Source organism: Aotus nancymaae, unplaced genomic scaffold, assembly GCF_030222135.1.
Source record: "Aotus nancymaae isolate 86718 unplaced genomic scaffold, 86718_ANA_hifiasm-v0.15.2.pri h1tg000001l, whole genome shotgun sequence".
NCBI classification, from domain to species: domain Eukaryota; kingdom Metazoa; phylum Chordata; class Mammalia; order Primates; family Aotidae; genus Aotus; species Aotus nancymaae.
The window spans coordinates 2831513-2903601 of NW_026988412.1; the positions used below are offsets into that span (position 1 = coordinate 2831513).

General features: G+C 42.7%; 1 long non-coding RNA gene across 2 annotated transcripts; it reads left to right on the forward strand.

Annotated features, from left to right (window-relative positions):
• The first annotated feature begins 229 nt into the window (after positions 1 to 229).
• On the forward strand, positions 230 to 17872 carry LOC105724663 (uncharacterized). Of its 2 annotated transcripts, XR_001109075.3 has the most exons (5): positions 230 to 593; positions 1763 to 1917; positions 4572 to 4696; positions 13301 to 13465; positions 16275 to 17872. It is a non-coding gene; the product is annotated as an uncharacterized LOC105724663 (long non-coding RNA). The 2 variants fall into 2 exon arrangements; XR_001109073.3 differs by lacking the exon at positions 1763 to 1917.
• Positions 17873 to 72089: the final 54217 nt, after the last annotated feature.

The following is a 72089-nucleotide window of genomic DNA, read 5'->3' on the forward strand; positions in this document are numbered from 1 at the left end:
TGGAACCCGGAGAGGTCTAGGATGCAGTGAGCCTTAGCTGAGCCACTGCACTCCAGCCTGAACAAGAGTGAGACTCTGTATCAAAAAAAAAAAAAAAAAAAAAAAAGAGAGAGAAAGAGAGAAAGAGTAGGGTGTCCTCTGGTTCCTGCAGGAGGATGTGATTGGTTTATTTAAATATTTCTGTGGGCTGACAGAGAACTGAAACCTGTTACTCAGGCATAAGCAGGAACTACACCTGGCCCCTTTGAGTAGTGTTATTTGGCTAGGGGGCCTTATCGTGGAAACAGAGTAGGGAGGGAAACTTGGAATTAGATCATTCGAGGTCTTCTCAGTTCCACCAGCTGTCAAGGCAGCACATAATAATGGACCTAAATTTAAGACCTTGCATCATAATGGATGAATGAAAGGAAAAAAGGAAGAAAGGAAGAATGAATAGATGGATAGAAGGATGAATGGAAGGAAGGATACACAGATGGAAAGATGGGAGAGAAGATGTCGGCTGGATGCACTGGTTAAGAGCTCAGTCTCTGAAACCATGCAGGAGCTGCGGGGTTGAGTTTGACTCCTGCCACCATTTATCTTTGTGGGCTTGGGTAAGTTACTTAACCCGTCTACATACAACTGCCTGCACCATTGCCACATTTCACCTCTCACCTTGTGAAATTTGGATTTAGTAACAACTACCACTGAGGGTTTGCATACGGATTAAATTAGATAATGGTGGATGGAGCGCTTTGCATACCGTTAAATACACAGTAAGTGCTCAATTAATGCCAGTTATTCTTTGTTTTACTCCATTTTATTCCAAAGAAGTTTTCAGGTAACTTTGAAATCAGGCACGATACATGTATTGCAAATTTCCTTTCTAAGTCTATATACTGGTTTTTTTACTATCTTAATGACATATTTTAAAAAATTCTTATTTTTAAGATAATTTATTTTCTCAATACTAATTGGGTATACCTAATCATAAAATCCGAAATCTGAAATGCTACAAAATCTGCAACTTTTTGAGCATTTACATGATGCACAAAGGAAATGCTCATTGGAGCATTTTAGATTTTAAAATTTTGGATTAGGGCTGCTCAACTGTAAGTACAATATACAATCCAAATATTGTAATATCCCACCCCAGACCCCAAATTCAAAATCTGAAATACTTCTGGTCCCAAGCATCTTGGATAGGAATATTCAATCTGTTTTTCTTTTTTTCAAGGTTGCTGCTTTTTGTTAACTGTCATAACCATATTCTGTTTTCTTCTAAAAGCTTTATTATTTTACTTTTCACATTTTCATTCACGGCTTATCTGCTAATAATTTTTGCATATGGAGTAGGGGTCAAGTTCATTTTACCTCACATGGAGACCCAGTGAAGCCAGCTGGGTTTTATTGAAAACACCACAGTTGCCCCACTGCCTTTCCGTGGTTTCTGTGCTGTAAATCAGGTGGGTCTGCCTCTAGAGCCCCTAATCTTTCTCATTGTCCTTGTCTGTCTTTGCACCACTGCTACATTATTTTAAGAACACATATCCAAGATACATTAAACAAAAGTCTTACAGAAGATGAGACAGCTAGCAAATATGGGATAATAAATTTTACGGACACTCAAGTTCATTCAAATTTTTGGCTGCTAATTACTGCTTTAACCTGCTTTTATTGAGTGCCTAAATGCACCATGTTGAGTGAGCAAAACTTATTGCATTAATTAACTTATTTACTTATTACTCTTTACCTGTCTGTTTTTCTCTTTCTTTAATAATAGTATGTGAGTGACCGGTCAGAGAGGCAGATATCCAAGGATTTTGGAAGTTCAGGAAGGAATAATGACAGAAATGCAAACAGAAGCCGTGGAGAAGGCAGTGGGCTGAGTGTGGACAGGAAAGGCTGGGGCACATGGAGAAGACGGTGCTGCCCCAGGTGACATGGCTTACTCCTGTTACAAATTTGAAAACATCCAACTGGAATGCACCTTAATTTTTGTTTCTTATTGTAATTTAAGTTCTGTGGTACATGTGCATGACATGCAGGTTTGTTACATAGGTATACACGTGCCATGATGGTTGACTGAGTTCATCACCCCGACATCTACATTAGTTATTTTTCCCAATGCTATCCCTCCCCTAGTCCCCCAGCTCCCAGCAGTCCCCAGTGTGTGATGTTCCCCTCCCTGTGTCCATGTGTTCTCATTGTTCAACTCCCACTTATGAGTGAGAACATGCAGTGTTTAGTTTTCTGTTCTTGTGTCAGTTTACTGAGAATGATGGTTTCCAGCTTCATCCATGTCCCTGCAAAGGACATGAACTCATCCTTTTTTGTGGCTGCATAGTATTCAGTGGTGTATATGTGCCACATTTTCTTTATCCAGTCTATCTTTGATGGGAATTTGGGTTGGTTCCAAGTCTTTGCTATTGTGAACAGTGCTGCAATAAACATATGTGTGCATGTGTCTTTATAATAGAATAGTTTATAATTCTTTGGGTATATAGCCAGTAATGGGATTGCTTGGTCAAATGGTATTTTTAGTTGTAGATCCTTGAGGAATTGACACATTGTCTTCCACAATGGTTGAACTAATAATTTATACTCTCACCAGCAGTGTAAAAGCGTTTCTATTTCTCCACATCCTCTCTAGTATCTGTTGTCTCCTGACTTTTTAATGATTGCCATTCTAACTGGCATGAGATATTATCTCAATGTGGTTTTAATTTGCATTTCTCTAATGATCAGTGATGATGAACATTTTTTCATGTTTGTTGCCTGCATAAATGTCTCCTGTTGAGAAGTGTCTGATCATATCCTTTGCCCACTTTTTGATAGGGTTGTTTGCTTTTTTCATGTAAATCTGTTTAAGTTCTTTGTACATTCTGGATATTAGCCCTTTGTCAGATGGGTAGACTGCAAAAATTTTCTTACACCCTGATGATGACTTCTTTTGCTGTGCAGAAGCTCTTAAGTTTAATTAGATCCCATTTGTCTATTTTGGCTTTTGTTGCCATTGCTTTTGGTGTTTTAGCCATTAAGTTTTTGCCCATGCTTATGTTCTCAATGGTATTGCCTAGGTTTTCTTCTAGGGTTTTTATGGTTTTAGGTCTTACGTTTAAATCTTTAATCTTTCTTGAGTTAATTTTTGTATAATGTGTAAAGAAGGGATCCAGTTTCAGCTTTCCATATATGGCTAGCCAGTTTTCCCAGCACTATTTATTAAATAGGGAATCCTTTCCCCATTGCTTGTTTTTGTCAGATTTGTCAAAGGTCAGATGGTTGTAGATGTGTGGCGTTATTTCTGAGACCTCTGTTCTGTTCCATTGGTCTATATCTCTGTTTTGGTACCAGTACTATGCTGTTTTGGTTACTATAGCCTTGCAGTATAGTTTGAAGTCAGGTAGTATGATGCCTCTAGCTTTGTTTTTTGTTGTTGTCTTTGTTTAGAATTGTCTTGGAATGCACATTAACTCTTATATGCAGGAACAAAATGTTGAAGCCCTTTTTAAAAAATTGGAGCTCTCCAGGAAAGAATAGGAAATGACAAGCCACAGTAAACTGGGAAAACAGATAAAAATTAAAGAGGCATGACTAACAGTTGACTCTCAATTGCAATGAAAGATTTAGGAATGATAACTTATGCAACATTCATTCCGCTGTAAACATCCTAGGTGTGCAAGAAGAGTGATGTTCTCCATGTCAGTATTTTCATGGTGACCATTTACTAAAGACACTTGCAATCCTTTGTCAAAAGACTTAATATCAGGGAAATCATGCAATTATGTCCAAGTTTAAGATTGCATGTGTAGCATGCAATAGCCAGAAGACAAAAGTCATAAACACAGAGTGGGTGGAAAGGAAAGAACAGAGGGTTTCGCGTTTATTGGCCTGCTGGGGAAATAAAAACATCCAAAAGAGCCATTGAAATAATTTCTCAAAGCACCTCAGTTCAGAGCTAAACAGTGCCTGTTATTGTGATGTGACATTTGGTAAGTTTAACAGGAAAACTTGACTTTGATCACAAGACTCATGTTTATATAAACCAAGTTTCTGGCAAGATCTTCAGATAGAATCTGATGACCCTGAAGAATGGGTTCTCTCTAACTCTACATGAAGATAAGCTTTGCTCTTCCTTTTCAGATTGAATATGAATCCCCGAGGATTTGGGCAACGCACAATTTTCCAAAGGTGGCAATGTGAGCTGCCACGACTTAAGCATCTCTTGAGTCAAAATGGAGGTGACAGGTGTGATTGCTGTGGACGTTGCATATCCAAAATAATCAATGAGTCCATATATTTGCAAAAGGTCTGTCAACGGGAATAGCTCTTCAGTGAATGAAATTGGCATGTATACTAATTTGTCTGCATGAAACAGAAACAACTTGAGTTGAAACAGCATGTCCCCATACATAGAAAGGAACTTACCCCATAGTTTCTGAGGTGGCTCAGGGCAGTGAATCTCTCTGATAGGAGTGTTGCCAAATCTTGGAAACGGACAGATGCAGATAAAAAGCTGTGAAAGCCCAAGCAGCAGTGTCTCCATCTCTTGGGCCTCCCTCAGTTCCTGTTTCGTTTTTTATGCTTCACAGACTCACTTCTCTGCTAATCATGTGGAGGGAGGATGACAGCACCCCTGCTGACAACCAAATCTGCACGTGACATCCTGCTGCACAAACACACCTAGTTCCAGCGTTCCAGGGGATGGCCTGCCGGGGTCAGTTGTCCTCCTCGAGGAGGAGCTAACTGCTATCAGATGTTACTCTTATACAGACATACTAAGTGACATCACGCAATACTCTTAGTGGTTTCTGTGTTGACTGATTGATTGATTGGGTTTGAAGGACTAGCGGACCAAATGTATCATTCTACACTTGTTTCTCCTACTTAATTAATCTTAGCTTCTTTCATTGCAGTACATATAATTCACTTTATACTTCTTAATAGCTGCATAGTATTCTATAGAACGGGAATTTAGGATACTTCCATTTTTCATATTATATCAGAGGTATATTGACTACCCCCTTTATACCTCTGTTTTAAGTATTTCTTGAATATAGAAATCTCAAAATGGAATCGTTGTATCAAATGTCAGGTGCATTCTGCATTTTACATTTTACAATTGCCAAATTGCTTCCCAAAATTCCTTTAGCAATTAACATATCCACCAATGCAGTATGACAGTGGTTATTTCTTATACTCTTGCTAACCATGCATATTAGTAATTTTTGAAATGTTTTCTATCTGATGAAATAATATCTACTTACAGTTTTTATTTGCATAGTTAATTGTTATTTTCATGAAAACTAAAGAGATTAAACACATTTATACATTTTACATATATATTCTTTACCTGGATTTCTTTAGTAAATTTTTCCTTTTTGTTATATAATTTTCTTAGTGGCTATGGCTTTTTTTTTCTTCTGAAATTGTCAGAGCTTTTAATGTATAGAAGATCATGACTTTGTTAAAAATATTGCTTATCTTTTTATTTTGTTTTGGTGTTTGATGTTATACAGAAGCTTTTCCACCCTGAAGTAGTTAATTAGGTGATTCTTCTTTTGCCCCAGTTTCCTGGATTTTAAGCAATTTTTTTTTTTCTTTTAAAATGTCAGTGCTCCTCACCTGCATGACGCCTTCACCCTTTGTGTTCTTTCACAGCTTTGGAGACAGATTAGTCTCTGTTCCCACTGGTTTGGAACCACCCCTCTCAGAATCTTCCGATAGTGGGATTCTCCACCGAGCGCCCAACTGTGTGGCAGGTTTTTTGACTGGACTAAGCCTGCTGGGGCCTCAGAGTTCATTAGAGTTGGATTGTTAAGAATGTGGTGTTTCTTCATCTCTCTCAGACTTGGAATACGACATCAGGGCCTTTGCCCATCCAGGAAGCCCTGGCCTGGGAGTTGTAGTGTGTCTTTTCTGAGCTTGTGCCCTCAGGGGCTCAGTAAATGTGGTTCCCTGCAAGACACTGACATTTTTTTTCATTTATGATTTTATAAAGCAGAATGAGGAAACAGCTGAGTGGAGGGGTTGGGGAGATGGTGTTCAAACTCTATGAAATTTCAATTAGATACCAGGAATCAGTTCAAGATAGCTATTGTACAACATAGTGACTATAGTTATTAAAACGTATTGCATTCTTGAGTATTGCTGAGAGTAGGTTTTAAGTGTTCTCACCCAGAAAAGTAAGTATGTGAGGTAATGCAGATGTTAATAAGCTTGGTTAATCATTCTACGATGCATACGTATTTCAAAGCATCATGTTGTACCTGATAAATATATAAAATTTTTGTCAATTAAATTTTAAAGAAGAAATAGCTGAGTTGAGAAGTTTAAAAATCCTAATCTAAAAACAATACATTGCAGCAAACTTAAAAAAAATTAAAATAGGAAGTTATGAGTAGGTACTTTTTTCACAGTAACTAAAAGGAAGCTCCATTCCATGCTTCACGTTCCTTTCACAGTGTTCAAAAACAAAGCCGCCTTCTACACCCCTGCCTCTTCCTGAAGCCGAAGGACAACTTCTCCCACTTTATCTGTCGGGGTGGTTATAGTCATGGTCTCCGAAGTCTACGTGTGGAATTGCTGCCTCCAATTTTAGAGAAGATCTCCCTCCCTTTCCTCCTTCCTTCCTTCCCTCCTTTCCTTTCCCCTCCCCTCAAAAGCTTTTGCATTTTGGAGCATTTTGGATTTGGGGTTCTCAGATTAGGGATGCTCATCCTGTACCTGTTATGCAGCTATTGATTTGGCATTTCCCCGCCCCCCCCCCCCGCCATCATTCTTAATAAAGACCACTAGAATCAGTTTGCTTTTAGCTGGCTAGGCCAGCAATATACCCTCACTGTCCTATCTCAGAGTCTATCAATTCTGACTTTTGTCATAATTTGGTTAACAGAGATCTTGATCGCCTTTTCCTTCCCCAAAATATTACACCAGTTTATTACATTTATAAGATTATGCTGATTGGACCTAGCGATCAAGAGTTAGCAACTACTCTAGGATTATTAGTAAAGCATTTGCATGCCTCAATGTGGGAAATAAATCTAATAAAAATTTAGGAGCCTTCTACTTCAGTGAAATTTCTTTCTTTTTTTTTTTGAAGTGAACTTATTTTAATATCATAGGAATGTATGTTTTTACTATATTTTATGAAAATATGTTGCATGAACTGTATTGCATGGACACTTTTGAAGTCACAGTTTCCTAAGATTTAATTCACATATGTAAAATTTACCCTTTGAAAGTCTTCAGTTCAGTGGCTTTTTAAGTATTAATATATTCACAGAGCTGTGCAAGTGTCACTACAAAAAAAAAAAAATACGTCTTTGTGATTGGGTTTTCAAGATGAACCTTGAAAACATTAAGCCAGTCACAAAAGGCCACATATTGAATGATTTTGTTTATATGAAATGTCCACAAGAGGCAAATATATAGAGGATGAAGTAGGTTAGTGACTGCCAGGGGCTGGGGAGTGGGGGATGGAAAAGATGGAGAGGGGCTGCTAATGAGTTTAGGGCTTTTCTGTTTGGGGTGATAAAAATGTTCTAAAAATAGTGATAGTAGTGATTCTTTCAAAGTTCTAAGAAGCCCAATGGCTTGGAGGCATGTCAAGACATTCTTTCTAAGGCGAGGGTTATAGTTTTGCATCTGCCCCTTCCTGCAGCCATAAAGAAGCACAATGCTTAGTGAGCCTCTTTGGATTTTGGAAGCAACATATTACTTATTCAGTTATGCTATTCCAGTTCATTTATTGAGTGACCTAAAAAGCTGCTAATGTTGAGTGGATCCCAGAATAGGAGAAGGCTCTGCCACAAGTCCAGGCTGCTGTGCAAGTCGCCCCATGTGATCCAGTAGATCCGATGGTGCTCAAGTGGCTGTGGCAGATGGGGATGCTATGTGGAGTCTTTGGCAGGCACCTGTCAGCGAGTCATAGCACAGACCCGAAGGCTTTTGGATGGAAGTTCTGTCGTCCTCTGCAGATCACTACTGTTTCTTTGAGAAGTAGCTCTTGGCCTTAGTGGAGACTGAACACCTAACCATGGGTCACCGAGCTGCTATGCAATCGGAACTGCCCACCATGAGCTGGGTTTTGTCCGATCCACCAAGCCAAAGCTGGAAGTACACAGCAGCACTCTATCACCATATGAAAGTGGTATGTAAGTGATGACACCCAAGTGCCTTCAGGAAGGAACCAATAAACTACATGAAGAAGTGGCCCAAAGGCCCATGGTTTTCACCCCTACAATGCTGCCCCCGCTCTTCTGGCCTGCACCTATGGCCTCGTGGGGAGTTCCCTACAATAGGATGAGAGGAAGACAAGACTTGGGCCTGGTTTATGGATGGTTCTGCGTGATTTTCAGCCACCATCTGAAAGTGGATGCTGCAGTACTACAGACGCTTTCTGGGACATCCCTGAAGGACAGTGTTGAAGGGAAGTCCTCCCAATGGGCAGAACTTTGAGCAGTGCACCTAGTGGTTCACTTTTCTTAGAAGGAGAAGTGACCATATGTGTGATTATATACCTATTCATGGGCTTTAGCTAATAGCTTGGCTGATGGTCAGAGACTTGGACAGAACATGATTGGAAAATTGATGACGAGGAAATTGGTGGAGGAGATATGTGGACAGACCTCTTTGAATGGTCAAAGACATGAAGATATTTGTTTCATGTAAATGCTCACAAAAAGTGACCTCAATAGAGTAGGACTTTAATAATCAAGTGGTTAGGAAGACCTGTTGTGTGAATAGCAGTCAACCTCCTTCCCTAGCCACCCTGTCATCACCCAATGGGCTTATAAGCAAAGTCACCATGGTGGCAGGGATGGAAGTTATGCATGGTCTCAGCAACTCACCAAGGCTGGCCTGGCTATAGCCACTGCTGAGTGCCCATCGACCGTATGCAGAGACCATCACTGAGCCCCCCATATGGCACTATGCCCTGGGGTGACCTTCCAGCTACTTGGTGGTAGACTGATTACATTAGACAGCTTCTATCACGGAAGAGGCAATGCTTTGTTCTGATGGAGTAGACATTATACTCTAAAGACGTATTCGATCTCTTCACACAGTGCTCCTGACAAAACGTCTGTGGACTTACGCAGTGCCTTATCCATTCATGGTTTTCCAAATAGCAGTGTTTCTGATCAAGGAACTCATGTCCTAGCAAAAGAAGTGTGGCAATGGGCCATTGGTCTTACGATGTTCCCCACCATCCTGAAGCAGCTGACTTTCCAGAATGGTGAAATGGCCTTTTGAAGACTCAGTTACAGTGTGCCATCTAAAGGATTATACTTTGCAGGGCTGGGCAACATTCTCCAGAAGAGTATGGTGAAAATATATGGTTCTATTTCACATGTGGCCAGGGTTCATGGGTCCAGGAACCAAAGAGAGAAAATAGGAATGGCACCATTCACTACTCCCTGTAGTAACCCATTAAGAAAATTTTTGCTTCTCGTTCTCAGAAACTTATTCTCTGGCAGCCTACAGTTCTCAGTTCCAGAAAGAGGAATGCTTTCACTAAAGAGACACAAAAATGATTACACCGAATGGAAGATTGCCACGTGACCTCCTCAGTTTCCTCATGCTTCTGAATGAAAGGCGAAGTAGGGAGTTAATGTGCTGGGTGGGGTGATTGAGTCTGACTACCACTGGACAGTTGGACTACCTTACCTCTTCACAGTGGAGGTAAGAAAGAGGATGTGTAGATACAAGAGATCCAGAGAGCGTTTCTTATTATTATTATGCCCTATGATTAAGATCAACAGAAAACTCTAACAATCCAATCCAGGCAGGACTAATAATGGTGCAGACCATTCACCCCATGACCTGAGGTCATTCCTGAAGGCTGAGGGAATACAGAATGAGCAGTGAAAGAAGGTAGTTACATATACCAGCTGTGATCATGTGACCAGGTAAAAAAAAAATCCTTGTTTTCTTTTCTCTGTTAGTTCTTTATCTTGTAACATAAGCCATAATGACTTTGAATTTTAGAATTTAAGCACTGTTAGTTTTACATCACAGTATTTAAATTATGGGATGTTAAGGAGAAGAGTAAACATTCAAGGACTTGACCTCCACTTCTAGGGAAGGAGTTAACGTATTTTTGGTGGTGTACAAGCTAGTTATATCGCGTCAGATGGAATTATGCCCTTGTTTTTGTCTTTCCTTGGAAATGAAGTATGGTTTAAGGAGATTTATAGCGTGTCAAACTGACAAGGGGTGGATGTGCGAGGGTTAATTTTATGTCAACTTGACTGGGCTGCAGAATGTCCAGATATCTGGTTAAACATTATTTCTAGGTGTGCCTGGGAGGGTTTTTCTGGACGAGATTAGGATTTTTAGTAGGTGGATTGGGTCAAGAGGATGGCCCTTTCCAATGTGGGTGGGCACCATGCAGTCTGTTGAGAGTCTGAATAGAGCAAAAAGGTGGAGGAAGTTTGCTTTAGCTCTGCCTGACTGCTTGAATTGGAGCATCAGCTCTCGCCTGCTTTCAGAGCTCCTGGTTTTCAGGCTTTCAGACCTGGACCCGATTCTACACCATCGATTTTCTAGCTCTTACTTTAAACCACACCATCAGCTTTCCTACGAGCTTCTCCAGTTCTCCACCTTGCAGATGGAAGATCATGGGACTTCTCAGCCTCCATGATTGCATTAGACATTTATTCTTATAGTGAATCTCATTATATAATTTTTTATAATAAATCTCTCTGTTGGTTCTGCTTTTCTGAAGAACCCTGGATAATACAGATACGATGTACCCCAAAGTTTAATATAACATCTGATGTAAGTAGGTGCTCAAATATGACAGTGGAGAAGAATGACATTTAGAATGCTCTGATTTCTGCTCATAATTCATTTATTACTTCACTAATCTTTAGGAGAATAACTCTATTGTGGAATCCTGGTGACCTCGTATGTATCCACATAGGCCACACAGGCAAAGACATGAACCAGACTGAATCTGAGTCTCGGCAGAACGCTTCGTGATCTCCCAGAACACCAGGGTATTGGAAGTCCTGTGAGGACCTCGAATTCATCTTGCCTCTCATCCCCCTGAGAGGCTGTCATGAGATGGTTTCTCATGGCCTCCTGGGTTCCTATGCAATATGAGGTTACCTCCTCCAGGTGCGGATTCTTCCGCTCACTCAGCTCAGCATGGGATTGGCCCAGCAATGCCTGTGGCAGTCTTTGGCCCCTTATGTCTTGAAGTTGTCCTGTTTGGTGTGTGGGATGAGGATCTGGAATCCCGCACCTTTGGCTATTTATTCCTTCTTTCTGTATATAAGTTCCCAAAACTGGATATGAAAATGGCTCATGTTATCTTGACCAGCCAAGCCAGTCCGGCTGCAGCCATGGCCTTGCTTTCTCCTGAGCACTTGACACAGGAGGTGTTTAACACTTTTGCCTACATCCCTGTCTGTCCTGGGCCAGCCAGGCAGCCTCTTTGCATCTGTGGAGTTAAGGGGCGTGGGCCCCACTCTGCCTGTCTTGTGTCTGCACTCACACTGCTTTGACCATCTTCTCTGTGTAGCACTGGGGACCCCGTGATGAGCAAGGTGGCTTTGGTCCCTGTCCTGGGGCGCAGATCTCTTTGTGCCAGTGATGATGACAGCCTTATTAGAGGTGGCACAGGATGACACACCTCTGACGAGCAAAGCGACTCCATTGGCCCTTCTCATTCTCTCAATTTGCCCTTAAACTCCCCCTTAGTACACAGACTGCAGGTCAGGCTCTTATGCTTTCATTCCCCCTCCACGTGCCCGAATGTCATGCTCTGGGATTGACAGCGACCCTCCATGAACCTTCTGAGTCACTTTTCAGATGGAATAAAAGTGGTCACCACAATGGGATTCTTACAGAGGCTTCTGCATCACCAATGGTGATTTAAGGGGCAGAAGGCCCCTGAAAGAAGATAACGTTGTATCAATCATTGTAGGAGAGAAAATAGCTTCAGCAGTTACTTCTTAACCCCAAAACTTCTTTCGGTCTTGTTGAGAGAACTTTTGAAGCCATTAGAAACAAGGATTTGAGGGAAGTGGTTTTTCTGAAGGTGAGCCGAGGATGCATTGTCAGGGAAGTGGGGAAGTGAGACACGGAAGGGGTCAAGCCAGTGCAGGGTGCAGGTGAGCAGGCTTCCACTGTGGGCGGCTGGGGCTGGATCCTGTGGGAGGGCTCTAGGAGACCACGTGCAGCACGCTGCGGGGTTAGCGCACCTGCTCCTGGGCTGAGGAGGTCGGCGCGGCTACTCACCCAACAAGTCGTGTCTGTCATTGTCCACGGGCAGCCCCTGGGAGTGTTAGCTCCCTGGTATTTCTAGCCTGTCTCCATGGGCAGGGAGGAGGCTCTTTGTGGGAGATGTATGCCCTTAATGGTGAGGACTGGAATGGTGAGGGCCTTGGGGACATGGGCAGGGAACCAACTCCACCAGCTCCTACCTTCTGCCTCCTACAAGTGTTTTCCTGCTGCGGAGCCAGCCTGAGGCAAACCCAGTCAATGCAATTAGCCGGGAAAGCTAAATGCCCCAGTGCCAGGACACGGTGCTGACCAGAGCCGATGCTGGCTTCAGACACCCTCGTGGGTTCTCAGAAGTAGAACTTGTCAAGAGCCACTCTAAGGACAGCCTCTCATTTCAAAGAATGTCCAGTTTCCTATGAAGGGTTTATTGAAAAAATGTGTGGGGAAAAAACTTTTGAGGGCAGCGCAGAGACTTGGAACCTACCACAAAGAGACACAGTCTCCATTTCACAGTTATCTTTATGGGGTGCCTGACTGCTGTCTTCAGAGTGTTTGCAAATCTGCCTTTGATTTTGATGTATTACTAGGCAGCACTTAAGATAAAACTGCTTGGGTCTGTTCTGTGGATGGGACAGAGGGAGAGGCTGGCCTGGCTGGGTCCGTCTGAAGTGGTGCTTTTACGTGCCTTGTGGGAAGAATTTGTGGTCATCTTGGACCTGAGGCAAAGGGAAAGAAATGTTAAATACTCACAAGGTTCCACACAGCTTTGTGGACAGTTCTGGAACTCAGCTTGCCTTTATGGAAAAGACCAGCAATTCCTTCCATTAGCATGCCTTTTATGATTTGCTGAGATCTTCAAGGACCATTCGCATCGGATTCTCACCATAGGCAAAGGGTGTTGCATGAACTAAATGTTTGTAAACTCCCCGAATTCATATGTTGAAACACTGGCCCTCAAGGTGATGGTGTTAGGAGGTGGGGCCTTTGGGAGATGAGGTCATGAGGGTGATGTGTTCATGAATGGGATTTGTATCCTTCTAGCAGAAACCCCGAAAGCTGTTTCCCTTTCTGCCATGTGAGGTTACAGGGAGAGGACACTGTCTGAGAAGAAGCAGGTTCTCATCTGATACCAAATCTGCTGGCACCGTGGTCTTGGACTTCCCAGCCTCCAAGCCTGTGAGCAACACATTTCTGTTATTTACAAGCCGCTCAGTTGGTGGTAAATTGTGACAGCAGCCCAAATGGACCATGTGTAAGTTGTTTTATCCCCATTTTAAAGAAAAGGTAAACATGCTCAAGATGAGGACAGGCCAAAAACTGCCTCGTGAATGTTAGCAACCCGATGCTGCCTGGCACTCTGTCTACACCATGTAAATGTCTGGCTGTTGAGCTGAATTGTTGTTTAATTTTTGTTTTCCCACCACAGAAAGATCACAGATTGGCATTAGCAGGGAAACCTGCCAGGCAGCAGGGGGTTCTATTTGAAAGTTCACCAAATGCCCTCGAGGCCTTTTTCCTGGTTATTGAGGACATCTTAGGAAACACTTCTAGTGACAATCAGGCAAAACAGATCCAGTTGTTCTGAAGATCAAGCGTACCATCTGTGCCATTCTTTAAAATGTCTTTTGAGGCACTCTCTCCTGCCCACAGATCTTGCTTGGGAAAGGAATGGGGCAAGTGGAAATGGCCATTTCTCAGATGAACACATCAGTGACTTGATTCAGCCTGAGGTCTATACAGAGCCAGGGTTTGAACCCAGTCATGTAACTCTAAGTCCATGTAGGTGTTTAACACGTTTGCCTATGTCCCTGTCTGTCCTGGGCCAGCGAGGCAGCCTCTGCATTTGTGGAGTTAAGGGGCTTGGGTCCCACTTCGCCTGTCTTGTGTCTGCACTCACGCTTGTTCCCTCTCCGTCTTCTGCTCAGTCTGTCTTGACTGTTGGGGTTCACTGGCCTCAACACCATGCATGCCCCTTAGTTCACATGTCTTTCAGCAGGTGTGCGTCCAGAGCTTGATGGTTTACCACCAGGCTGGGCCAACAGGGTCATTTTCAACTCAGCTAGCCCCAAAGGGCAGGAAAATTGTTGCAATGATTCCAGAGGTAACTGAGCTGGTACCGTTCAGGGACAAGGCCCTCACCCACACTTGGGCAATTGTTCTTCTCGTGACCAGCCTCTTTCCGTGGGAGCCCTCCATGGAGCCACCCTCTCTCCTAAGATACAATGTTCTACAATGGTGCAACTGGAAAAAAAAAAACAACATTTTGGATATCAGCTGCTTTGAGAAGGCATGATTAGTAATGATTGATTATAAAATGATGCTGTTTAATGCTCTTCTTACTGGTTTTCTAACAGCAGTGGCAACACCGTCAGGAGGATGTAGTTAGACTCTGGGGGCAGTTTCCACACATACAATTCTCAGTCTACCTTCTCACTGGCTCCACATCTGTAGATTTCACAGGGGTCTTCCCACGGTCTCTTGGTAATGGACTGAAGGTCATCTTCTGTGCTTAATATTTGATAATTTAAAAAAACATAATGTTTAATTGTGTTTCAAGGCATCAAGATGGCAAGACCTCAGAATAACCAAATCAAAATGGCCCCATGAAAGCATGACATGCCCTTCTCAGTCGCGTCTCCGAGAAGTCAAAACCTCTGTCCGCTTGCCCTGGACCGCAGGGTGACTCTGTAGGCAGACTGAACTTGTTTACACTCAGTTGCTCTTTAGAAGAACACCCCAAGGTCTCAGAAATAACAGAAACTTTGAGGAGGTTTGTGTAATTTCACAGTGCCCCTCATATCTGACCTCCACACACTTTCTAGAAGGTTTTAGGCCCATGCTTCTGTGGCTTTTTTTTTTTTTTAATTCCCTAGAGTCAATGGAATTTTATGGAGGAAAACCATTAGAGGAGATTTCTGCATAAACCCATACCAGCTCATAAAGGTGGAGAGGCATCCCCTGAATCCTTGAGCATAAAAAGCCACTAAACCCCATGACTCTCTGAAGGGGCACTGGTTTACAGGGATTACTTGTGTTATAAAAAGCAAATGACCTTCTTTGTGTCTCCTCCCACACTTGAATCCATTCTTTATATCTCAGGAAGCTTCTAACTGCAGAACAAGCATGGGGCCAGAACCTCCTGATCTCTGGGAAGCTCTTTTCCTCAGTTCAGTGATCCTGGGGAGGACCACTCTGCTATAGTGAGATAGCAGTGCACCATTCGGGTGGACCCCACACCACACGGTATCCACTCCGTGAGCAAAGGTTGTTTATAATTGTAAAGGTCCCGACATCCTTGCGTGGTGCATCTCGTAGAGCAGGCACACACTGGTTATTGGTTAAATGAACATAACTCTTTTATCCCAAATCACAGTGCACATTGCTGAAAACTTCCAGGCAGAGGCCATTCAGTCCACTGAGTGCTGGCTTGGGACTGAGCTTTGGCAAACAGAGCTCCTACAGTGACTTATTCGTGAGCAGCCGAAACTGTGCTCCTCCTGGGTCCAGGCAATCACACTGCAAGGCCAGGAATCTGAGGTGCTAGGTTATAAGCACTGTGGATATTGTTGGTTGTAGCAGGGGGGGATTTCACAATTTTCCCTGCAAACCTTAAATCTTTCTCCTTTCTCTCTCTCTCTCTCACACACACACACACCATTAATAAAGACCTATTTTTCACAATTATCAAGTTGTAGCTCTTTGTGGGGAGAAAGAATAAAAAATGATCTAAACCAGTGGTTCTGAAATTTGAGAGGGCATCAGGGTCCCCTTGAGGACTCCTTAGCAGACAGATGGGTGGGCCAGGCCCAGGTGGCTCTTTCATTTCTAGTGAGTTCCCCAGTGATGCTGACGTGGTTGTCCTGGGCACGGCAGTGGAGGCCCACTGGAGCAAACCCACACGGCTGCATGAGACTGCAAAACCTCAGCATTCCTTCCGCACTGCACCAAAGGGCTTGTTAGAGAAAAAGGCCAGCTCCTTAGAGTTTCTCATCTAGGAACAATGTGAATGTCACCTATGGGTTACAGATAAGAATTAACGTAAAATTGTTATTTTTCCACAGGCACAGCAGCAAATCAGGCTTTCAGAATATTGCAGGATCAGCAACTGAAGTCCCCTCGCCAGAGTAATGGACAAACAGAAGGAAGAAAAGTTGGAATGAGGGGAGCAAGATTGGCGGATGGTAGAAGATTTCTTCAAGTCTTAAGCTTGTGTTCTAGAAACATCTGGCCAAATAACGTCTTTCACAACTAAAACGGAATATAAAGAAGCCGTTTGACCTGCCTCAGTTATCACGGTCATCATGCCAAGTCACAGCAGGACGAGTCAGCTTAACAATTTCGGAAACTGCCAGAAATGCTATTTGGATTAATTTTTATTTGGGAGTTGGCTAAAACTGGTCACATCCCCAGATACCTCAAGATAAACATCATAGCATTATTGTATAAATCTATATTCATCAAATTAGGTTAAAATAGGCTGTTTTGAGAAGGTGGAATTTTTTTATGAGGATGATTTCCCAAATACGTTTAGACACAAGCAGTTCAATTTTTCTTTTTTCCATATTCAATGTCAATCAAACTAAATTTCTACATGTTCAGAATTGCGTTACCTCTAAAATTTAATTATCATATCTTTATGGAAATTTTAGTATCAAATATAGATTAAAGAATGGATTATTTAAAATGACATTTTAATACTTTATAAGAGGCAACAGAAATTTGACTTCCAAAGCACCTCCCAGTACGACCATTGGAGTACATCTATATTTTTCTATCAGAATATATTCCAATGCAAACATAAATCATCCTTATTTTCACAATAGATTGACTTTCAAAAGTTGTGTGTTCAGCATGTCTACAAAGTAAAAATTACCATACATTTGAAACAGCAGACTAAAACTGAGTAACATCTGGAAAAAATTGCCTTAATTGCTAGCCCCTAAGTTCATTTGACCTTGACACTCATCTGAATTTAAGTGTTTTAAAGTCTTAGCCAGTCAATTCAAGCCAGAACTGAACTCATGTGTTTTCAGAAACTGCTAAGCTAAAACAATGGAACTAGAATAGATTCCTAATCAAACTTCGGTTTTGTTCAGGTATCCGCTCATTTCCTAGGTGACCCAGAGGCCACAACTCACAACTTCACCCCTTCCTGTGGCTAGTCCAGGCTATGCCTACCTTGTAGCCATGAAGTCCTGCTAATGCGCAGGGTGGGAACTGACCCAGTGCTGACCAACATGTCAAAAAGCTTTCCTCATTCTTAGGAATGCTGTGAAGGCATGGTCTGTTTCTGTCCTGGACCCTGGATGTCAAATGTCTGGGTTTGAGACCCAGAACTCCTGAAGCCATCTCATGACTACAAGGGGAGCGGATGCAGTCACTGAGGATGGCCAAGCAGAAAGAGGGATGACTGTCCCTGCCAGCATTGCCAGCAGCTGAATCACTCAGCCCAGACCCCCTCAGCGCGTTGAACTTTCTCGTAACGGATATAATACATTGTCTCACTGTTTGTGCCTGTCAGAAAAGTCCTCTTTGCTTGTAGTGGAGGCATCCTAGTTGATACAAATGAAATTTGAAAATTGGAGTTTCCATGGAACCAGTATTCCATTTGTTTCAGTTCATTTTCATGGCACATCTTTTAAATAAACCTTATATTTAATATTTATTTTTTTTTAAATTTAAAATGGAGTTTCACTCTTGTTGCCCAGGCTGGAGTGCAGTGCAATCTCACTGCAACCTCTGCCTCGCAGGTTCAAGAGATTCTCCTGCCTCAGCCTCCCGAGTAGCTGGGATTACAGGCATGTGCCACCACACCCAGCTAATTTTGTATTTTTAGTAGAGACAGGGTTTCTCCATGTTGGTCAGGCTGGTCTCAAACTTCCGACCTCAAGTGATCCACCTGCCTCGGCCTCCCAAAGTGCTGGGATTACAGGTCTGAGCCACCACGACCAGCCTGAATTGTTTTTAAGAAGATATGCTGTATTAAAAATTACTCCTAAACTACTACCTTTTCTAGATGGAAATATATTTAAGCATCAGGTTTTCCTAAAATGGATCACATGAGTATTTGCTTAATTGGCTATTCAACATGAGCCACATTTCTTTACAATTAATCTCACGTTTCTTTTAGTGTTATTTAACGTGTCAAGTGAAAAAGGCAGTAAAAACGTGTCTTGGTGTTTATTCCGACAGACTGTAGGACTACATTATTTATGGTAATTGAAACCTAATGGGCTATAGGTTTTGTTAATATTTGTGAAATAGTCACGGTTTCACCCAGGCAGAATTCCCTGGTTTTGAACTTGGGGACTTGGATTACTCTTAAACTGGAAACTCATCCCACGTCTTTCCTTTTGCTCCCTGTGTCTCCTCTTTCTCTGTTTACACGCAGCATGAAGGATGGATTTATTTTACCTCCAGATATTTTCCCATGACTTGCTTGCATCATAGCAACCCAGTCTGGAGTGAGTGTGGAGTAACCATCCCCACAGGAGTATGGAGAAGGCCTCCTATGTTTGGAGCATTTTGTGACTGTCATAGGTTTCAGCTCTGTTGTCTCATTGTTAAATCACATGCTCCCAATTTTGTTTCGAAACTACGGTCACAGCAGCATCAGGGGAGGAACACTCATCTAATCTCATATTTAAACTTGAGAGGGGTGGAGCAAGATGGAAGAATAGAAGCCTACACCGTTCGTCCCCTCTGCAGGAACATCAAATTGTAACAACTATCTGCACACAGAAAAGCACCATCACAAGAACCTGATTTTTTGTTGTTGTTGTTCACGACACCTGGTTTTAAGCTCATATCATTAAAAGAGGTATGAAGGGAGGCAGGGCAGTCTTGAATTGCTGATGCCACCCCTCTCCCATCCCCTGGCAGCAGAGAGAATCTTTGCACTTTGGGGAGGGAGAGTGCAGTGATTGAGGGACTTTACATTGAACTCAGTGCTGCCCTGTCATAGCTGAGTATAAAGCCATGCTGGGCTCCAACAGCACTCATGCATGGAGGAGCATTTGGACCAGCCCTAGCCAGAGGGGAATCGCCCATCCCAGGGTTGAAACTTGAGTTTCTCAGCAAGCCTCACCACCGTGAGCTGAAGTGCATTGAGGTCCTAGATAAACTTGAAAGACAGACTAAGACACAAGGACTGCAACGCCTAGGCAGCTCCTAGGCTAGACTGAGCTTAGAGGCAGTGGACTAGGGTGGCATGCAACCTAGGAAGACACCAGCTGACATGGCTAAGGGAGTCTTTAAACCATCCCTCCCCGAACCCCAGGCAGTACAGCCTGCAACAACAGAAGTATTTTTTTTTCTATCTGATTAAGGAAAGAAGAGAGAAAAGTAAAGAAGATTTTGTCTTGCATCTTGAATACAGCTCAGCCGCAGTAGGATATGGCACACGGCAGAATCATGAGGCCCCCATTCCAGACCCTAGCTCCTAGACAACATTTCTAGACACTCCCTGGGCCAAAAGGGAATCTACTGCTTTGAAGGGAAGAGCCCAGCCCTTGCAGGATTCATCATCTGCTGACTAAAGAGAGCCTGGGCTCTGAGCAACCACCAGTGGGTGATACCCAGGGAGTATGCAGTGGGCTTTGAGCTCTGAGACATGCTGGCTTTAGGGGAGACCCAGCATATTCCCAGTCTTGGTGGCTTTGGTGAAAGACTGCTTCTGTTTGAGAAAAGCAGAGAAAACAGTAAAAGGGACTTTGTCTTACACCTTAGATACCAGCTTGCCCACAGGAGAGCTGAGCAACAAGCAAGCACTTGGGGTCCCCAAGTCCAGGCCTAGGCTCTTGGACAACATTTCTGGACCTGCCCTGGGCCAGAGAGGAGCCCACTGCCCTGAAGGGTGAGTCCCTGACCTAGAAGCATTCATCACAAGCTGACAGAAGAGCTCTTGGGCTTTAAATGAATGTAGGTGGTGGCCTGGAAGAACCCCCATGGACCAGAGGTGTTGGTGACCACAGAGAGAGGTTGATTCTGCCTGCAGAAAGGGGAAGGAATAGGACTTTGTAATGTGATGGAGTGCCAACTTAGCCACAATAGGATAAAACGTCAGGTTAACTGCTAAGCATTTTTACTCCAATCTCTGGCTCCCAAACAGCATCTCTGAACATGCCTGGGGTCTAGGGGAACTTGCTTCCCCGAAGGGAAGAGCCCTGGGCAAGACCCAGTGCTGCACTAACTTCAGGTCTGACCCAGAGCCGTCTCAGTGATGTTGGTCACAAAAGTTCTTGCATCACCACACCCCTAGTTTCAGACGACTCAGCACAGAGATAGAGACACTATTGGTTTGGGAGAAAGTAAGGGAAAAGAACAAGAGTCTCTGCCTGGTCATTCAGAAAATTCTTCCAGCTCTTATGCCTCTACTAGTCTACAAAAAAATGGCAGTGTTATTGGGCTTGGGGCTCAGTTCCTTTCAAATACCTGGAAAGCCTTCCCGAGAAGGACAGGCACAAACAAACCCAGACTGTGAAGACTACAATAAATACCTAACTCTTCAATGCCCAGACATCACTTAACATCTACAAGGCATCAACAGCATCCAAAAAACCACGACCTCACCAAGTGAACTAAACAAGGCACTAGGGACCCATTCTAGAGAAATGGATACATGACCTTTCAGACAGGTAATTCATAATAGCTGTTTTGAAGAAACTCAAAGAAATTAAAGATAACTCAGAGAAGGAATTCAGAACTCTATCAGATATATTTAACAAAGAGATTGAAATAGTTTAAAAGAATCAAGCAGAAATTCTAGAGTTAAAAAATGCAATTGACATGCTGAAGAAAACAGAGTATTTTAATAGCAGAATTGATCAAGCAGAAGAAAGAATTAGAGAGCTTGAAGATAGACTATTTGAAAATACACAGTTAGACGAGACAAAAGAAAAAAAATAAAAAACAACAAAACATGCCTTCAAGATCTAGAAAATGGCCCGAATAGGGCAAATCTAAGAGTTATTGGCTTAGAGGAGGTAATGAAAGTGATAGTGTAAAAGTGCATTCCAAAGGATAATATCAGAGAACTTCCCAAACCTAGAGAAAGCTATCAACTTTCAAGTACAAGAACGTTATTGAACACCAAACAGATTTAAGTCAAGAAAGACTATCTCAAGCTGTTTAATGATCAAATTCCCAAAGGTCAAGGAGAAACAAAGGATTCTGAAAGCAGCAAGATAAAAGAAACGACATACAATGGAGTGCCAGTACATCCGGCAGCTGACTTTTCTGTGAAACTGTACAGACCCGGAAAGAGTGGCATATTTAAAGTGCTGAAGGAGCAACACAACAAAACACTTTTTCCCTAGAAAAAAATATTTAGCAAAAATACTCTTCAAGCATAAAGGAAAAACAAAGAGCTTCCCAGACAAATAAAACTGGGGGATTTCATCAACACCAAACCTGTCCTACAAGAAGTGCTAAAGGGGGTTCTTCAATCTGAAAAAAAAAAAGCATGTTAATGAATAAGAAGAAATAATCTAAAGGTAGAAAATTCATTGATAATATTAAGCACACAGAAAAACACGTAATAATATAACACTCTAATTGTGGTGTGTAAACTACTTAAGTAGGAAGACTAAATGATGAACCAATCAAAAATAACTATAACAACTTTTCAAGACACAGATAGTACAATAAAACATCAAGAGAAACAAAACTTTAAAAAGCAAGGGTGTAAGGTTAAAGTGTAAAGTTTTTATGAGTTTTCTTTTTGTGTATGTGATTATTAGTGTTAAATGATCATCAGTTTAACATAATGGGTCGTGAGATAGTATTTACAAACCTCATGGTAGTCTTAAATCAAAAAACATACAAAGGACAAACACAAAATAAAAAGCGAGAGTTAAAGCATATCACCAGAGAAAACTACCTTCACTAAAAGGGAGACAGGAAGGAAAGAAAGAAGGAAGAGAAGACCACAAAACAACCAGAAAGCAAATAACAAAATGGGAGGAGTAAGTCTCTACTTATCAATAATAATATGGAATGTAAATGAGCTAAACGCTCCAATTAAAAGACACAGAGTGGCTGAATAAATGAAAAAAAAACAAGATCTAATGCTCCATTTCCAGCATAAGACACACTTCACTCACAAAAATATACACAGACTGAAAATAAAGGGATGGAAAAATATATCCCATGCCAATGGAAACCAAAAAAGAGCAGGCGTAGCTATACTTACATCAGAAAAAAATAGGCTTGAAGACAAAAACTATAAGAAGAGACAAAGAAGGTTATTATGTAATGATAAGGGAGTTGATTCAGCAAGAGGATATAACAATTGTAAATACATATGCACCCAATACTGGAGCACCCAGATAATATTGTTCGAGCTAAAGAGAGAGATAGACCCCAGTACAATAATAGCTGGAGACTTCAACAACCCAATTTCAGCATTGGACAGATCTCCCAGACAGCAATCAACAAGGAAACATTGGACTTAATCTGCAAAATGAACCAAATAGGTATTTACAGTACATTTCATTCAACAGCTGCAGAATGCACATTCTTCTCAGCACATGGATCATTGTCAAGGATAGACAATATGGTAGGTCACAAAATATATGGTTGAATTTGGTATGTTAATGTTTTGTTGAGAATTTTTATTTATTTATTTATTTATTTGCGTTTTAGGTTTTGGGGTACATGTGAAGAATATGCAAGATTGTTGCATAGGTACACACATGGCAGTGTGATTTGCTGCCTTCCTCCCCTTCACCTATATCTGGCATTTCTCCCCATGCTATCTCTCCCCAACTCCCCAACCCCCACTGTCCCTCCCTATTTTCCCCCAACAGACCCCAGTGTGTGATGCTCCCCTCCCCGTGTCCATGTGTTCTCATTGTTCAACACCCACCTATGAGTGAGAACATGCGGTGTTTGATTTTCTGTTCTTGTGTCAATTCGCTGAGAATGATGGTTTCCAGGTTCATCCATGTCCCTACAAAGGACATGAACTCATCGTTTTTGATGGCTGCGTAATATTCCATGGTGTATATGTGCCACATTTTCCCTGTCCAGTCTATCATCAATGGGTATTTGGGTTGGTTCCAGGTCTTTGCTATTGTAAACAGTGCTGCAATGAACATTCATGTGCATGTGTCCTTATAGTAGAACGATTTATAATCCTTTGGATATATACCCAGTAATGGGATTGCTGGGTCAAATGGAATTTCTATTTCTAGGTCCTTGAGGAATCGTCACACTGTCTTCCACAATGGTTGAACTAATTTACACTCCCACCAACAGTGTTGAGAATTTTTGCACCAATATTCACCAACAGTAGTTGAGAGTTTTTGCACCAATATTCATCGTGATATTGACTTGTAGTTTTCTTTTAACTTTCAAAAATGGGAATAATATCAAGCATCTTCTTTGATCACAATGGAATGCGAGTAGAAATCAATAGCAAGAGGAACGTGGGAAACTATATAAACACGTGGAAATTAAATAATATGCTCCTGAATGATCAGTGTGTTGATGAAGACCTTAAAGAAATTGAAAAATTTCTTGAAACAAATGATAATAGAAACACAACATACCAAAACCTGTGGTATACAGCGAAAGCAGTACTAAGAGGGAAATCTATAGCTCTAAGTGCCTACATCTAAAAAGAAGACAAACTTCAAATAAACAATCTGATGATGCATCTTAAAGAACTAGAAAAGCAAACCAGATTCAAAATCAGGACAAGAAAAGAAATAATAAGGATCAGAACAGAAATAAATGAATTTGAAATGAAGAGAACAATACAAAAGATCAATGAAACAAAAAGTTGCTGTTTTACAAAATAAGATAAACAAAATTGACAAATTCTAGCTAGACTAAGAAAAAAGAAAGAAGACCCAAATAAATAAAATTAGAGATGAAAATGGGAACATTACAACTGATACTGCAGAAATTCAAAAAATCATTAGTCGCTACTGCGAATGAGTACTTGCCAATAAATTTGAAAATCTGGAAGAAATCTATAAAATTCTAGACACATAAAACCTACCAAGGTTGAACCATGAACAAATACAAAACCTGAAAATACCAACGACAAGTAACAAGATCGATGGTATAATTAAGTCACCCAGTAAAGAAAAGTCTGGGATCCAACGCTTCACTGCTAAATTCTATCAGACATTGAAAAGAAATACACACACACACACACACACACACACACACACACACACACACACACACACACAAACTAATACCAATCTTACTCAAATTGTTCCATAAAAATAGAGGAGGAGGGATTACTTCTAGATACATTCTACAAGGCCGGTATTGCCCTGATACCCAAACCAGGAAAAAACATAAAAAGAAAAAGAAAACTACAGGCCAATATCTCTGACAAATAGTGATGCAAAAATTCTCAACAAAACACTAGCGTACCAAATTTAGCCATACATTAAAAAGATCATTTATCATGACCAAGTGATTTATCCCAGGTATGCAAAGATGGTTCAACATATGCAAATCGATCAATGTGATACATTATATAAATAGAATGAAGGACAAAATCCATATGATCATTTCCATTGATGCTAAAAAGCATTTCAACATCTTTTCATGATGAAAACCATCAAAAAATTTGGATATAAAAGGAAAATACTTAAACATAATATAAGCCATGTATGACAGACACACAGCCAGTATCATACTGGATAGGGAAAAACTGAAAGCCTTTTCTCTTCAGTCTGGAACACGACAAGGATGCCCACTTTTACCACTGTTACTGAACATAGTACTGGAAGTCCGAGCTAGAGTAATCAGACAAGAGAAAGAAAGAAATGGCATGCAAATTGGAAAGGAAGAAGTCAAATTACCCTTGTTTGAATACGAAAATATATTCCAAACTTCTATTTGGAAAAGCCTAGATACAATCAAAAAACTATTGGAACTGGTAAGCAAATTCAATACAGTTGCAGGAAAAAAAATCAACACACAAAAATCAACAGCATTTCTACATGCCAACAATGAACGATCTCAAAAAGAAATGTAAAAAAAAAAAAAAAAAGAAATCCATTTACAACAGCCACAAATACAATGAAACATCCAGGAATTAACCAAAAAAGTGAAAGATTTTTACAATGAAAACTATAAAACACTGATGAAAGAAATTGAAGAGGGCACACAAAAATGGAAAGATTTTCCATGTTCATGAATTGGAAGAATCAATGTCCATGCTACCCAAATCAATCTGCAGATTCAGTGCAATTTCTATGACAATACCAATGATATTCTTCACAGAAATAGAAAAACATCCTAAAATTTATATGGAGTCATACCAGACCCAGAATAGCCAAAGCTGTCCTGAGCCAAAAACAAACAAGCAAACAAACACACTGGAGGAGTCACATTTCCTGACTTAAAATTATACTGCAGAGCTAGAGTAGCCCAAACATAATGGTACTGGCATAAGAACAGACACATAGACCAATGGAACAAAATAAAGAACCCGAAACAAACACGCACACCTACAAAAATGAGTGAACTAATTTTTGACAAAGATGCCAAGAGTATACACTGGGGAAAGGACAGCCTCTTCAATAAATGGTGCTGGGAAAACTGCGTGTACATATGCAGAAGAATGAAACTAGGCTCCTATCTCTTGCCATGTACAAAAATGCAATCAAAGTGAATGAAAGACTTAAGTCCAAGACCTCAAACTATGAAAATACTGCAAGAAAACATTAAAGTCTCCAGAACATTGATCAGGGCAAAAATTTCTTAGTACCCCACAAGCACAGGCAGCCAAAGCAAAAATGGTTGAATAAGATCACGTCAAGGTAAAAAGCTTCTGCACAGCAAAGGAAGCAATCAGCAAAGTGAGGAGACAAGCCACAGAATGAGATAAAATATTGGGAGGGCAGGTTCTGATCACTTGATCTCCATTTCCTTTTTTCTCCTTTCAAAGAATAAAATGTGACCCTCTCCACTCCTCAGACCAGGGTTCCAGTTCCTACTACCAAAGAAATTGTCAAATGGGGAGGCCACACAGTTATTATCAATTTTCATTTGAATATGCATCAATGATATGAAATGACAATAATCCTATATGAGATAGGACATGAACAAAACAGCCTGCCTAGGTGGCTAAGAAGCAAAAATGACAATGGCCCACCCTAAAAAGGGTGGAGCTAACCAGGCCCTCTGTTCTTAAAAGGTTGGTCTGTGCCAATTGGGGTAACAGTTCCACTTCATTTGCCACAGTGAATGAGTCAGTCAGTTTCTTCTTGTCAATGGGTCTGTGCCACTCCCTCCCACAAGGATGGCTGAAGGATAGGCATGAGTCCCATGTGGAGTCAGCAGGACAGAAAGGGACCTTTTGTGAAATTCTTCTAAGTCTTCAGCTGGTAAGCGGAGAAGCCAAGATCTGTCCAGGACAGTACAACTCTGGAAGCCTCCTGGGCTCAAGCCATCCTCCCACCGCAGCCTACTTTTTGTAGAGACTATACCTCACACTGTTGCCCCGGCTGACCTCAGACTCCTGGCCTTAAGCAATCCTGCCTCAACCTCCCTAAGTGCTGGAATAATAGGCGGGAGCCGCCACGCCCTGCCCCAGGTGTTGAACTAATGAAGTGAAAGTTATTATTTAAAAATAGTTATTCATATATGCAGTAAGAGAGAAAGTGATGTTTCAGGGACCCTGAGCCTAGGGGACAAGTCAGAGTCAATCAATCCCTGAGCTGAAAATTCACTAGACCAGATGTTTCTTGATGCTGATTTTTTTAAATAAAAGTCATAAACATTCTTGAAACTTATACTTTTAATATGTGTAAAACCTTTGGAAATTATCACAACTTACAATATATGATTTGTGGTTGGCCTTGTTTCTTTTGGAGGATAGGATGAAGAATGAGGTCTGGTGCCATGTTTCAGATTGGCGGTGGCAACTTCACCCACGTTCCTCACATATGCCTCCTGCCCTCCCCTAGCTCTGCCATGCGCATGTGCACACTCACACATTCACACAATGCTGACACAACTCCACACACACACATTGATGAGGACTGCCAGATAAAATCCAGGTGTGAGACGCTCAGTTAAATAGAATTTCACTTAAACAATGAATACTTTTTCAGTCTAGATATGACCCATGCAATATTTGGGACATTACTTATACTAAAAAACTATTTGTTGTTTATTTGGAAATTCAGATTTAATGGAATGTCCTGGAAATTCTACTATTCCCATAATCATCCATACACCCAAACGTGATCACATGACTTGCACATATACACACTTTCCTTTGGATTGTATAGTGTTTCTTTCCTTATTATAATATAAATGGGGGCCCCAACTGCTGAAATAAAAAGCAAATGTCATGGCAGTAGGTTCATATATACTTTTAATAAAATTACAGGCCAGGTGCAGTGGCTCACACCTGTAATCCCAGCACTTTGGGAGGCCGAAGCAGTCAGATCACAAGGTTGAGTTTAAGACCAGCCTGGCCAACATGGTGAAACCTCGTCTCTACTAAAAATACAAAAATTAGCTGGGTGTGGTGGCATGTGCCTGTAGTCCCAGCTACTCCAGGGACTGAAGCAGAAGAATCACTTGAACCCGGGAGGCGGAGGTTGCAGTGAGCCCAGATCGCACCCCTGCACTCCAGCCTGGGTGACAGAGCGAGACTCTGTCTCAAAAAAAAAGAAAAGAAAAGAAAAGAAAATAGATCCTATTGTGTCCGGAATTCTAGTGTTCCAAATTCTAATGGCACAGCAATTTTCACAAAAGAGGCCAGCAAACAGGCCAACGTCCGATAGCTCAGGGTGGTGTGGTCCTCAGCCCCCTGCCCCCTCACTTCCTGCGGTTTCAGATCTCCCTGTAAATGCTTCCCCTTGGCTTCCTAAGTTCTGGGCATGTTTACTTTACAGAAAAGGGTCTCGGCCCATCTGGGATTTGTTTGGAAGGGACAGCCTCTTTGCTTTCTTTATAAAAGTAACCCCCAGTCTTTCTGTAAGTGGGCCAACTGTTAATTCAGCGGTGGGCCTCGCCTTTTCCTGGGTGTGTTTCTGGAAGCAGTGTGTGGAGCCTGAGTGTTAACCATTTGCATGCACTGTGCCTCGCGCTCTGTCCCCTGCTTGGCCTCCTTCAAAATAACCTCTACAGTGCTGCCTGCTCCTCTCTTCTTTGTCCCCAAGGTCCTCAGGCTTCCTGAACAAGTAGGCAAGCTCAGCGTATCTTTCATGAATGAGTGAGCGAGTGAATGAACCAGAAATTGGATTCCAGCTCCTTTTAATCTGTTTGTAGTTTATCATTTTCACCACGAACCAGCAGTGCTCTTGTAGTCAGTGATCATTTAATTCAAACTAAGTGGGTCCACCACAACCGGGACATTCAAAATCATCTTAATGTATATAATTCCAAGAATAACTTAAGAAATATTCTGATTATTCCTCTTGGTATAAACTGCACGTGTGTGGAATAGTAATAAACCAGGCCAAAGAGCAAAAGGACACCCCAAATGTTCACGTGCCACAACTTCCTTCAGCGAAATGAAGGAAATGCAAAAAGGAGTCACAGCCTCTGCATGCTGGTGGTGGTTGGGGAACCAGCGGCTCCGGGGTGTGCAGTAAAGAGGAAATGTACTCCTGGGGCTGCTGAGTGGGCGGAGGCGGTGCTGTGGTTTTCCTGCAGCCTTTCACACCCACGCTGGCTAGTGCTAGAGGAAAATCCACTCCTTTACTTAGAGCCCATGGTTTCCTCCCGTGCGTAGAAACTGAGGCTCTGGGGATGTGGCTCAGGGAGAAGTGGTTGGCATCATGAGAAGCAGCAGTCATTCAGCATCAGGCTTTTTCTTTCTCCTGAGGAGGGTGCAGAAGTTTCTGCACACTTATTAGGCCGCTGAAGAGCCCGGGGAGACGGAAGTGCCAAGAAATGTTTTCCACGTCCCGCACAATTGAAAACAGATCTGCCCAGGGTACAAAGGGGATCAACGCACGGCGCCTTCGCTCCTCTGCTCACTACACCAGGCCTCTAGTGTGCCATCTTTGGCTCTTCATGCCAGAGCATGTGGCTTAGTTCAAACAAACACATCCACATACATAATTGCTCTCTGAAATCCACATCTGAGAACACATTTGGCCCTTCGACACCCCAAGAGACCTCCTAACGTGGGCCTGGTTTCTTGTACAAAAAGCCTATTGCCATGAGGTCAGAGACTTGGTTTCTGAGAAGAGGAGACAATTGTTTTATCTGAGGAGGAAGGATGTGGGGGGAGCAGAGGACAAGCTGGCTTTTGTCTTTAATTGAGGATGTGTTTGCACAAGCATACAGAGGAGCATCTATGCATCTATAGATAGGCTTGGGACATTGCAGTCATTTGTCATTTTGCAAGAATAAAAAAAAGGGAGCGATTCTTCAAAGAGATATAGTCTTAACTCCTTACCCCTCGAGTGGAGGTGGCACGTAGTTTCTCACTTCCACAGAGCAGAATGTGGAAAGGAGGAAGGTAGCTTTGGAAGGGCTGGCTGATAAAACTTACCACCCTCCGGCGAGAAGTCACGCTGATTATGTGCCTTTCACATGCTGTGAGGGTGCGATACTTCACCTCTGTGGTCTTCCCCCAAACCCCCAGTCTAACGATCAGAAATATGTCAGACAAACCCCAAAGGGGGGACATTCCACACAATGCCTGACCGGGACTCCTCAAGACTGTGACGCTCATCAAAACCAAGGGAAGTCTAAAAAATGGTCACACATCAACAAAGCCTCAGGAGGCCTGAGGGGCTTGGTGTGGTGGCACACGCCTGTAGTCCCAGATATTTGGGAGGCCAAGGTGGGAGGATTGCTTGAGGCCAGGATTTTGAGGCTTCAGTGAGCCATGATTGTACCACGGCAGTCTAGCCTGGGCAGCAGAGCAAGACTCTGTCTCAAACAAGACAAGAGGCACAAGGACGAGATGAAATCTGGTATCATGGGTGGGATCCTGGAACAGGGAAAGGACACGAGGGAAAAACTGTTGAAATCTGAATAACATGTAGATTTAGTTAATAGTGAAGTACTGATATTGGTTGCTAGTTGTGACGACAGTGTACCTGGTAATGGAGATGGTAACAATCAGAGAAACTGAAGAGGAGCCTCCAGGAACTTTCTGTGCTATGTTTGCAACTTTTCTATAAATCTAATGCTATTCTAAAACAAAAACGTTACTTACATTATAATAATAAAAAGGCGTGGTCCTGAGCGGGAGGTATACAGCACCTATGCTTGCAAGGAAGATTTTTAGAACGTGGCATAAAATTAAAGTTTTGGAGTTCTTTCCAGGTTACAATAGAAAGAGGGTTTTGAAGGGGGCTGATTATTAAAAAGTGAAATTCTTCAAGGCAAAAATCACTTGCCTTATGCTAAAAAAAAAATGTGAACAGAAATACTCAATATCGAACGAATCTGAAATTCAGCCTCTCTGTTAGAATTTGTTACATTGGCTTAGATATCAGTAAGCTGAGACCATTTTTGGTACTGGGTGGAAGGGACTGTGCAACTGTGCAGAGTAAGTTCTATGTGACCCTCTGAGGAAACATGGCGGATCGACCCCAGACCTTTGTCTTTACTTCCGCCCCAAATTGCCGTGATGACGGTAAAGAAAGAAACAAAGTATAATAAGGACAAAGAACATAAAGAAGAAGCCATTCCTAGAATAATGTTGATGTGGTTTGCCTGCGTCCTCACCCAAATCTCGTCCTGAATTATAGTTCCAATAATCCCCAGGTGTCATGGGAGGGACCTGGTGGGAGGTAATTGAATCATGAGGGCCGTTACCCCCCTGCTATTCTCGAAATATTGAGTGAGTTCTCACTCAAGATCTGATGGTTTTATAAGCATCAGGCATTTCCCCTGCTGGCACTCATTCTCTCTCCTGCTGCCCTGTGAAGAGGTGCCATCTGCCATAATTGCAAGTTTCCTGAGGCCTCCCCAGCCATGTAGAACTGTGAGTCAATGAAACCTCTTTTTTTTTTATAAATTACCTAGTCTCAGGTGTTTCTTCATAGCAGTGCAAGAATGGACTAACACAGAGAAACAGCTAATATCGACTGACTGTCTACTAGTCTACATTCTCTCCCTGCCAGAATTTATGGTTGAACTGCTGGTAACATGTGCAGGCAGAAAGGCAGAAAAAACCATAAACTAGGTGGTTATGGAGGAGAGTAACAGCAAGAAGTCAGCCAGTGCATCCTGCAGAAACCCAAAATAGCTCTTGTGCCAGAGGCAGGATACCCCAAGGGCAGGGCTGAAGGACAGGCTGAGAGGGAATGCAGTGGGTGCCTCTGATCCCCGGTCTCCCTCTCCGCAAAGACAGGAGTGTATTCTCTGGAGACATGGACCAGGCTATTTTGGGATTCTGGACACACAGAGGAGGGTGGAGACCAGCCTGAGGACTGACTACAGGGGGGATACTTTGAAAGTTTTCATCATGAACAGTGGGGCCATTTTCCTGGCCCTTTCCTCTGACCTATTTCTAAAGACCTGCAGCCCAGTGTGCACATATCAAACCATGGGTTAGAGGATTCTTTTGAAGAAACAGACCCCACCGTACTTAACTTATTCAGAGAAACAGCTCCAGGTAAGAATTGTTATGGGCTGAGCTGTGTCTTCTAAAATGAGTGTGTTGAAATCCTAACTCCCAGTACCTCAGAATTGGCATGTTCAGAGATGGGGCTTTTAAAGAGGTGACTAAACCTCTTTAAATGAGGCCACGAGGGAGAGCTCTGAAATCCAACATGATCAGTGTCCTTATGAGAGGAGGAAATTTGGACACAGAGACACCAGACGTGCACAGAAGAACCATCGTGTGAAGACACAGGGAGAAGGCAGCCATCTGTGAGCCAAGGAGGGAGGCCTCAGAAGACACCCACCCTGCTGGCACCTGGATCTCAGACTTCCAGCTCCCAGAACTGTGTGAAGGTAAGTTTCTGTCACTTAAGCTGCCCAGTCTGAGGGACTTTGCTCTGGCGGCCCCAGCAGACCAATACAGGCATACTCTGGTGTGCACCAGCGAAGAGGTCAGCCATGCTGCCATGAAGTCCACCAGCTGACAGGCAAGCACATGAAGTTTCTGTTATGACCAGGGCTTGGCAAGAAATACAGATGGCAGGCTCACAAGGGGAGAGGAAAGAGTTTAATGAGGAGGCTATTTGTATAGGAAAGGTGTGGTGAGAGAACCCGAAAGGCCCTTGAAGCCCCTGGGGTGAGCAGCAGGTGTGATTGCTTCCCAGAACCCAGGAAAGGCTGTGGCTATCAGAGAGGGACAACCACAGGGACTGTCACCTTCAGAAGAGGAATACAACCACTGCCAAATGACAGCTCAGCAGGGAGGGTTCCGGGGCACGAATTCCGCAGACTTTCTCTCTTCTCCATGTCTGACTTCCTGCCTTTGCCCCTCACTGGCTGAATCCACCAGAGTCCAGAGGGTGAAGATGCTCTGGTGATGCTGCCACACAGATCAGCCTCCAGGGCAGAGCAAAGCGAAGAGGATGGAGTCTGGAAGGGCAGGTACAAGACACACAGCTCACTCTCCAGCCAGCTTTGCTGTTCCTCCCTGTCCACTGTGAACAGGCGGCTAAGGATGACCAGGTAGAATCCTTCAACATGAAAGATAGACCAAAAACAGGTAACCACGCAAATGCCAAACAAGCAAACACAAAGAAACCGGAGGAGGCAGACAATGCAGTAAAGAGAATGTTTTAAAAAGGAACCCAGAGAAAACAAGGTACAAACAGGAAAAGAGGTGGCCCAAGGCAAGTTATTCCGTTTTAAACACGTGATACTGTGCAAAACAGAAGAAATCAGATCAGATGAAGGAAGTCTCAGAAGTGACAGACGTGATGCTCAAAAACTTAGTTGTTTGAGCTGTCGTAACAAAATATCAGAAACTGGGTGGCTTATAAACCACAGAAATTTATTTCTCACAGTTCTGGAGGCGGGGAAATCCAAGATCAAGGCATCGGCAGATTTGGCGCCTGGTGAGGACCCTCTGTCTGGCCCACAGGCAGCGTCTTCTTGCTGTGTCCTCCATGGTGAAAAGGAAGAGGTGTCTCCCTTGGGTTTTTAATTAAGGGCCCTAATCTCATTCACGAAGTCTCTTCCTCTGTGATGTAATTACCTCCCAAAGACTTTGCCTTTAATATCATAATCTTAAAAGTGAGGGTTTCAACATAGGAATTTGGTGGGGGGCATGTATGGTATGACCATATCAGTATTGTAGAGAAAGATTGGAAGATCAAAGGACTCTTTTGGAAAGCAAAATAAACAAACAAGAAAAAAGGATAAAAACAATGAAAAGAAGGCTAGAGGCATCTTCTGTTCCAGAAGATGCAACAACTGGGTCTTCAGAGTTCCAGGAAGGCTGAAAAGCAGAAAGAAGAACCTGTGAAATAAATAAGCAGTGGACCAATTCTCTACCCCTGAGGCATGTGTCTCCAGATTAATGGAGCCTTAAAAGTACCCCAGCAAAAGACAGGAGAAACATACATAGCAAGGATATCTTCATGACGTTTCGGGATTCTAGAGAGAAAACAACATCCTGAAGGTTGAGAATGACACGGAGAGAGCAGAAGGGAGAGAAGATCCTATTAAAAAAAAATCAGAAGGCAATGCTGGGAGGGAAGAAATTAGTGCAGCAAAACCTTCAAATTCTAAAGTGCAGCCTAGAATTCCACATCCATCCCAATAATAAAGTGTGAGGTAGAATCCAGATATCCCAAAATATCAGGTGTCTGCTTCCAGGAAGATAGAATAGGTGAACTTTCTCTACCCCTCCTGCTAAAAGCAACTAAAATCTGGGACATTGGGTGCAAAACTAATGTAAGAAGCCTCTGAAAGGTGGAGAGAATGAGGCAGATGGGCCAGGGACCCCAGGACCCACAGGATGGCCTAGTGGTGAGTCCCAGGATGCTCCTTTTGATTCTTATTCCAGAGTCAGTGCTAAAGAAGTGAGCCACCCCGAAGTACCAGCTTGGGGAGGAAGAAAGACTCCGCCAAAAGCCTGCTTTCTCTGGCCCAAGAACTAAGCCTCGGCAAGACATAAAACCTTCAGGCACGCTGCCAGTGAGAATGTAAATAGTACAACCTCTATGGAGAACAGTGTGGAGATACGGCAAAGAACTAAAAATAGAATTGCCCCTTGATCCAGCAATCCCACTACTGGGTATCTACCCAGAGGAAAAGAGATCATTATATAAAAATGATACCTGCACTCATAGTTATCACAGCACTATTCACAATAATAGCGATATGGAATCAATTTACATGTCCATCAGCAGACGATTGGATGAAGACATGTGGTGCATAGACACAAAGAATACTATTCGGTCAAAAAAAAATAAAGTCATGTCTTTTGAAGCAACATGGATGGAACTGGAGGCTATTATCTTAAGTGAAATAACGCAGAAACAGAAAGCCAAACACCACATGTTCTTATTTATAAGTGGGAGCTAAATAATGTATAAACTTGCACAAATAGTGTGAAATGATGGACAGTGGAGACTCAGGAGGGTAGGAATGGGAGGGAGGTGGGTGATGAGAAATTACTTAATGGGTACAGTACACGTTATTTGGGTGATGGACGCCGTAAAAGCCCCGACTTCACGACAATGCAATATATTGATGTAACAAAATTATATCTCTTAAGTTTGTACAAATTGAAAAAGAAAGTCTGTAGGCAACATCTGCTTTACTCCATCCAAACGCAACAGAAAATCTGTGGCCCCATCTCCACCCACCAAGGCCACGTTGAGGAGCCTCGGCTACGAGGCTGATGAGGAGCCCAGCCCCCTCAATGAATGGGGTGACGTCAAGGAAGACTGAGTAGGGAGCCAAGACTTCCATCCCTGCCAGCCTGTGAAAGTCCCCAACTCCCATGTTACCAGGAAGAATGTGTAGGGAGCCTGAACTTTTTGTACATGCTCATCAAGTTGGGGAAGTTTTCTTCTATCTCTATTTTTCTGAGAGTTTAATCATAATGGGTGTTGAATCTAGTCAAATGCTTCCCTCTTCCCCTTGATATGACCATGTGATTTTTACTTAGTCTGTTAACATGGTGGATTATATTCATTTTTAGATATTAAAGCAGTCTTGCATTCCGGGGAAAATTCTCACTTGATCACGGTATGTAGTTATGTATTGATGAATTCTATTTACTAATGTTTTGTATGGATTGTTGCATTCTTATTTATTAAGGATATTTGTCTTTGAGTTTTTTGGTACTATCTGTCTGGTTTTGGTATCAGAGTAATACTATTGTCATAAAATTAACTGGCACAGCACCCTTTCTGCCTTATTATTTTGGTCAAGTCATCAGAGCCAGATTCAATGGGAGAGCACATAGACCGCAAAGAAATTTGGGACCACATTTAAAGCCGCCATAAAATTCAGTTAGGCATTCTGAATTATGACTCACAATGCATTACTTTAGGAACAAGTTAATGGTGAAATAATACTGTGCTTTCAGAACATCACAGGCTAAACTTTCGGGTGGGGGCTGAAGGAAGGGAACCATCCGCCTTTGTGGCTTGTCTGCATTGTTTCTATGGGAAATGTGTTTTGAATTTCTAAAACAAAGTGCAAACAAGCTTTTGTAATGCAACCCTTTGTTTGCTGTATGATGTTTCTTAATTCTGAAATGTAAAAAGCCAGTGAGGGTAGGCCATACAAGGTGACTGGCAGGACAACTGGGTAAAAAATAGTGGCGATGGTTGCACAGGTTATTAAAAGTGCCTGAAATCTGCTGTCCTGAAAGCCAAGGGTGAGCTGTTACTGGATGATTGCCATCCTTAGACAAGGGACAGCAGATCCAAGGGTGTTGCTTCCTCTCGGGTCCTCAGAGCTAGTGTCCTTGGGGACAGTAAGTGTTTTCCTGGTGAGCCACACTTTTCAGTTCTTTCATAGCTTTAGTCAAAAGCAGCCCGAAGCTTTCCCACAAGCGAGTTGAGAGTTGTAGAACTCCACATTCCTAGATGTGCACAATTTCCTTGTGGTACCTCTTGCTTAGACTGACGCCAGCCACTCTTGCTTCAAGCTTACCTTATACTTAAACCCCTCTCACAATATTTCCTGCCACATGGGATGGTGAACCTAGCAGGATCTGATCTCTCAGTTTTGGGACTTCCTTTAAAGAATGCCTATCCATTACAAATACCATCTAGATTTCTACTACGTGTTCAGAGTTTCTCGGTTTGCTTGTGTTGTCTCAGTTTCCCCATTTGTAGAACTACTTCATGAACTTTCCATCATAGAAGCTAACACCACAGGCAAGTGCCCTTCCCCACTGGGGGTGGGCTCAACCCATGCTAGGGACTCCCTGATCATCTGACCATTGACAGTTTGCCTCCTCTCACTGTCTTCCGACTGTCTCTTTATGTGTTAAATACTTCCTTTTTTACCTCTTGTTCCCCTAGTGCCTCCATCAATCTGTTCCTTTGCCTACCACCGTCTCTGGGTTCTGGAACAGGATATCTAGGACCAAATTCTGCCCTAGATGGCTGAGCATGTGACAATGCCATCCTCATGTCAGCTGGTCAGGGAAGGGCAGGTTTGGGCACTCTGGTCTATGGGAAAAGCAAGACGAAAACAATGTGGATAGGGTGTTGGTGCAAGTAGCTCCCACCTACCTGTTCACTCTCCTCCCAATCCGCGCAGTCCTTGACTAAGTTCTCCACTCTAAAGCTTTGATATACCTTTATTTGGTAATGGACAGCTGACTGCATTGTGAAATGTTTAAAGAGGAGACAGGTTGTGCTACAGGTAGACTGCAGCCAATCACATATATCTAGAATATGTGTTTTTGTGTGTGTGTGTGTGTGTGTGTGTGTGTGTGTGCCATGGACCTCTTTGGCAGTCTGCTGGAGACTATGAAACCTTTCTCAGAAGAAAGCTGGTTAAGTGTTGAAAATCAAATATGTGTGATTTAAGAGGAAAGCACTAAACTATGTAGGTACAGTCATATCTGGGTGGTTTTAGTTATTAACAGGTCTTAGAGGCTGGTGTGATAACTTCTATAATTAGTTGGGAACACAAATGCTATTTGAAGATATATTTACATGTATGAAATGAAATGAAAATATCTTCGATGTCTACTGGAAATAAAGTCCTGATAATAAAACTCTTGCTGGTTGCCTCCATTCATGGTAGAAGGAGATGCCAAATTTCAGTTACAGGCTGGTGGAAATAAAGATGTAATTTCTTCTTAACCAGATTTCCGTCCTCAGACCTCAAGGTAGAGATCCCATCCCTATTCCTAACAGAATTCTCCCCAAGATGAGAAGAGCATTTTGTTTGGGAAGTGGATCTTTGGCTCTGCAAAGGAGCCATCCAGGCTGCGCAGAACTACGGGGGAGCTGTTGATCATATTAAGCTGAGAAGGTTTTCTTACTGCCCTGGGAAGCCTGAATTCAAGTTTCTTGTGACTGGGGACAGAGGAAGGAGAGGCAAGGCAGATGCTTTGTGAGAGGGATTTGGACAAAGCTTTAGGGTAAGTGTAGGTGAGTCTGCATGCGTGAGCTGGGGATGGCCTGTGCTCAGGGGAAACAATGGTGTCTGCTCAGGTTTAAGCTCTTTCCATTTAACCTACTATCCTCTGCTCTTCCAAAGTTCTATGCAAGGGTCACTTGCTAGGTGCCAAGAAACGATGAAGATGGGACAGTGTCAGTGCTTGAAGGAAATGAGAGGTGGATAAGCCAACAGGGAAACAAGGGAAGACCTAACACCTCCCCTCCCTCACAGCTTTTAAAAACACCGACGTGGAAGCTCAAAGCTAAGGAGGAGGATTCAGTCACAAGGTGTGCCAAGCTCCAGGCCCAGCTGCCCTTGGGAGTGTCTGGTTCAGTGAGGGCTCCTTTCAGCTCATGGGGTGAGTGAAATAGGTGATTCTAGAGAGATAAAGGACTTGTTTTCTGAGTGATCCAACTTTGAGTTTTCCAGTTAACTATTTGGAGTCCTGAACAAAGCAGGTAAAGTAGAGCAGCTCCGACTAAGGTCAGAGATGGGTCTGGACCGGCATCCCTATACCTGTACCTTTATAAAGCCCAGGTGAAGGGACATGCCTCTTCCAGCTCAAGGAATGGATCCATAATAATGACTGGGCCATGGATCAACAGGCAGCACATCCTAGGATCCTGGATTATTAGCCCTCCTGCCCATTCCCAGAGTTCTCATAAGCTCTTTCTCCCAGCAGGAACACAGCCCTAGGCATGTTCCCGAGGACTCAGACCCCTGGACTCCCACGCATGCCCAGATACCCCCTTCCCCAACCTGAAGAGCCAGCACCAGTGACCTAGAATTTTTCTCGGAAATAGCTTAGAAAATTTTGCTACCCTCTTCTGGGCCCTTTATATTGAAGCTTTTTGGTGGCTTTTCTTCCGACTTACCCAAAATGGATCTTCTTTTGTGGCCGTTTGGATGACTTACAACATCACAAGGAGCAGCAGTGGGTCAAAAACCTCAGATGCAGCCTGCTTCTAAATGGGTGTTCACTGTTCCTCTGGTTACCTGTAGGTTGAAGAATTTAGACTAGATGCTATCCTTTTTAGAGTATATATTTTTTCCTATTTGAGGATTGGAGATAGCGTATTATCTATCCATTGCTATACTAACTACAAGGGTCTGTTTCACTGGAAGATTTTACCAAACATTCAAAGTCAAGGTAACACCCATTTCATATATCACTTCCAAAAAAGAAAAAAGCACGTTATAGGACCAACAGGTTTATATGCTTGCCATGCAGTAGACCAGCTACATGGAGAGAACAGGGTTTGCACAGAAAGTTTAATGATCATAGTGCATTAAGTGAGGAGATGGGAGGAGACTCTCAAATGCGCCTCCCTGAGGAGTTCTGAGCTGAGGTTTCTAAGGGGACTGAGGAAGGTGAGGGTATGGAGAATTAGGGTTGTTTATTGGATGGGGCTGCGGGGATAAAATCATCAGGATGTGGAAACTGTTCTTTTGAGTCAGCTCCCCGTGGGGCCTTTAAGACAAGCTGAGTCTGTAGCTGCCTCAGTATACAGGACCTGAAGCAGTCTCCCAAAGGGAAAATGTACCTTGAACATCATGAAACTCTATCTACAGAGCAGTTAACAGGAACTACAGGGTATATGTGACTATGCCACAAGCACCATACAGCTCCGTCGAAGCGGGTCAGAGAACTGCTGACCTCACGATGAAGTCCAAGTGGGCTGCAAGCTGGGATTATTTTGTGTCTGACTCTCTTATTAATTTTATCAAGTTTATAGGAACTGTTTCAGGCAGGTCCCTTCGCAATGCACTTGAGGAAGCCAGTATTATCTGGATATCAAAGCTAGAAAGAGAGCACAAACAAACTAAGTTCTTGAGAGATGTTAGTCTATAGATGTAAAAATTCTCACAACCTTAACAATGCAACCCAAAAATGCACAAAAAATAACATCCCATGATCAAAAGGGATTTATTCTAGTTATGTAAGGTTGTTGTAACATTTAAAATCAGCCAGGCGTGGTGGCTCACACCTGTAATCCCAGCACTTTGGGAGGCTGATGTGGGCAGATCACTTGAGGTCAGGAGTCCAAGACCAGCCTGGGCAACATGGTGAAACCCGGTATCTACAAAAAATACAAAAATTAGGTGGGCGTGGTGACATGCGCCTGTAATCTCAGCTACTCCAGAGGCTGAGGCAGGAGAACCACTTAAATGCTGCAGTGAGCCAACATTGTGCCACTGCACTGCAGCCTGGGCAACAGAGTGAGACTCTGTTTTTTTTTTTTTTTTTTTTTTTTTTTTTTTTAATTTTTCCTTAAGTTACTGGTTTACAGGGGGTACTTGGTTACATGAGTAAGTTCTTTAGTGATTTATGAGATTCTGGTGCACCTGTCACCCAAGCAATATACACTGCACCATATTTGTAGTATTTTATCCCTCACCTTCCCCGTGCTTCCCCTCAAGTCCCCAAAGTCCATTGTATCATTCTTATGTCTCTGCATCCTCATGGCTTAGCTCCCACATATCAGTGAGAACAGATATTTGGTTTTCCATTTCTGAGTTACATCACTTAGAATAATAGTCTCCAGTCTCATCCAGGTCACTGCAAATGCTGTAAATTCATTCCTTTTTATGGCTTTATAGTATTCTATTCTATATATATATATATGTATATATATATTTATATAAAATCACAGTTTCTTTATCCACTTGTTGATGAATTGGCATTTGGGTTGGTTCTATGATTTTGCAATTGCAAATTGTGCTGCTATAAACATGCATGTGCAAGTATCTTTTTCAAATGATGACTACATTTCCTCTATGTAGATACCCAGTAGTGGGATTGCTGGATCAAATGGAAGTTCTACTTTTAGTTCCTTAAGGAATCTGCACACTGTTTTCCGTAGTGGCTGTACTAGTTTACATTCCCACCAGCAGTGTACAAGTGATGCCTGTTCACAGCACCCCAGGCCAATAACTACTGTTTTTCTATTTTTTTTTATTGTGACCATTCTTGTAGGAGTAAGGGGGTATCACATTGTGCTTTTGATTTGCCTTTCTCTGATCATTAGTGATGTTGAACATTTTTTCATATGCTTGTTGGCCATTTGTATATCTTCTTTTGAGAATTGTCTATTTATATCCTTAACCCACTTTTTGATGGGATTGTTTGTTTTTTTCTTACTGATTTATTTGAGTTTGTTGTAGATTCTGGATATTAGTCCTTTGTTAGATGTATAGATTGTGAAGATTTTCTCCCACTCAGTGGGTTGTCTGTTTACTCTGCTGACTGTTCCTATTGCTTTGCAAAAGCTCTTCGGTTTAATTAGGTCCCAGCTATTTATCTTTGTTTCCATTGCATTTGCTTTTGGGTTCTTGGTCATGAAATCCTTGACTAAGCCAATGTCTATAAGGGTTTTTCCAGCATTATCTTCTAGAATCTTTATAGTTTCTGATGTTAGATTTAAGTCTTTAATCCATCTTGAGTTGATTTTTGCATAAGGTGAGAGATGAGGATCCAGTTTCATTCTCCTACATGTGGCTGCTAGCCAATTATCCCAGCACCATTTGTTGAAAAGTGTGTCCTTTCCCCACTTTATGTTTTGTTTGCGTTGCCAAAGATCAGTTGGATGTAAGTATTTGGGTTTATTTCTGGGTTCTCTGCTCTGTTCCATTGGTCTAGGTGCCTATTTTTCTACCAGTACCACTGTTTTGGTGATTATGGCCTTATAATATAGTTTGAAATCAGGTAGTGTGATGCCTCCAGATTTATTCGTTTTGCTTAGTTTTGGTTTGATTATGGGGGCTCTTTTTTGGTTCCATATGAATTTTAGAATTGTTTTTTTCTAATTCTGTGAAGAATGATGGTGGTATTCTGATAGGATTACACTGAATTTGTAGATTGCTTTTGGCAGTGTGGTCATTTTCACAATATTGGTTCTATCTATCTATGAACATGGGAAGTGTTTCCATTTGTTTGTGTCATCTATAATTTTTTTCAGCAGTGTTGTTTTGTAGTTTTCCTTGTAAAGGTCTGTTGACTCCTCTATTAGGTATATTCCTAATTATTTTATTTTTCTTGCAGCTATTGTAAAAGGGGTTGAGTTCTTGATAATTCTCTGCTTGGTTGCTGTTGGTGTATAGAAGAGCTACTGATTTGTGTACATTAATCTCGTATCGGTAAACTTTGCTAAATTCTTTTATCAGTTCTAGGAGCTTTCTGGGGGAGTCTATAGAGTTTTCAAAGTAAACGATTATGTTGTCAGCAAACAGTGACAGTTTGACTTCCTCTTTACTGATTTGGATGTCCTTTATTTCTTTCTCTTGTCTGGTGGCTCTGGCTAGGACTTTCAGTACTGTATTGAAGAGGAGGGGTGAGAGTGGGCATCCTTGTATCGAAAGAGGGAATGCTTTCTCAACTTTCCCCATTCAATGTTATGTTGACTGTGGTTATGTTTGTCATAGATGCCTTTTATTATATTATGTCCCTTGTGTGCTAATTTTACTGAGAGTTTTAATCATAAAACGATGCTGGATTTTGTCAAATGCTTTTTCTGTATCTATTGAGATGATCATGTGATTTTTTGCTTTTAATTCTGTTTGTGTGGTGTATCCCATTTATTGGCTTCTGTATGTGAAACCTTCACTGCCTCTCTGGTATGAAACCCACCTGATGATGGTAAATTATCTTTCTGATATGTTGTTGGAATCAGTTATCTAATATTTTGTTAAGGATTTTAGCATCTATGTTCATCAGAGATATTGGTCTGTAGTTTTCTCTTTTGGTTGTATCCTTTCCTGGTTTTAGTATTAGGGTGATGCTGGCTTCATAGAATAAATTATGGAGGGTTCCTTCTTTCTCTATCTTGTGGAATAGTGTCAAAAGGATTAGTACCAATTCTTCTTTGAATGTCTGGTAGAATTCTGCTGTGAATTGGTCTGGTCCTGGACTTTTTTGTTGTTGGTAATTTTTAAATAACCATTTCAATCTCGATACTTGTTATTGGTCAGTTCAGGGTATCTAATTCTTCCTGATTTAAGCTAAGAGGGTTGCATTTTTCCAGGAATTTTTCCATCTCTTCTAGGTTTTCTAGTTTATGTGCATAAAGGGGTGCAGAGTGGCCTTAAATGATCGTTTGTATTCAGCGGTGTCAGTTGTAATGTCTCCTATTTTATTTCTTAGAGAGGTTATTTGGATTTTCTCTCTTCTTGGTTAATCTTGCTTATGGTCTATCAATTTTATTTATCTTTTCAAAGAACCATCTTTTTGCTTCATCGATCTTTTGTTTGTTTGTTTGTTTCAGTTTCATTCAGTTCTGCTCTGATCTTGGTTATTTCTTTTCTTCTGCTGGTTTGGGTTTGCTTTGTTCTTGTTTCTCTAGTTCCTTGAAGTGTTACCTTAGAACGTCAGTTTGTGCTCTTTTGGATTTTTTGACGTAGGTGGTTAGGGCTATGAACTTTCCTCTTAGCATCAGCTTTGCTGTATCCCAGAGGTTTTGATAAGTTGGTCATTTTTGTCATTCAGTTTGAATAATTTTTAATTTCCATCTTGATTTCTTTTTTGACCCAGTGCTCACTCAGAAGCAGGTTATTTAATTTTCATGTATTTGCATGGTTTTGAAGGTCCTTTTGGAGTTGATTTCCAGTTTTATTCCACTGTGGTGTGAAAGAGTGCTTGATATAATTTCAATTTTCTTAAATTTATTGAGGCTTGTTTTATGGCCTATCATATGGTCTCTCTTGGAGAAATTTCCATGCGCTGTTGAATAGAATGTGTATTCTGCGATTGTTGAATGAAATGCTCTGTATGTATCTGTTAAGTTCATTTGTTCCAAGGCTTAGTTTAAATCCATTGTTTCTCTGTTGGCGTTCTGTCTTGATGACCTGTCTAGTGCTGTCAGTGTAGTATTGAAGTCCCCCACTATTATTGTGTTGCTGTCTATCTCATTTCTTAGGTTTATTAGTCATTGTTTTATAAATTTAGGAGCTTCAGTGTTAGGTGCATATAAGTTTAGAATTGTAATATTTTCCTGTCAGACAAGGCCTTTTACCATTATAAACAGACTGTCTCTGTCTCTTTTAACTGCTGTTGCTTTTAAGTTTGTTTTGTCTGATGAAGAATAAGTACTCCTGCTCACTTTTGGTGTGCGTTTGCATGAAATGCCTTTTTTTACCCCTTTATTTTACGTTTGTTTGAGTCCTTATGTGTTAGGCGTGTCTCCTGAAGACAGCAGATAATTGGTTGGTGAGTTCTTATCCTTTCTGCAGTTCTGTATCTTTTAAGTGGAACATTTAGGCCATTTACATTCAAAGTTAGTATTAAAATGTGTGTTACCGTTGCTTTCATCATGCTCTTTGTTGCCTGTGTACTTTGGGTTTTTTGTTTTTGCTTTTTAGCTTATATTTTTGTTTTATAGGTCCTAAGTGATTTATGCCTTAAAGAGGCTCTGTTTTGATGTATTTCCAGGATTTGTTTCATGATTTAGGGCTCCTTTTAGCAGTTCTTGTAGTGGTTGCTTGCTAGTGGTGAATTCTCTCACCATGTTTGTCTGAAAATTACTGTATCTTTCCTTTATATATGATGGTTAGTTTTGCTGGATACAAACTTCTTGGTTAACAATTCTTTTGTCTGAGGAGGCTGGAGATAGGTCCCCAATTTTCTGCTGAGAAATCTGCTGTTAATCTAATAGGTTTTTTTTTTTTTTTTTTTAATAGGTTACCTGGTGCTCTGTCTCACAGCTCTTAAGATTCTTTCCTTCATCTTAACTTTGGATAACCTGGTGACAATGTGCCTCAGCAATGATCTTTTTGCCAAGGTGTTTTTGTGCTTCTTGCATTTGGCTGTCTAGGTCTCTTGCAAGGCCAGGGAAGTTTTCATTGATTATTCCCTCAAATATGTTTTCCAGGCTTTCAGAATTCTCTTCTTCCTCTGGTATACCAATTATTCTTAGGTTGCTTTTTTAACATAATCCCAGACTTCTTGGAGACTTTGTTCATATATTCTTATTCCCTTTTAATTGTCTTTGTGGATTCAGTTAATTTGAAGATCTTGTTTTTGAGTTCTGAATTTTTATTCTTCTATTTCTTCAATTTCTTCAATTCTGTCCCTGAGACTTTCCAGAGAGTTTCACATTTCTAAAAATGTGTCCAAAGTTTCCTGAATTTTTTTAAGTTATCTATTTCCATGAATATGTCTCTCCACTTCTTTTATCTTTTTTTTTTTTTTTTTTTTGTATTTCAGTGCATTGGGATTCTCCTTTCTCTGATTCCTTCCTCGTTAGCTTAACAAATGACCTCCTGAAATCTGTTTCAGGTAAGTCAGGAATTTCTTCCTAGTTTAGATCCATGGCTGGTGAACTAGTGTAATTTTTTTGGGGGAGGTTAAGAGTCTTGTTTTGTCATATTACCAGGGTTGTTTTTCTGGTTCCTTCTCATTTTGGTAGGCTCTATCAGAGGGAAGATCTAGGGCTGAAGGCTGTCGTTCAGATTCTTTTGTCCCACAGGGTGTTCCTTTGATGTAATACTCTCCCCCTTTTCCTATGGATGTGGCTTCCTGTGAGCTGAACTGTAGTGATTGTTGTCTCTCTTCTGGGTCTAGCCACCCAGCGAGTCTACCCAGCTCCGGGCTAGTACTGGCGCTTGTCAGCACAGAGTCCCATGATGTGAGCCATCTATGAGTTGCTCAGTCATGGATACCAGTGCCTGTTCTGGTGGAGGTGGTCAAGTGTACAATGGACTCTGTGAAGGTTCTAAGTTTTGGTGGTTTAATGTTCTATATTTGTACTGGTTGGCCTCCTGAACAGGAGGTGGTGCTTTCCAGAAAGCAACAGTTGTAGTAGTGTGGAGAGGGACTGGCGATGCACAGGGCCCTCGAACTCCCAAGATTATATTCTCTTTGTCTTCCACTACCAGGGTGGATATGAAAGACCATCAGGCAGGGGTGGGGCTAGGCATGTCTGAGCTCAGACTCTCCTTAGGCAGGTCTTGCTGCAGTTGCTATTGGGGATGTGGTGAGATTCCCAGGTAACTGAAATTGTATACCTAGGAGGATTATGGCTGCCTTTGCTGAGTCACGCAGGTTGGCAAGGAAGTGGGAGAAAGCTGGCAGTCACAGACCTCACCCAGCTCCCATGCAAACTGAAGGGCCAGTCTGACTCCCACTGTGCACCCCCCAACTAGCAGCCTCAAGTCTGTTTCCAGGAGGAAGGCGAGACAGGCTTGCAAACTTGCCCAAGGCTATCGGCCTCCCATCTGTGAGAAAAATGGTCTTAGTTCTTCCCTGGCCTGTGAAGTCTGCATGCCTGATCGTGCCCTCCCTCGAGTTCTAGCCAGGAGGCTTCTCACCCTATTCAAATCGTTACAAAGTTTAGCTAGAAAATTCCTTCTCCCTGTGGAGTTTTACTCCCTCTCCTTTGGCCACTCTCCCAATGGAACCCTGTGTGCCAGGCAGGAATGGGCTGCCTGGGGACCCGATGAGCTCCCAGAGCCTTTCTGCTGCTTACTCTACCCCTCTAGTTTGCTGGACTCTCTAACTTGTCTCAGCTCCAAGTAACATCAGAAACTTCTCCTGCAAACAGACCTTCAGGTTCTCCAGTGGGGGTGTGTGCTCAGAAAAGGAGGTCTCGCTTTCCAACTTCTGCTGCTGGGGCACTCAAAGTATTTGGGGTATCTCCCGGGTCTTGCAGGAGAAGTTCTCCTTTCTTCAGAGGGTCTGTGGGTCCTCTCAGAATGGCTGGTTTGTTCTTGAGGTTAACCTGGAACTAAAATTCACAATGCAAGCTTCCACAAGCTGCTTTGTCTGGAGCTGCAATCTAGTCCTGCCTCCCATCCACCATGATCCCCTGAATCCTGAGAGTCCATCTTTAAATTAAAAAGAAAATGAATCAGTTAATATAAGCCACCATATCAATAGGCAATGGAAAAAAATGGACACAGGAAAGCTTCTGATAGCATTCAACACGCACTGGTGATACAAACTCCCAGCATACGAGGAAGAGACTCTGCGCTTTGTGAAGAAAATGCAAAATCTGCAGCTAATCTATAGCCTATAATCTATGATCTATAGCCTTATCTGTGCTCTCCTTGAGGCCTTTCTGGTCACTCTTCCAATACCTGTGTTTACCTTTGCCCAGGAGCACTGTGCCATCTTGCATAAGTAACAAGATCCCCTCTGCATCTGGACAGACAGGTGCGGGTAGTAAGTTATGATGATGCATCTCAGCTTTCGCAGAACATGAGGAGCAATTTCACAAAGTTTTGAATATTTCTTAAGTTACTATGGAAGGAGAAAGCTGAAGCTAGGGTTTTCCTGTCTGGGTTCCTTTTTAAAAACCTACCTGTGGGATTCTGCCTTTGGCTGGTCTATGTTAGAAGGATCCCTGTGTGGTGGATGCAGTTTGGCTGGTGTTAACTGTGGTATGGAAGCCCACCTGGCAGTGGTGAGACGAACACGAGGCATTGACAGAATGAATAAAGAATCCTCCATGTTTCCTGCTGTCTTTACAATGCGTATAGAGGCAATGGTGGAGAGCAATGAAATTATGAAGATACACATCTTCCTAGCTAACCTGGTGAATTTAACAGTACCCTGCAGAAGTCAAGTGTATACAAACCAGCCCCAAAATCTGAGGAAGCCGAGAAGCCAAAGAAGAGACTCAGGAATTCAGTTACTCAAAAGAAAGAAAGAAAGAAAGAAAGAAAGAAAGAAAGAAAGAAAGAAAGAAAGAAAGAAAGAAAGAGGGACTTACAAACAGAAGCCATATCCGTGTCTCAGGTGGCAATGAGACAAGATTGTGGATTTCCCACGCCATCACCCCCAGACCCAGGGCCTACATACCATAAGGAAGGAATGGCTCAGAAGGGTTGTAGGACATTTAAAGCATAGCAACGTTACGGTTGTTTGATCCAAGGGCAGGATTTATAGGGAATTGCTCTTACACAAGGAGTGATAGGTAAGTTAGACATCCTAGTGGCTTCCTGGAACAGGGTTAATCAGAAGGCAACATGGCAGATCACCGTCCAAAATGCAGTTCTTTGGCCTCTGCACTCCTCTCCCTAATTTGCTCTTAGAATATCATGAACCCTCCTCTTCTGCAATGGTCCCTGAACCTTTAAGGAGGGTACCTGATATTGTATAGCTTTAGCAGCAGTGCACTGGCAATAATGAGATGCTCATGCAAAAGGGGCCTCCTTTAACCACAGCATTTACCATGGCCTAGGTAATAAGCAGATTCACTGAGTGACTACTGAGCTCATCATAAAGCTAGTCCTTGCACGTGAAGCATATCAGCTTCGTCATCTGGGGTGCTCCACTTGGCACTGACAGAGTGAACTGGACAGTTCCCCTTCTCAGAGTAAGCAGATAATTTTATCCAGTGACTTTTATCTGGTCTACCAAGCTGGCTGTTCTCTTGGGATATAACTGAAGTTGAGACTTGAATGGGGACACAGCCAAACCATATTAAAAGGGCAGAACATTGTGAGAGAAGGGAGAAAAAGCTCTGCTTAGAGTTTGGATTGAATTTCCCATTTAACTCAGCCTATCTCAAAGCATCAGCACTTCATGGTGGCATATTCTAAGCGCCCAGCCCCAAAATTCTTGGGGCTGTCTCTGCCATGTGTTTTAAGAGCCCTAAAGACAACTCTAATGCTCTAACTTTGAGAACCACTGGTTTAACCTAAAGGGAGATAGAGTTTACCCAAGAGACAGCTTTTTATTTGAGGAAACAGATAATTTTCAGTCCATTTCTGTTAACCCAATTTGAAAACAGGACATCCCATTGAGTTGAGAAGATGCAGAAAGAACGAGCATTGTAGTGTGTGAACTGTGTTCTGCTTGCCTCAAATCCCCTTTTTGAGATGGGGTTGGGGGAGGTTGTCTCTGAGCCCCCCAGGGGGAAGAGAGGGATGCACTTTGGTGGCTGACTCTGCCACCCAGGAGATGTGGCCAGAACAGCTCCTTATGATGGCTGTGGTGGGAGGATGTGAGTCTGGGTAGAGCTTCACCAAAGCACGCAGGGCCCCTCAGATGTCTGAGCCAGCAGCCGAGGCTCAGATGGAAAATGCCTGGAAAGGAGGCACCGAGGAAAGGGAGCACAGGGTCATGTGGGCTCCAGGCGGAATCTCTGACCCTCAATTTCACCCCCCAAAGCACGCAGGGCCCCTCAGATGTCTGAGCCAGCAGCCGAGGCTCAGATGGAAAATGCCTGGAAAGGAGGCACCGAGGAAAGGGAGCGCAGGGTCATGTGGGCTCCAGGGGAATCTCTGACCCTCAATTTCACCCCCCTCAACCCTGTGGGGCTTGTGAAGAGTTGTTAAGACTTGTGGAAATCACAAACTGGAGGAAAAACAAGTGTTTATCTGAGTATGTATTTAAGGTTTCCTAAAGTGCGGTCACACTTCAGAAAGAGCGTGAGAAAATGTCCTGATTTCTGACATCTTGGCAACCCCTGACAACTGTGGTGAATTCAGCTCAGCGGCAGCAAAAAGCTCAGGTCATATGCTCTGCTGCTACTGGTCCCCAGTAGGGCTCCTCTTCGTCCTCAGTGCTTACACCTGACCCCAACAGCCCAAGCCAAACCCCCCTTCTAAATCAACAAAGCTAAGCTGTAGCAACCCCTGGGACCTCGGTGGTTTCTGTAGGTGACTTTTGAAGGCACCACATCCTTAAACCCAAAGGGAGTTTAAACCTATGAAACAGAAGATGGGGGTGTTGGCATTTTCATGCAAAGTCTGCAAATCAACAGTCTTCAAAAACGACTTTATCAAGTTAGCGATGCCTGGCAGATGTCCACCAAGTGGTGTGACATGCTTGATTCCTGCATTGTCAGTTGTGCCCTGAATCACTGTCGGGGTGTGATTCGAGAAGCTGGCTTCTCACAGCACCTGCCCCTTAGACCCATCATCAACCTGGATCCCATAGAAGGGGCAGACATAGTGGCCCATGCCACGCACTGGTTTCCACCCTGCTCCATAACCCCTGAGTCTGTGGCCCTCAGTAGATAATGTGGGTGCTGCCCAGATCCTCTGAGCTCCCTTTAGCATTTGTGTGCCCCTGTCAAAGCCTTCAGAATGCTTTCGGCAGCACTCACCCGTGGTTCTTCAGAGGCCAGCCCTAGAGCAACGGCAGCCACTCACCTGCCCACATCCAGTAGGGGTGCCAGGGAGTCTATTTTTCCCCAAGGGTGGCCTCCAACAGTGCTAATGCAGGGATGTGAAAGTCTCAGGTTGGGACACCTCTGAGGGGTCACCTGGCCTCCCAAGTTCCCTGCAGGATCTGGTAAAGCTGCCTGCTGCAGCCTTTGCCTGAAATTCGCCCTCGCAGGCTCCATCCCTCCTGTGCCCCATCCTGCTCTGCTTACCCTGCTCCCTTATAGTGCACCCGTAGTCCACAGGTCTCCTTTCAGGCTCCGCTTCTGGAGCAGTCAACTCAAGCATCCTCCACCCCAGAGAGCTGATTCACCCAAGATGGCCTAATACATTTCACCTCCTGCAGTTTCACCATCATAGCACCAAGAGCTGGCCTAAGTGAGCTGAGCTTCATGGTTGTGTGGACCATGGGTGAGTGGACTTGAATTGGGGAATAGAGAAAGCTCGTCTGGGAGGGGGGCGGGGGTGAAGACTGGGAGAGGGACAGAGCTGCATGAAGAAACAGAAGATGTGGTGCCTGAGAGGCAGGGGCTTCCTCAGCATCACTCAGCGTTCTGATCATCATTGCCTTCCTGAGGCCCAGCTGCAATGCATTCCCTGCCGTGTTCTTTGAAAGTCTGTGTCCTGCAGCAAGCCTGTGAGCAGGCTGCTCCAGTTGGTCTGTCCTCCCAACAGAGGGAGGCCCACCTGAAGCAATTTCATGAGGACGAGTCTGTTTGGGGGTATGTGGGGTCCAGCTGCTCTGGATCCTCTGCCCCACATTTGCATTCACCTGAGGCTGGATGGGCCAGCTCCCGTGCCTGCCAACACTGGCCCACCCCAAGTCCTGTCTCCCTTTCAGCCTCTGCAGGGACCTTTTCCAGCACCTGGGCACAGGGGTGGCCCGAAAGGGGAGTGAGTAAGTGCTCCTAGGAGCTACCCTCCGTGGATGTGGAATGGGAGTCAGTGATAAATTCCCCAATGCCCAGCCCAGCCACCCATACCAATAACCTGCCTCCCACTTGTGTCCCCCTTTCCCAGCTGCTTCTGAAGCAGGAGGAGCTGCGAACAAACCTCTCAAACACCGAACAGGGAAGGAAGTGGTAATTTTATTTGGCCAGGAGCTGCGGCAGGCATAGGTGCCTCAACAACTGAGCTCCCAACAAAGAAAACCCTGGCCCTTTTAAAGGCTTGCAATCTAAGGTATCTAAGAGGTGCTCATGTGAGAGGGTGATTGATTAAGCAAGACATGACTAGACAGGGGTCTTGAGTGACTGAGTAAGAAGAATGCTTTCCGGGATAAGGTTCCTCCACACCATGTCTGTAATCTATAGATAGGACTGTGGTTTGGAGTAGGGGGTTTCATTTTTAACCTCCAGACCTGGTCAGCGGCACCAACTGGTTCTTCCACTGACCTCTGCCTGACTTTCAACTTTCATTTCCTCCTTTTCTCCAAGCACAGGCTGAGAGAAGAGGGTCTCCTTCCTTACTTCCAGTGCTACTTAAAGGTAGGGGGTCCTCTCCCAACTAAACGCCCTGCAGCTGAGCTACCTCTCAACTAGACTCCCTGCTTCCAGAACCTTGACTCAATCTCCTTTTAGGGTGACCCCCAACTAAGACAGTGGGGCCCCTCACTTTTCAAAGCAGAATGGGAAATTCTCTCAAGCTCGGGGGCAGCTTCATGACTCTGCTGCTTCCCAGGAAACTCAGAGAGTTTGGTGAGTAATGAATGCCTCTGTTTACCCCTCCACCCCCTCTTTGTTAGTTCTTTAGTAAGTCCTAGCCATTAGGATTAAAACAAAATCCTGTTTGTTTATGGTTTGGAGGCACCAGGACAAATTTCGATGACAAGTTGCAAGGTCAGATTTCCAGGAAGCCTCCAACTGATAAAAGGCTAGTAATTTGCAATAAGAGCAGATCCTTATTGAGTATTTACTATGTGTCATGCACTGGCAGGCTTTATGCGTATTAACCCATTTAACCCTCACAAAAGGCCTATGGCTTAAGTATTCCTATTATCAACAAACCCAGGGAGTCTGGCTCAGAGCCCATCTTCTGAGTCGCCTTGCCATTCTGCTCATGGGGGACACACTGGCTGAGCGTTTGGGGCATGGGTTTCCCTATTAGCGAAGGCAAGCTTTGCCCTTCCTGGAGCATCTCCAGGGATCCTTACTGCCCAGAAAGCCAACTCATTTCCTCATTCTGGCATGCAGATGCTCCCAGAGAGGTATGCCCATCTTGTCCACCTCATCGTTTAGCCACAAAAGAGAATTCCCTCCCCTCACCCTTGCCTCTTACCAGTGATGCTGTGCACACCTTCACAGAGGCCCTGATGGCCAGTGCCAGGCCTGCGCTCTTAGGCTTCCCACCCCTGAAATGCCCATCCTCACCCAATTCCCCCTGTTTGTCTACACCTCAGGCACATGCTGGCACTCTGTTGGGGTGCTTTTTAATAGCCTGTACAGCTTTATATATTTTTAAAATTTAGTTACCAATCTTTTTTTTTTTTTTTTTTGAGATGGAATCTCTCTGTTGCTCAGGCTGTACAGTGCAGTGGTGTGACCTTGGCTCACTGCAAACTCTGCCTCCCGGGTTCAAGTGATTCTCCTGCCTCAGTCTCCTGAGAGGCTGAGATTCTAGGCACCCTTCACCACGCCTGGCTAATTTTTGTATTTTAGTAGAGACAGGGTTTCACTATGTTGGACAGGATAGTCTTGATCTCTTGACCTCATGTGATCTGCCTGCCTCAGCCTCCCAAAGTACTGGAATAACAGGTGTGAGCCACCATGCTCTGTCATCAACCTTTAAAAGTCCAAGATTTTACATATATACATGGAGCATCAGCTTTTCTTGGAAAAAAAAAAAAGTTCAGAGTTAAGATACTGCAGTCTGCCAAGCCCCAGTCAGAAAGGACACGTGCTCTGTGGTTTGCTGTCACCTCTACTCCTCTTTCTTTGTCTTCGGTCAGGTCAGGCCATGCATTTCCTCGCTGAGCCATTGGTATTTGGTATGCAGTCCCAAATTCCAAACTCAGCTATGGTGCCACATCTTGCTAAAACACAGATTCCAGGGCCCACCTCTAGAGCTTCTGATTTGGTGGGATTGAGGTAGGCCTGAGAATTAGCATTTCTAGCAAATCCCCAGATGATACTGATGCTGCTGGCCTAGGGGGCCACACTTCGAGAGCCACAGCTCTAAGATAAAATCTGGCTGCTCCCTGAGTCTCTCCTGACCTTTTCCATGCAGACTTCCTCCTTGTCACACACCGGGACTGCAAGGACGTAGGTGTCTGTTTCTGCTACTTCCAGACCAGACTACTCTTCCCTTGTCCTGCAAAACCTCTGCTCATCTGAAGCACATATCACGAGATTATACCACCTTCCCTCACTTAAGGGGTATTTTAATATCTGACTCTTCTTTTGTCTTCACTCTTGAACACATTTTAAAAATCCAAGGAAATCATCCAGCCATTGCCCTGGCTTTTCAGCACCTGGCCTTCCTCATGTCTAACTCTCTTTCTCTACTCTGCTTCAGCAATCCCCTTCCATGATCACAGCATCTCTGAGATCTCAATTTTGAGCATCCCATTCTCAAACTTCCATCTTGTCTTATTCCAGTTCACTCATTTTGTCACCCTTACTCCACACAATGGGACACTAGCAACTGAACCATTATCTCATTACTTCATACCCTCCCTTCCCCTTCCCTCTCCTCCCCTCCTCTCTTCCCTGCTCACCCAGTCCTGGCTGCAGTCTCTTCTCCCTGCCTCAGCTCCTTTCACTGTTCTCACCTGGCAAATTCCAAGCCAACAGAATGAAACCTAATTCTTCTCCTAACCAATATGCACACCTGAGGACCATCGCCAGGACAGAGCCCACATCCATGCTGACTGTTCACTAATTAAGCTTTTTTTTTTTTTTAAAGAAAAAAATTGACATACTTGTAGTCGTTTGCAGTTGTAAGAAATGATACCAAGAAACTCTATATATCTTTTACCCGGTTTCTCTAAAGATAGCATTTGTAGAACTAAGAACGCTACCCCAGGCAGGATACGGACAGGGATACAGTCAAGATACCTTCCATCACCATGGGACGTGCCTGCTGCTTTTTTATGGCCAGATTTCTCTTCCATCCACATCACTTCCTTAAGGCCAAGAAAGCACTTATCTGTTCTCCATTTCTTCAAATTTGTCATTACAAGAATGTTGTTTAAATTGAATCATACTATTTCTATTTTCCATCTGTTTAATCCATTTGGAGAACTGTCTGTTTATGGGTTTTGCCCGTTTCCTGATTAGGCTGGTTTTTATACTGTTGAGTTCTAAGAGTTCCATGTATATTCTAGGTGTGAGTCCTTTGTTAGGTATGTAGTTTTCAATTACCTTCTCCCTACCTATAGCTTTTCTTTTTTTTCTCTTACCAGGGTCTTTCACAGAGCAAAAGTTTTAAATTTTGATGAAGTTCTGTTTCAAATGTTCCAACTTCTGATGTCAATTCTAAGAACTCTTTGCCTGGTCCCAGATTCTACAAATATTATTCTGTATTTTTCTAAAAGGTTTATAGTTGTACTGTTTGCATTTAAATCCATGCTCGATTTTGAGTTGATTTGTGTTCAAAGGTATGTTAGGTTTATTTATGTGAGTGTTAGGATATTCTTTTTTTTGCCTGTGGGTGTCTGGTAGCTTTAGCACTGTTTGTTGAAAGACTGTCTTTCCTCCATTAAATTGCTTTTGTACCTTGTAAAAAAAAAAATCGGGCATATTTGTGGGTCTTGTTCTGGATTCTCTCTTCTGTTCCATTGATTTATGCATCTACCACTTTGTCAATGGTTCCGGTCACGTTGTAAAGTCATTCATGGAATCCCTGCTGGCCTTGACCAGATCTCCCTATTCTGCTTGTCCTTGCTCTTACGAGAATGGCCATATAACATCTCTTGCCATCGCTACATGTCCGTCACCCTCTGCATCCACTTCACTCTCTGTCCGTGTCCTCACTTCTGACTGCCTTGAGGAGCAGGTGTATCAGAAGGGAGTTGCTTCACCGCCTCACCACCACAGCATCTCCCGACTGCCTGTTTCTAGCCCGTGTGTCCTCACTTTCCTCCCAGTGTGACCCTGAGGGTTCTCTGCTCCCTTCGAAGGCCAGCTCTGCAGCTTGTTTACTCAACCGCATGTCCTTGCATTTAGGAGTTTGTTCTTGCAATTCTCCTTTCTCCTTCTCGAATCCCAAATTTTCCCTATCATTCCAATCAGCATACAAACATGTCATAATATCCCCCCAAAATGGGAGCCACATAAACTTCCGTGGGGAAAACTGTGAAGAACTTTGAAATAGATCAAAAGCTTACTGAATGGCTTCTGCAGACAACAGGTATTGTTCAGCCACAGCTTCTGGGGGAGGGGGCGGGGCGGGGACATGCTCTGCACCCTTCATTGTCTTTGAGCTGTTTGATAACCATGGGAGTTGTAGATACCTGATAGCAATAAAGATGATTCTTACCCATAAATACACAAATTTTGTTTTGTGTAAGGACGATTAACTATTCTTCTGCCCCCGTGGAAAAGCCAGTTTGGCATCTATTTATAAAATTCATTTTAGCATTGCCGATTCAGTTATTGAAGAGTGTTAGTTTGAATTCTCCTTGAATTCAAATTTGCAAATATTTTACCTCTGTTTCTTCATTAATTAATAAGTTGAATAAAATCTTTGACACATATTTATTTTATATTTATCTGAGTCATGATTTTAAATATTATTATCCCTTTGTGCATTCTTTTTTTTTTTTTTTTTTTTTTTTTTGAGAGTTTCGCTCTTGTTACCCAGGCTGGAGTGCAATGGCGCAATCTTGGCTCACCGCAACCTCCGCCTCCTGCGTTCAGGCAATTCTCCTGCCTCAGCCTCCCGAATAGCTGGGATTACAGGCACACGCCACTGTGCCCAATCCCTCTACAGCTGCACTTCATTTTCCTGCCTCCCTTTTGGTAAAGCAGTTTTAGTCAACTCTCTTGACGACGTGGTCTATACTTGTCTCTGCGTCCATATTGGGTCAGTGTAAAGAAGGAAATGCAGTGTGATGTCTGGCATACCCGAACTCTGGACTGAGACACAAACCTGTCTCGTGTGTGTGTCTGTCTCTTGTTGATGTCGTGACTTGCTCTAATCAATACCAATATAGAATCCTCTGTATCAGGTCTTTCTGGACCCCTTCAGATGGTAGAACGGGATACAGGAGATGGTAGAAAAATATGAAGGGTGTTTGAAGCCACTCATGTCCTTGGCAGAGTAAGAATTTTTGTTGTATTCCACATGGCAGAGAATGCCATGATGAGAATTTAAATGTTATTCACCCATATTACTCTAGACCAAGGTTTCTCAGTCTGGGTACTATTGACATTTTGAGCAGGATAATTCTTTGTGATAGGGGCTGTCCTGTGTGTTGTGGAGATGTGTAGCAGCGTCCCTGTTTTCTGTCCATAAGAGGCTCATAGCTCCCCTTCCCCACCTAGTGATGTCCAGAAAGTGTCTCCAGATTTTGCTGAGTGTCTTGGGGTTGGGGGGAGCAATATCACCCCAGCCAAGAGTCACTGTTCTAGAGTTTCTAGACCTGACCAGCTATTGTGGTAGGTTTGCCTCATCTAATTTTTGCAGAGAGCCAAAGGGGCCCACATGGAGTGGTCACTTTCCCTGGGACCTTCTGCCTGGTGCCCACCCTGCATTTGACAGTAATGCCAGGCAGTAGGTAGGACAGTGAGCAACCGCAGCTCTCTGGGGAATCTGGTTCCAGTGGTCCTAGGGCCTCTGCAGTCAGAAATGTTCCTCTTTTTGTCTAACGCAGCCTCTTTGACTAACAATTTAACTTGTCTTTATTTTCCCCCAAAGTGGTGAAGAACAACTGTGAACCATTTGAACTCAGAATCAGGAGGTTAACCTTGCAGACACAGCTCAACCTCTGCCAAGCTAATTTGACCAGGCAAATTATTACCATGTGGAAATTGATTTCTTAATTTTTAAAGTGAAGTGAACTGGTGGGAAGACCTTTGGGGTTTGGGGCCCTAACCTCTGTGATGTGTAATGAGGACTGCCTCCTATGTTCTTCCTCTTTGCCTTGGCAGGTTACACGAGCTCCAATCTCATCCACTAGCCATTGTCTTCACAGCACTTCATGACTTTCCCCGGCAACCCCTCCAGACTTTTTCTAAGCCTGACTTCCCAGTCTGCTCCCCCAGTTACCTGATTGGTGTGCTTCTCCATGGGAGAAGAGTTCTAGATCATCTTGCTGTCCAGTACTGTAGACACTAGCCACATGTGGCTATTTACATCTTTTAAAATCATAATTCAATACAATCAGAAATCAAGTTTTTAAAAAAAATTCTTCATGAATTGATTTTGTGAAATTATACTTTTTCTAGAATTTTGTCCATTCCGTTCACATTTTTTGAGTAAAACATTGAGTTTTCAATGGCATTAGTCAATTTCTCTGTAGCTGCACATGGCTGGGGGCTACCGTATTGGGCGGTGTAGATGTGAAAGAGTTGCATTAGCACAGAAAGGTCTCTTGGACAGTCCTGAGAGCTAATTATTTCAATCACTTTGCCTCATGGACTTGTATATATTTATTCTGTTAAGCTGAGTGTTTTTGTGCATCTGTTATTTTTAACTTCTTTTCCTCCCACTCAGACATCACTCAATATTGGATTATTCTTGGAGTTTTGACTTACCTTTTTCAGCTTTAGGTCATAATGGCTAAATTGAATCCACTGAATAGGGACGGAAAGGTGATGGCTTAACCCACACTTGTGCTTCAGCTGAGATGGTACAGGGACCTCATTCCTGCACAACAAAAGAGAACATTGAGGCTCTACTCCTCGACTTCCATTTCTCTTGACAGAGAATCCCTGTGGGGGCCAGTGTAGAGCCCTGGGAGATGTAGCTGAAAGCCCTCACGGGTGTGTGGTTGGGGAAATACTCTTTCTAAGCACTTCCAGCATGGCTAGGTGCCTCCTTGGTTGCAAGAATTGCAGAAAGCTCTGTTTCCCAGATGCGAGACAGTGTTGCGAGGCTTATCCAGCACTCCAGTTTCTGGCGTGAGAGTGAGTCTACTCAGGACTAGAGGCCATCATCCTGAGATCACATCTCTGCCTCCTCCTCCTCTCTGATGTGAAACAAAACTTAACTGTTGTTCAGATCCCAGTTCAAGTCTCTTATATTCGCAGAATCTGAGTTTTCTATCTGCTCAGGGAAGATGATAATACTCACATGGAGGCAGCGGGAATTGTTACCTGAGGATGTTTGTAGCATTTCTAAGGCAGAGTCCAGTTCGGAATGGATGCTCAGGACAGAGCCTTTTCTTCCTGAGTCAAGGGCTGTCTCTGACTCTTGGGTCTCAGATGTTCACTGTGAGTGCTGGTGACCTTTTCATGTGGTGATTCTTCTTACTGCTTGGGTTATGAGCTCCTTAAGAAAGGGGATACCTCTCATATATTCCACTGGGCTTCGTATATTTAGAACATGGTTTTTAGGCAAATATTACTGACAGGCAGATAATTGCCTTGCTAATTTCTGGCATCAACTGTGTCCTTGTTGAGAAGGAAGGCTGATTCATATCTCAGGATCATTGGGAGGCAATGTATTTAGCTAATATTTAATTTACATTTATTGCACAATTATTTGGGCAAGAAATACAGTGAGAGAAAGAGAAATACAGTTTCATCCATGCCCATGGTAAGAATCAACTTGTGGTATAAAAACAGCCTTTAATTTTGGTTCCTTGGAAATGAAAAATGGTCAGATTTCACAGAACCCTTTAATGGGATGAAAAACTGAGAGAGGGCCTGGGCCCACAAGGGGCTGTCTGGGGTCTGTTCCCAGACTGTGGTGTGATTGGGCGTTGTCTGTGGGTTCTCAGTGATTGTGCCCTTGTTGGCCTTGGCTCCGAGTTGCAGTTGTTAAAAGGGCTATTTAATTATATTTTGTTTCCCTTTTAGCATAGAGTGTGGGGAATGCCGGAGCAGGAGTCACGATGACTCTGTTGTAACCCTAATCTACCATTTAGATGTCAAATCCTGGCAAGTCATTCATTGCTTGGGCTGCCATGTCTTTATTCAAGACGTGGGAACACCGGCTGTCTCTATTTCTATCTAGGAGAGGAATCAGTCACATTAGGAAATGGATGTGATGACTATGCAGATGCTACATAAATGTGCACATATATTTTTTGGAGGGACAAGTAATATAATTTTTTCTGCTTCTATGTACAAAGTGAAAATGATAATGTTTACTTATTCCTAAATACCTACTTTTAAGAATATATATAATATTTTGAGGAAAAAAAGAAAGAAAATCAACTTGATGACAGTGGGTGTGGGGTGGAGTCAGGTTTCTAACCCAGATGCACCCAACACTAAAATTGCCATCTCTACAAACAGGGGCATCAACACCTCCCATTGTCTTGTCTTTTGCAGGCAGAATAATGGAGATTGAAGAATGGACCAAGTGCTCTGGTCACTGAATAAGAAAGGTAACGCTGTGTGTGTAGGGATCCTAAGTCAAACTATTTCCCAGTATAATTTAACATCTTGAAAAAGTTTGAGATTTGTTTTAGTAGAGCTTATTTTTCAAGATTCTTTAGTTGTTAACTATCTAGTGCCTACAAAGTACCTTCCTCATCGTAATAATTTATGTGCTTTTTCTAAAAATGTTGTCTGATTAGCCAAAAAAAAATGTGTTCGAGTTTGCATCAAACATATGTAAATCAAAACAAGAAGGAGTTTGAACACTCAGACTGGGAAAGGTCAGAAAGATTAATAAAGTCTGCAGTTGGTGTTGGAGTACTGGAGCAACTACCCCTGATGGGGTTGTGAGAGCGAAAATGACTATAACCTCTCTGTAGGGTGACGCATGAAATGTACTCATCTCTTTTTCCAATTCCAGACCCTTTTCCTCACAAGAGCATTAAGCAAGACACAGAGCCACTGTGCAGGCTGCCCATTACAGCAGGAAGCAACTGAAATACCTACCAATGAGGGGTGGGCGTTCACACAAATTATTGTACAGATATGCAATGGGTTACTATAACACTGATGATGATGGCTATCTATATTTGGTCATGAGAAAGGGTTTTTAGTCAAAAAATCAATATAAATAAAGTCCTGCTTAATGCATACCTTTTATATAAAATTTTATCTCTAGACATATATGAACATGCATAGAGAGAGGACTAGAAGCATACATAGTCACCAAATGGCAATAATGGTTATTTCTGGACCAGGGACTTTCAAATGACTTTCACATTTTTCTTTACGAGTTTATTTTTTAAAATAGGTGTTTACTATATTATTTAAAAAATGCTTTTTTTTTAAAAGGTAAATATAGTTGATACTTTGTAGCATAAAGGAAATAGGACAGTTATCTCACAAAGTTGGGGTTCTCCAGAGAGACAGAATCAATAGGAGATGACAGATAGATAGATAGAGATGAGAGGGGATTTGTTAGGGAAATTCGCTCACTTCATTATGGAGGCTAAGTTCCACCGTAGGCTGTCTGCAAGCTGGATTACCAGGGAAAGTGATAAGGTGGCTCAGTCCAGATTTAAAGGCCTTAAAACCAGAGAAGCTGATGATATAACTCAGTCCAAAGCAGACAGCCTGAAAATCCAGGGGCCACTGATGCAAGTCTTGGAGTGTAAAGGTCGTAGAATCTGGAGTTCTGGTGTCCAAGGGCAGGAGAGGAGGAGGTCCCAGCTCCAGAAGAAAGAGTGAGAGAGTGAGAGAGAGAGGAAGCAAATTTAACCTTCCTCTGCTTTTATGTTCTATTTGGGCCAGCTGATTGGATGGTGCATCCCCAACCCCGCATTGAAGGTGGATCTCCCCAAGTTAGTCCAGCAACTCACAGGCCAATATCCTGTGGAAGCATCCTCACAGAACACCTGGAAATAATGCTTGGCCAGCTATCTAGGCATTCCTTAATCCCGGTGTTGCCTGAAAGTAACAATCACAGTACATATTGATAAAAGGTTTGGATTTACTAGACCTTTACAGATCTTTGAAAATATGCAGCTGCTTTGAACTGTTTCTGTTGCCCCAAAATTGTTATGCTGATCCCTAATCCCGAATGTGATATTTGGAGGTGGGGGTCTTTCAGAGGTAATTTGGTTTAGATGAGGTCATGAAGGTGGTGCTCCCAGGATGAGATTAGTGTTCTTATAAAAAATGAAGAGATCAGAGTGTGCTGTCTCTCTGCCACAGAGGACACAGCAAGAAGGCAGCTGTTTGCAAACCAGAAAGTGAGCCCTCACCAATAACTCCAACATGTCAGCTCCTTAGTTAACAGACTTTCTGCCTCCATAAGCATAAGAAATAAATGCTGTTTAAGCCAGCCACCTCATGGCATTTTGTTCTGGCATCCCAAACTGGCTAAGATAGCAGCTCAGGTGTCTCCTACAATTCTAAGCTCCTGCTTGGATGGAGACACCATTTGGCTTGGAGGTCTCGTCTAGGTCAGACATAGCAGGGAGCCTGCAGATTCTTCACCCAGGATCTGCGGTCAGCGTCGCTTTTCTTCTTGGCAAGAGAGAAGAGTTTGGAAATATTTTAAAGGAGAGGGATGCGTTCCTTTCTTCAGCCTGACCCTGACTCAAATTGTGTGGCTCTAGCTTCCACTCCTTCTTGGTAGAGAACCTGAGTTAAGAATGTAATAAAATAATTGGATTCCTTGTTCTGGATTAAAAAAAAATATGTCACTAGGACTCAGCCAGGCTGTGTGACTCCACTTTTATTACCAAGCTGGAGTGGTTTTCCTATCTTAGGAAAAGTTCAAGACACCAGAAATGCTAATTTTTGTTTTCAAATTGAGTGCATCTGAGAAACGCAGGCTAAATTGGAAAATGTCTTCTTTGAAGAATGCTATTTCCTTTCGTCATACATATGTATATGAACTCTAGATTCTAAAAGAATGTTTCTCAGTTGGATTTTTAGGATGATCTAAAATCTACTAAATTTACCAACAATTTACATTAGTAATAATTTACATTACATATGTAAGCAAATTATTAGATTTCTACCCTCTGCTTAAACCAACAAAAATATCTTTCTCCCCTCAGGGATTGAGTGTGGGCATTCGCTGTCTGGGGCCAGCTGGAGAAAACACAGACCCATGTGCTGAGCGCAGCCTTCTCTCTTGGGGAGGAGGCAGGTAGAATGTCATTCAGAATGGAAACCGGAAGGAAATATTCTCCAAGCAATTAATGGCATGAGCTTCTTCCTTGAGGTACTCTTTAAAAAAAAAAAAAAGGAAGAAAAAAACCTTACATAGAAAAGTTTCCTTATAAACTGAGTCTGCATCGCTTCTCCCCAGGAACACTGTTGCTGTGGAGACTCCTTCTCTGTGGCAAGGTTCCATCTAAGTTCAGGGGGTCCATGAACTTGGGTGGGGAGAAAAACCTACATCTCTTCTTTCACTTGCCTTAGAAACTTAGCATGTGCTTTGGTTATAAATGTGACAGCAAGTTACGGTAGTATTAGCAAAATCTGTGTTTTATTTTATCACCCATAAAGATCATGGGTATTTTCATATCACAGATAACTGCTGTCATGGATATCTGAAATCATCCCATACACAAATCATTACATTAAAATTAGGTCAGTATTAGATCTACCGCTAGCTGTTTATTTATTTGTTAAAGAAGATCATCATTATTATGTAACAGTGCTTTTATGTTTTGATAAGTGCATTTTTACATAACTGGCTTTCTTTGTAATTCTGTGTTTCGTATGTTAAAACTATCATTCTCTGCGTAGGCTGCTTCTGCTAGACCTGTTAATGCCAGTGTGTATAAACAAAAAAAAAAGAAAAAAAAAAAAAAAAAAAAAAAACTATCATTCTGAGAAGGGGTCTGTAGGTTACCTACACTGTCAAAGCCTCATTGGCACAACACAGACCCAGGGCTTGACCTAGAGACCAGCTCAGGCTCCAGTAAATCTTGAGGCACTGGGCAGGTCCCCACTCCCAGGGGAAAGACTCGTTCTTAGAGAGAGACCTGAGTGCAGAGTAGGTACACACGAGATACTTGCTGAGGAAGAAACAGCTCTGTGGCCTCAGCTGTCTACAACATCCCTCCTAATGAGCACACTCCAGGCTTTAATTTTTTTAATTTTCCAAAGATGATGTAGTGTTTGTCGTGCAGGCTTTCATGAAGAGCAGAGTGGTTAGGAACATGGGATTTGCCATCGGACAGACCTGGTTTTTGGACCAGGACCCTGCCACCTTCCAGCTGTGTGGTGGAGGTCGATTGGTTTATCAACCGGTGCCCAGTGCCCCTTCTCCAAGGATAATGCCATCACCCATCCCACCTCATGGCATGAGAGTGAGGGTTTGAAGAACCGATATGAATAAGATCCTTCCCACAGTGTCTCCCACACAGTTGAAGGTGACACACAGATCCGGAGTCCTCATGTGAAACCCCTCCCACAGCGCCTCCCACACTACGGTGGGTGACACACACATCCAGAGTTCTTGGGCAGGTGCAGCCTCAGGGCTGAGGAGAACTTTAGATGCCCTTGGAGGTCTCTTCCTTCCTGAGGTTGCTCTCTGAAGACCACTTGTTTCGGGAGGCCAATTTCTTTCATATCTTCCCGGCTCCTTTCCAACTCCACCACTGGTCTCTCTACTCAATGGGTTAAGCAAAGAAGACTTTAGGGTTGGAGTGTGTAGTGCACCTCAATTCGAGGTGCTTACCAAGTACCTATTCTCCTATCTCCCACTGACATATCCCTATTTCCCTTAACCAAGCAGGAATAAATTGTAAGTGAGGTTGGTCACCTTGGAATCCATCTGGCTTAAGTCAGTGATAGGTATAAGAATGGCCATGTGACCTTGTCTGAGAAATGGCAAGTGATTACTCTTCTAGAGGTCCTAGAAGGAAGATTTTCTCTCCTCTGGACAGGATGGTGTAAAGAGATTAGGGCTGGGGCAGCTGCAGCCATTTTACTACCATGAGGCAAAGCTTTACACAAGCCATAGAGAACAGAACCAAGCGCTAAAGAAAACAAGCCCTGGTGAGATCCTAAGAGCTCCTGGATTAGCCCCTGCCTGGAACTACTTACACAAGTTGGTTTGAGTTGGTTCCCTGATGCCTTAACTGAAGCAAAGCATCCGATCTAATTACAACACTGTGAGAAGAAAAAAATGATTTCTAAGGACTGTAACTCAAACAGGGGACTTCAGGGCACTATTCACTGAGCTGGGATGTCTGCCTCCTGGCTTACTGCTTTCTCAGGCACCAATGTGTGTATCTAGGCTCAGATAAGCCATCTCTGACAAGAAAAATGATGAAGAATGATTTAAAGGTTGCCAGACAGGTGGTTTGTTATGGTTCTATAGTTTTTTAAAAAGAATGTGATAAATAGTTGATTTATGCAACATTGATGTATGAAACACCCATGAACTTAAAAAATTAAGGAAGACGGGAGTATCTCTTTGTTTTTGAAGCCATTTCCTCCTGGATTCTCTGGAGAAACCTTTTTAAACTGGGTTCCTGGAGCATAGGGACCCACCAAGATATCAGAGCCTTCCTTGGTATGAGAGTTGGTAGACCCTCAGGCTTGGGTTAGTTTTATATGAAAACAAGCTGCATAAAATGGTATCTGAAAGAGGAGTTTCTCTCCCAAAGACAAAACAAACAAACACCACTGCCTGATGAACTTGATATAAAAACATTTAGAAATTCTCAGGAAGGCGTCTATTAAGTAACACATCTTCCCTTATGGTTATTTTATTTTCGAGATTTAAATATGTCTTTAATATAACATCTACTGGCATTGAGTCATAAATTGCCATTGATTAGATATACAAAGAACTCTGGAAATTCCCAAAATTTCTGGAAATGTTTTTTATGGGAAAAAAATGCTTTTTAAATTTTTGAAATAATCTTGAGACTTACAGAAAATTTGCAAGAGTAATATGAGGACTTCCTGTGTACCCTTTACCCCGGTTGCCCAAAAGTTAACACTTTCCCACATTTGCATTATCATTCTCTTTCTGTACAGATTTATTTCCACTCATTTGGGGGATGCTGTAGACATCGTGTCTAATTTTTTTCTTTTTATTCTTAAATACTTGAGAGCATATTTCGTCAAATAAGAACATTCCCTCCTTATCCCACATAATGATCAAAATCAGGAAATTAACATTGGTCCAGTATTATTTCTAATCTATAGACCTAATTTAGATTTTGCCTGTGGACACCAGCAAGGCCGTTTACAGCAAAAGAAAAAAAAAAGAAACGAATGGATCATCAACTTGAGTCTCCTTTAATCAGAAAGAGTTCCTCAGTTTTTCTTTCATTTTTGGTACAGGTGAGCTATGTTGTAGAATGGCCTTGAATTTGGGTTTGTCTCACGTTTCCTTGTGTTTAGATTCAAGCTCTGCATTTTGGGCCAAGTGCTGAGGTATCACTGTGTTCCCAGGGCACTGCATCACGGAGGCACACAAGGGATTTGTCCCATTACCGGTGAGGTCAATTCTGATCACTTGGTTCATGCAATCTCTGCCCAGTGTCCTCTATTTTCTTTCTGTGATTAATCAATATCTTGTAGACAGTTACCTGAAGATTTTGAAGCATCCTATTCTCATTGATAAAATCTATTGATAATCCCCAACTAAATCAGTTATTACTATGATAGGAAATAGTTTTTCTCTCTTTTTTCTATTAGCTCTATGTTTAAATCAAGCACAACACCCACTCCCTTCTCATCATCATAAATGTTACCACACTGGACTTCTCTGCAAGAGGCTTCTGAGAAATCTCCCTGCTTCTCCCCTAACCCTCTAGATTCTATTAACCAGGAGCAAAGTGATTTTGTCACAGTGTAAGTCAGGTGTCTATGATCCTCTGAACAAATCATTAGTGGCTCCCCAGGCCTCACAACATGTCTTCCCTGTCACTATTGCCTCCCCTCCCCATTTTCACAATGGTTCCCTCTCCATACAATGTCTACACCTCCTCACAATGCCTACCCCTCCTCATAGAGTCTCCCCCTCCTCCCGACGATTCCCTCCCACACTGCCTCCCCTCCTCCCGACGATTCCTTCCCACAATGCCTCCCCTCCTCCCGACGATTCCTTCCCACAATGCTGCCCCCTCCTCACAATGCCTACCCCTCCTCACTGTGCCTCTCCCTCCTCAAAATGGCGCCCTCTCCTCACAATGGCTTCTTCCCCTCATAGTTTCTCCTCTTCCTCAGTATGGCTCCTTGTCACAATGGCTCCCAATGGCTGCTAAGGCCCAAATGACCTAATTTCTGTTATTCTCTAACATAATCTCTCCTTCTTCTGTCATTTCTCTCTTCATTTCTCCATTGCTGACCTTCTTGCTAGTCTTGGCCATGCCAGGATGGCTCCTTCTTTTTAGGGGTAAAAGAGGCTGGGTGTTTCCTCTGTCTAAAACAGTTTCCCAGATACCATCATAAGTAGCCATGCTGCCTCCCTAAAGGCTTTATGAAACATGCCTCCGTTCTCAGTGAGACCTCCCCTGACCATTTAAAATGGAACTACATGCATACTCTTTCCTCTTATTATTTTCATGATATTTACTTCTAAACTACAGTGATAATTATTTACTAGGGTTAGCCTTATTTCCACTACAATGTAAACTCCTTGAGGCAAGACGCAATGGTTGCTTTTTATCATTTTGAACCAAGCATACCTACGACAATTCCCGCAACATGGTGGTTGCTCAGAAAGCATTTGTGGGCTGAATGAAAAAGAAGAGAGAGGGAAATGTTTATACTGGAAAATGATAAGTTACTATAAAATTCTAGGTTGTAAACTGATAAAATATTGTGGCATTATTAAAGGTCTATTGGATTTTCATTTCCCCTGAATTATTTCTAAAATGTGTTGCCCCTTTCACACCAGTTCCTCTCTTTAGACAGCTCCTACCTCTGCCATATGTTTAAACACAACCTTCAAGTGAATGCCTCCTGCTTCTGTGTCTCTCCAGGCTCCAAATGCCTGCATCCCACAGCCTTATAGGCATTCCTTCCGGCTGTCCCATATGCCCTTCAGGCTCTGCTTTGCCGATCCCAACCTTCATTACCTATTTTTTAAACCTGCTTCTCATTCTGAGCCTTTTACCTGGGTTACTGTCACAGTTGTTCTCTGATGGCCAAGTACACAGCAGGAAGTCACTTAAGATTCTCATCCCTCTTCATCAGGCTCCAGGTCGCCAGGGTTATCCTGTGCCCTGGGTCTAGAAACAAAGGAAGCCGTCAGCACCCCAAGGCCTGAAGAGGCAAAGGGAGGTGCCACGGAGAGCGCCAGCCTACCACTGGCACCCAAGACTGTACACACAGTGTCACAATCGCCTGCCTCTGTGCAGGGTGTTTCTGTACCTGTAATGCCCTTTTGTGCTCGGTCTTCTGGGCAAATTCTTACATTTCCATTCTCAGTTTAGCGGCCACTCCCTGAGGAAGGCTTGCTTGACATCCTTTACTATGAGTCTCATGTCCTTCAGGCATACCTTAGATAAACATTTGTTGTTGAATTTACACTATATTATATTTCAGACATGTTTGTGTCAGGAGACTCCAATTCCTCCTGCCTCCTGCTGTTCGTGCCCTTGAGTAATTTCCCCCTTTTGAGTGTCGGCCCCTGTGACTCATTTCTAACTGAAAGCCACAATGGCTTCTGTGAAGATTACAAATGCCTGGGACTTCTCTCCGGCTCACAGACTCTCCCTATCGTACTGGAAGTCCATACAGCAAGGGAGTGAGGGGGCCCTCCAGCCCACGTCCAGCAGGAACTGAGACCCTCAGTCCAGCCCTCAAGGAAGTGAATTCTCCCAGCAACCCCTGAGCTTGGCAGCAGATACTTCCCTGGTTAAACCTCCAGATGAAGCCTCAGCCCTGGCTGATGATAGCTGGATTGAAACCTGGGGAGAAGCACAAGGACCAGTTGTGCGCAGACCCAGATTTCCCATGGTTGGATTTCTGGTCCACAGAAACTGTGAGGTAATGTGTGAGGTGATAAATGCAGTGTTTAAAAGGCACTGCATTTCTGCTAACTCATTCTAGAAAAATAGAGAAATCATTCAATTATTGTTATCCACTAATAAATGCATTTACTTTGCACAGTGACTGGCATTATGCTAAATTCATTTAGTCTTTGTGGCCCTCCATAGCTGGTAGAGAGTATCACTGCCACATCATACATTTAAAAAAACACTGAAGGTTAGAAGATTAAGTTATTTTCTGAGGCCAAACAATTAGCAAGCACCAGAGACAAGGTTCAGGCTGCAATGATCCGCCTTTGGGCCACACTCCTTCCCTGCCTGTGTGCCCTGCTTACTCTGCTGACCTGTCTACCTCCATGACTCATCTTTCTTCCTAGGCTGTGGGATCTCTGGGACAAGGCTTGGGCGTACATCACTTATCTCTTGTACCAGTCATTCTCTCTGGCAAACAATATGTCCGCAATGGATGTTTTCTGAATGGATGCGGTTATGTTCCATCAAACCCTTTTTCTCAGTGCCCATGAATGGAAGGCAGTCAGCTGAGTGTACCTCACATGCAAGCAGGGCGTCTTTCTGTTTCTGGAGGACAGAACCCTTTTATCTGGAAGACGGCTCAGTACTTGTGGTTGGTTGCTTTTTCTTGTTGATCCAGGACATGGATATAAATGGAAGGCCAGCTAGGTCTCATTTTGAGGATGTATATCACTCTGTAAGGAGAATTCTGAGTCAGCGCCAAGGCTTGTTGAGATCGAGAGCCCAGATCAATTGGTGAGGTCTGCTGTGGAGCAGTGCAGGGCACCACATACACCTGTGCGGCTCTCTCCAGGAGGTATGTGTGTGTTCTCCTCTTCCTGCTTAACACACACAGAAGCAGAGGCTGTACAGCACTGTCATTCTTCACTTCAACCAAAGTTAAACTAAAGACCTCTGAGCTTGCTCAGTGCAGAGCCCTCAAGAGAGAGGGATTTTGGCATAGAGTCAGGGGTAAGGAATTGGAAGGAAGGTAAAACTTGTTTTGGCTTTTGTGATGCCAAAATCTGCCTAGGAGCAATAAGCAAAGAGTTTTTTATTAAAAAGCAAATACTCAATTTAATACTTTCATGCCTATAATAGCATGTTTTCATAATATCTGTAAATGACCGTGGTCTCTTAACTGTAAATAATTTTCCAACTTCAGTCCTCAGATCAGGCACTTTCTTTTGCCACAAAATATCAGATTCATTGAGAGGCTGTCATTGTATTTAAAGAGATGATTACATGCATGCAACTTTTCCAGTTATTTTAACCTCTCTCAATTTTTCTTCTTTCAAATAAGTTAAAAGCATATTTCTAGCTAACGGAAGCACATTCCAACATCACAATTGTTTCTGGAGGTGGATAGAAGAGTTGAGAAGACAGTGAAATGCTTTTATCTATAAATACCTTGAAATCTAATATGTGTTCCAAGTATATTACACTGCATTCCAAGTACATTTCATTTTTCATACAGAAAACATCACTTTTCTGGTTGTTGCTGCTTCAGTATAATGAGTACATTTTAAAAAGTCTGTGTAGGCTTTTTAAAGCCATATTGACAAAGCTTCTGATAGTCTGAGACAGTTTATTACTTTAACAGTGGATTAATTCATTCATATGCAGAGCCACACCTTAAGGTCAGCAGGAAACAGACCCTTGTCTGTGAATAACAATTTATTCTCTCGTAAATACCTTTGGCTAACATCAAAGGTCAACTGGAAGATTTTTTTATTGCCCAAATCATAATCTCCTTTGCTCTTAGGACGTCTCAGACTGTCTATCTGGAGAATACCAAGCAAGGTAGAGATCTTGTCACTGTTTCCACAGATAGAAGAAGTGTATATAGCAGGAATGATTGGTACCCACCCGCATCCTCCCAAAACTCATCACCTCACATTGTGCAGCCCAGTTGCTAAGGATGCCAACTATAGATATTCGAGACTGCTTGTCTGAAGGTCATCTTTAGTTACCTAAACCTTCTGCCCCATGGGAAGGGCCAGAAATGCTGGGAGTTTAAGATTCTTCAGGAGTCATCAGTCAGTGACTGAGAGAAGCTGGTGGATAAATATCCTAGTTTCCCTGAACCCAGGATTGGACAACTCTGAGGAGTATTCTGTCTGCTTTCCCAAGATGGCTCCAGGGGAAGGCGCTGCAGTTGCCTACAGCAGTAACTTGCTCAATTATGTGTCCTTTCCTTGGCCTCCTCTCCTTCCCTAATTCACTTACCTGTTTTCCTGCTGGTATTTCCTAGAGTTACCTCCCAAATGAACTGTTTACTCTTTAGTCCTTGTCTCAGAGTTAACTTTAAGCCCATTGAAAGACAGCAACAAAGTTTTTTAGTTTGTGTTAATGCTCCAAACAGTGTTTTACCAAGGCACAGAAACAAGCAGGCAGAGAGAAAGAGAGACACATTTCATTCTGCTTCTCATGGTAAATGTCTGAGGAGATGCAGAAGGTGTAGAGTTAATGAGGTATTTACTAAGCCGAGAGCAAAAGCAGTTACTCTCAGGCAGTCTGAAGAGGATATGCCTGGACTTCTGGGTGATCTAAAACATTGACCTTTTGCAAAAGTTTTATGTAAGAGCTGTGGGAGAGATAAAACCTATGAAAGAGCTGCCTTCCAAAAGAAAGAAACATGTAAATAAAAAAAACAGACCCATTATAACACTGAGCCAGATTTCTGTGTATGTCCTTTGAGATATTACCAAAATCAAGAAGCTTTTGTGAGAAACAGAAATCAATAGAAACGTTAAGTACCCAGGAGAATAAGGAAGCTCTGTATGATGACATCTCTGCTCAGCTCAACAACAACAAAAATCTTACTCAAGATCTAAAGTGAAATGTCTCTATCAACTATGTAGCTGAACCAGATTGTAGACTTTTCTCAGAAAACTCCTACAAATTGGTTTTGATAAAAATCAATGTTCTTATGACTCTTGATTGATTGTATTCATTTGAGGCATCAGAATTGTAACTATTACAATAAGATAGTGTTCCATTCAGCTTAGAATAAGTCTGCAACTATATTTGGAAAGAGTTTCTTCTGCTTGGAACTTTATGTAGAGCTCAGTAAATCTGTGAAGAGTCATTGAGAAATGTATGCAATGTGATTTCACACATTTCTAAAAGAATTATCTCAGAGTGACATTGGCAAGACGGTAGACTAGAAAGCTTCAGACCCTCACTTCCTCGTGAAAACAACAAATAACAATAATGTACATAGAAAAATACCTTTGTGAGAACTCTAGAAACCAATTAAACAGTTGCAACAACCAAGCAAACACCTGATCAATGAAAAATCACCCTCGTAATGGTAGGAAGTTTTGTCACATTTTGCTCAGACTGACCCCATCTGCTCCCCTACATGGTGTCATCAGGACACTCAATTCCCAGCTCCTTCCTTGCGATGTAAAGAAAAGAATGGAAACTTCTCAAAACATTCTAGCTTCTTTGAGGACTTGTTTGAGGACAGGTTGTTGTCTCTTGTCTCAAACATTGATGGGAACCGTGGCATAATTTAGATACTATGTTGGAGGTTGTTGGAAGCAGTGTCAGGTGCTACGGCATGAGAAAGTTCAAGGGAAACTTCAGGCCCACAAGCTCCTGAAGGCAAGAGATCACAGGCAGATCAATACACACCTATGGGTCCAAGAAGAAGCAGGAGTGAGAATCCTTGGGAACTGACATTGAAAGCCGCCATATATATATGAGAACACTGAAACAAAAGCACACAGAAAAGAATATGCATCCCAAGCAAAAGTTGGAGAGGCCCCTTAGCCTTCACACCAGGCTGGTTAGTGAACGTCCTTCCCTGAACGGAGACAGTCCACAAAGACTGGCAGTGGTGGCTGTTTTTCAAATGCCCAAATTTCAACAAAAGTTTACAAGGCATACAAAAAGAGAGAAAACAACGCCCATTGAAAGGAACAAAGTAAATCTCCAGAGACTGATTCTAAAGAAACATGGGCCTCTGACCTACTTTAAACAGATTTTCAAACAACCATCTTAAATATATGCAGTAAGCTGAAGTAAAACACGGACAATCAGGCAAAATTAGGAAAACAACATATAAACAGAATTCAAACAGATAGAAATTAAAAAAAAATATTGAGCTGATAGATACAATAACTGAATTGAAAAATCTGCTAGAAGAGTTTGACAGCAGATAAACAGGCAGAAATAATACGTGAAATTGAAAACAGGTTATTTGAAATGATCAAGTTTGAGAAGCAAAAAGAAAAAAGAATAAAGAAAAGTAAACAGGGGCTAAGGGATTTGT